This window comes from Moschus berezovskii, chromosome 21 (assembly GCF_049115385.1).
Source record: "Moschus berezovskii isolate FMDL1 chromosome 21, NW_MosBer_1.0, whole genome shotgun sequence".
In the NCBI taxonomy this organism is placed as follows: domain Eukaryota; kingdom Metazoa; phylum Chordata; class Mammalia; order Artiodactyla; family Moschidae; genus Moschus; species Moschus berezovskii.
Genome location: NC_142480.1, coordinates 6,098,117 through 6,170,205, shown reverse-complemented (window position 1 = coordinate 6,170,205; position 72,089 = coordinate 6,098,117). Strand labels below are relative to the sequence as shown.

The window sequence follows — 72,089 nt, the reverse complement described above, 5'->3', positions numbered from 1 at the left end:
CCATCATAATGTTGTAATGTCATTATCCTCCAATTAAAAATAAAATAAACTTTTCTAAATAAATAAACTCTACGGAGAAGGCAATGGCAAGCCACTCCAGTACTCTTGCCTGGAAAATCCCATGGACGGAGGAGCCTGGTAGGCTGCAGTCCATGGGGTCGCTACGAGTCAGACATGCTTTGGGAAAATTCATTACCATATTTCAAATTACACAGGTGGGAAGGAAATGGGGGGAAAAACCCAAGCCTGGTGCTTTTTGCCCCAGGGGGAATTTGGACAGGGAGGTGGGGGAGGGCTTGGGGGGGGGCCTTGCCGTCTATTGGGGTTCAAACACAAAGGAAGTCATTACCCAAAACTAAAATAAACTTTTAAAAAAATAAACTCAGCTTTAAGGGCGGAGAAGGCAATGGCAAGCCACTCCAGTACTCTTGCCTAGAAAATCCCATGGACGGAGGAGCCTGGTAGGCTGCAGTCCGTGGGGTCGCTACGAGTCAGACATGAGTGAGTGACCTCACTTTCACTTTTCACTTTCACACATTGGAGAAGGAAATGGCAACCCACTCCAGTGTTCTTGCCTGGAGAATCCCAGGGATGGGGGAGCCTGGTGGGCTGCTGTCTATGGGGTCACACAGAGTCGGACACGACTGAAGTGACTTAGCAGCAGTAGCAGCTTTAAGGGGCTTATTGTCAAACCTTCTGTGACAACCATACCTCTTGACCCTGTGGCCCTGGATTGCCATCTTCTTTTGCCAAATGGGAGTCCACCTTAGAAATGTGTTTGGACTGGAAACAGACTTCAGAATTTCTTTTTTACAGGTACACCCTTTATGAAGACACACAGGGCCGTTGCTCTCAAAAAAAGAAGCATTTTTCCAAAGAAACTTAATGGCTGCAATAAATGTGTGCAAACAAGATCCTCGTATCTTAAAAAAAAATTAATTATAATAATAATCCCATTCACCACCTGTATCTGAGTCAGCATGCCCAAATTTAAAGTGAGAATGCTGTGGCCTGAAGGCCCAAGCATCCAATTCTATAAATACAGACAGAAGCTGCAAAGTCAAAAGGCCAGACCATCCCAATCTGTCACCCTTTCCACGTTGATAAATTATGTACACCCCTTGGATGGATATGCCTGGAGGCCTGAGGTCCTCTCTGGGAGTCAGCTCCCCGGTCCCACTCCCCCTGCCATCCGCTCCCCCCACCAACCCAGAGCCCCCACCCTGCCTCCCCACTGTCTCCTCTGGGCAGACCAGGTGTGCTCCGTGATGGATTGCCCGCCAGGCCCCTGCATCCCCGAGGCAGCCAAGCCCGGGTGGCAGGATGCAACCTCCGGCTCAGTTTGATGGACAGCAGGCACGTCAACACTGGAAGGAAGCCTGTCTCGGGGGGACATACATTTTATTTGAGTTTCAGGGGCCCCTTCCCAGCTTATTCCTGACCACACCCTCGGCCCCCAATTCTCAGTCCCCCTCAGCCCTCTTCCACCCTCCTTAGAGCCCTGAATGCATTGGGTGCGCGTTTGAGAAGCTCATTTTAGCCAAAGAGCAAGAAAAAGGATCCAAGTTTCCTCCCATTTTAGAAGACTTTTCTCTGTGATCTTAAGACGAAATCAGAAGGGTGCCGTGTCTCCAACCAGCTCCTTAGAATTCAGAAAGACGGTTGCAAGTCATTTAAAAGGAGACGCAGCATCTTTAATAAATTTAATCCATGTCTGATTACAGAGCAAGAAAGCTCTCTTTCTCTCTCTTTTTCATCTTCCAGAGCCAGAATATTGCAATAACTGTTCCATCTGATTTTTAAAAAAATAAGATTTGCTAAAGGTCAGTGTATCTCCTGGCCACATATGCAGCAACATTCAAATTTCCTTGGCCCAAGAATAAAAAGATTCTATCATTAAAAATAAAAGCATGAGGACATCTCCTGAACCCATGGGGGATTTTAGAAAGAGGAGACATTTCCTTATCAAGGCGCAATCACGAGATTTTTTAAGCAGTATCTCTAATCTGCTTCCCCCTCCTGCCCCCCACAACCCATCCACCCCCTGCTCCCCTCACATTTCCCCCTCCCTCTTTTCACATCAAGGTCTTTTTATCTTCCAATTTTGCATCTAAAGATGAGGTGAATACCATTAGCTCAATTCAACCTCAAGTGTAGTCAGATGGGCCTGTGATTTCTGAAAAGCACTCGCTAAGGTCACATTAAAATGTATAAGAGCATTTCGATTCCTGAGAAGGGGGCTTATTATCCACCCGTGGTGTAAAAGAGGAATGTCAGTGGCCACAGACTTGGGTGAAAACAAAAGAGATACCAGGATTTCAGTCTTTTGTCAGCAAGCTTCTCTCCTTTCTTTGCACAGCCTTCCCGACAGCCCTGCAGATAGCTCTGCAGACTGCAAACTTAGGCCTCTTGCAAAAAAAAAAAAGAAAAACAAGTTTAACTGGCTCCCCTTGCCAGTTTTTGTTTTAACCCTTCCAGCTACAGTCAGCCGTGTCACTTGCTTTCAAATTATAAATGTGCATTTCCTTGAGAGAGAGAGAATTTGGTGTGAACTATCCTTGTGGGTTGGTTTTTGGTTTTTGGGTTTTTTTTTGAGTCTGTCCTTTCGGTAGACAGGAGTCAGCATGCAGTTAGAAAAGCATAGACTTGGGAGTGAGACAGACCTGGGTAAGAACCCAGTTTTGTCACTCACGAGCTGTGTAACCCTGGATACTCACTCCCTCACTTACTCAGCAGAGATCTGTTGATCATCTGGTACAGATCAGACATGGTTCTGGGTTCCAGAAGCACACAGATGAACCAGATGGGCATGAGAGTTTGCATTCTCACCTGGGCAGGGCTTCTGTGCAGAGGCAAAGCAACAAGGCAGGTGGAGATGGATATTTTTGAGAAAATACACAGACCACTTTAAAAGAGGGGGCTTGAAGAAGACCAACATTAGGTAGGGTAATTGAGGAAGACCCCATATGAAGAAATGGAATTTAAGGGCTTCCCGGGGGGGGGGCCAAATGTCTGTCAATGCGTTAGACCTGGGTTCCATCCCTGGGTCGGGAAGAGCCCCTGGAGTAGGAAATAGTAATCCACTCCAGTATTCTTCCCTGAAATATTCCATGGACAGAGGAGCCTGGCGGCTACAGTCCTTGGGGCTGCAAAGAGTTGCACACGACTGATTGACTTAGCATGCACACCCCTGAGGAAATGGAACGTGAAGTGAGGCCCAGAAGTCACGCCTATGCCAGCAATTCAAAAGGCAACCCAGACACTGGCTACAGGAAAGAAGAGAGCTTGTGTCTCCATTATCCGTTATTTTGCCCACCAAGCACCCCATTCCTCCCCCTTCCTATCAGCTGTGCTCTGACCTCATCCAGCAAAGAAAAGTGTCCCTGACCCAAGACAGGCTGTCAGACCCTCACCTGAGGGGTGTCTATCTTGCACATACGACACATAAGGAGACAGAGGCAGCTGGCTCACCCCCTTGGTGGTGCTCTGATGAGAAGGCTGATTTGGTTCTGACTCTTAACATCCCTCAGACGTCTCTGGCTCCTTTTTGTTCCCCAGTTTGATTCTTCAGCTTTCCTTTAGATCCTGCGAGATAGTCAACCTTCCAATAAATACTTTTTTGTTCGTTAGTCAGAATTTAATATATGATTTGAAAACAAAACACCATAACCAACGTAGACATCAATAGCAGAGAGCAAATCTTTAAGGAAAAGAACCTCTGGGAAAGGTAGGGTTTACCGACGTGACTGTCTGGCCAAGAGGATTCTGACTTGCGTTGAGAGTGAGAACTTAACAGCCAAGGGCAAGTAGAAATGAAACAGCTAATTAAGTTATCGGCTTTGAGACTGTCAAAGAGAAGTCAGGAAAGTGAAAGAGACTGGATTAGAATTGAAAGTGCTGCTCTCAGTCCATGGTTTTCAACACATCTAGAGAGAAATAGCTATAGACCTGGACACGGGTTTGTGTGTGTCCACTAAGAGGGCCTGAGGACAGGGACACTCAGTAGCAATGAGCACACTTGGCACCCAGGTCTTGGTTTCTAAATACCGTTCTCCACACAAAGGGACAAGGGTTCCTTAGAGAGACGCATGATCCCAAAGGTGCGACGGGGAAAGTACAGGAGGTACTTGGAGCATCTCGTGCCAGAAAACGAAGAAGTACTCAAGGAATGAGAGGAGCAGGGAAGAACGGAGACCAACCAGAAGAGGCACACACTGACCAAATTTAAGAATTTTTTTTTTATTTACTCCAATTTACTCTGATGTAATTTACATACAGAAAAATGCACCTATTTTTAAAATTAATTTCACTGGAGTATAGTTGCTTTACAATGTTGTATTCGCTTCTGCTATGCAGCAAAGGGAATCAGCTATCTGTATCCATACGTCCCCTCTGTTTTGGATTTCCTTCCTACTTAGGCCACAGAGCATTGGATAGAGTTCCCTGTGCTATACAGTGCGTTCTCAGTAGTCATCTGTTTTATTCATAGCAGTGTGAATATGTCAATCTCGATCTCCCGCTTCATCCCGCCCCCCACTTCCTCCCTTGGTGTCCATATGTATGTTCTCTACAGCTGCGTCTCCAGTTCTGCTTTGCTTATCTGTATCATTTTTATAGACTCCACATATAAGTGGTATTATATGATATTTATTTTTGTCTTTCTGGCTTACTTCACCTCCATATGACAATCTCTAGGTCCATCCACATCTCTGCAAAGCAGACAATTTCATTCCTTTTCGTGGCTGAGTAATATTCCACTGTACCTGTATACCATGCTTTCTTTATCCATTCCTCTGTTGATGGACATTCAGGTTTAAATGAATCTATTTTTAAATTATAGGTCAAAGATTTTTGACAAATATATGACTATATACAAGCATGTGGCCACCATTTTAATCAAGGTACAAAACATACTCATTAGCCCCAAGATTCATTCAGGGCCTTTCTTAACTCATCCCTTTGTAGAGGCAACTACTGATCTGATTTTTGTCACTATAGGTTAATTTTGCTTTTTTCTAGAACTTCATATAAGTGGAATCATACAGTATTGTGGAATCATGCAGTATGGTTTTTTTGGTGTGTGTATGTATTCTTTGGCTAACATAATGCATTTGAGACATATTCATATTGCCATACAGATGAGGAGTTTTTCACTTTTGGTGTCGATAGTTTTCTAATTTATGAAAAATACAATTCAGCCACTTTTTGATGGACTGTTACATTGTTTCTAGTTTCTGGATATTATGAATAAAATTTATTTGAATACTCATATATATGTTCTTCATGAATATATGTATTCATGGAGAAGACTCTTGAGAGTCCCTTATACTGCAAGGAGATCCAACCAGTCCATTCTAAAGGAGATCAATCCTGGATGTTCATCGGAGGGACTGATGCTAAAGCTGAAACTGCAATACTTTGGCCACCTCATGCGACGAGTTGACTCACTGGAAAAGACTCTGATGCTGGGAAAGGTTGGGGGCGGGAGGAGAAGGGGACGACGTAGAATGAGATGGCTGGATGGCATCACCGACTCTGTGGACATGAGTTTGAGTGTACTCCGGGAGTTGGTGATGGACAGGGAGGCCTGGCGTGCTGTGATTCATGGGGTCGCGGAGAGTCGGACACGACTGAGCGACTGAACTGAACTGAATACCTATGAATGTAATTCCTGGGTTGTATGATAAGATTATATTTACCTTCACAATAAATTTTTGCACTGATTTCCAAAATGATGGCATCACTTCACATTCCCACCAGCAATGTTTGAGAGTCCCAGTTGTCCCATATCCTCACAGATATTTGTTATGTTTAACTGTTTTTATTTTAGCCTTTCTAGTAGATACATGGTGGCATTTCACTGTGGTTTCAATCTGAATTTTCTCATAAGCATTTTTTCATTACTTTATTGGCCATTCATGTAGCTTTTTTGTATAGTGTTTGTTGTTCAAATTTTTGTACATATTTATTGGGTTGTTTATCTTATAATTAAGTTGTGAGAATCTTTCTGGATACTAGTTCTTTGGCAAATATATTTGCAATATTGCAAATATTTTCTGCCAGTAGTAACATGCTTTCCTTTTCCTTACTGGTATTTTTGAAGAGCAGAAGTTTTTAATCTTGTTGAAGTCCATTTTACAAATTTTATTTTGCAGTTTGTGCTGTTTGTGTCCTAAGTAACTATTGCATGCTTTGAGGACAGAAATACAGGCCCTATGTTTTCTTTAGAAGTTTATGGTTTAAGTTTTTGTGCTACAGAACATAATCAAATTGGCTTTCATTATGATAAATGCAGTGAGATGGAGTCAAGCTTTATTTTTTCCATGTGGATATTCAGTTGTTCCAGAATGGTTTGCTGAAAAGATTATCATCATGAAATTACTTTTGCCCCTTTGTTAAAAATCAGTTAACCACATATGTATGATTGCACTCCATTCATCTATATGCTTACTTCTACGACTCGAATATTGTACTCTTGTATTATAAACATTGAAATTAGATTATACAGGCCCTCCAAATGTGTTCACTTTTTTTAAAAGTATGGTGGTTACACTAGGTCTTTTGTATTTCCATATAAACTTTATAATGTCTATCAATTCCTCCCAGAAATACACTGATACACTGATTGAAATTACATTAAACCTATTAATTCTTTGGGTAGAAAATGATATTGTATTACGATAAGAAATATATGTAGCTTTTGTCCCTGATTACTGACACAGAGCTCCTAAAATTTTTGGAATTCCCTGAGTGATAGGAATGTCTCTTGTTATTCGTAATATTCCTCTTCTGCTCACTCCAAAGTTTATGTTAATAGAGTGACTTAGGGTGGACCAGCATAGACGGGTCTAAGGGATTAGAGGATTGGAATTTTCAGCCCCACTTACCCACCCCCAACCTCCAGGACTGGAATGCAGAGAGGGCTGGAGATGGAGCTCTATGAAGACTCAGCAAGGTGATCTGGAGAGCTTCCAGACTGGCGAATCCCGTCAGAGCGGTAGGTGGGTTGGTGCACACGGACAGGGCATGGCAGCTTCAACAGCCTTCCCCTTGTTTTTCCCTGTGCATCTCTTCCATCTGACTGTCCCTGCGTTGTAGCCTCTACAGTGTGAAAGTCGCTCAGTCATGTCTGACTCTGCAAACCCAAGGACTATACGGTCAATTCTCCAGGCCAGAATACTGGAGTGGGTAGCCTTTCCCTTCTCCAGGGGGTCTTCCCAACCCAGGGATTGAATCCAGGTCTCCCACATTGCGGGCAGATTCTTTACCAGCTGAGCCACAAGGGAAGCCCTATGCCTTTATAATAAACCAGTAAATATAAAAAAGTATTTTCCTGAGTTCCATGAGCCATTCTTGCAAATTAACACCCCTGAGGAAGGGTTGTAGGAAGACCCAAATTTGCAGATGGCAGGGCAGAAATGTGGGTAACCCTTTTGCAGCTGGCACCTGCAGAGCACTAACTGGGGGGCCTGCACTAACTTCAGGAGTTGGTGTCAGAATTGATTTGAAGTGTTGGACACCTAGCTGTTCTCAGAGAACCAGAAAATTGCTATGGAAAACCTACGTACATTTAATGTCAGAAGAGTTGAGGAAAAACTCTTTCAGATGCCTTAACACTGAGTCTTGCACTATATCTCTCCATCATTTAGTGTATATTTCCATATATTCGTTGCTGTTTCTGCTGTTCAGTCGCTATATCCAACTCTTTGTGACCCCATGGACTGCAGCACGCCAGGCTGCACTGTCCTTCACTATCTTCCAGAGTTTGCGCAAACTCAAGTCCATTGAGTCAGTGATGTCATCCAACCACCTCATCCTCTGTTGCCCACTTTTCCTCCTGCCTTCAATCTTTCCCAGCATCAGGATCTTTTCCAGTGAATCAACTTTTCCCATCAGGTAGTCAAAGTGTTAGACCTGCAGTATGAATATTAGGTATTAGAACTTCCAATGAATATTCAGAGTTAATTTCCTTTAGAAATATGTCTCCATATATTTAGCTTTTCCTTAATTTCCTTCAGAAATGTTTTGCAGTTTTCAGTATCACTTGTGTTAAATTTAGTCCTAAATATTTTATCTCCAAGTATGCTTTCTTTATTTTTCAATTTTTTATTATAGTTGATTTGCAGTATTAGTTTCAGGTGTGCAACATAGTGATTCAGCATTTTTATAGATTATGCTCCATTAAAAGTCACTGAGGGTCAATGGCTGTAATTCCTTGTGCTAAACAATACATCCTTGTTACTTATTTATTTTATATATAATAATTTGTATCTCTTGATCTGGTATCCCCAATTTGCCCTTCCCCTTTAAGATGGAAACTTAGATCACTTATTTTAAATCTATCTTCTTTTCTAATGTATTTTTTTAAAAAATCTTCCCTCTGAAAAACATGAAAACATTATAAACATTGATATGTTTGTTTTCATTTTAGTTCCATGCAAAAATATGGTCTAATATTTCCTTTGATTTTTCTTTGACCCATGGGTTATTTAAAAGTGTTTTGTTTCATTTCCAAATATTTGAAGATTTTTCAGATTCACATTTATAATTGTGTTCTCATTTAGTGTCATTGTGACCAGAGAATATACTCTATTGATGGCTATCTCTTTAGATTTACTAATACTTGTTTTATGGTACAGCTTATGGGCTATCATAATGCGTGTTTCATTTTAAAGTTTGTATTTGCTTTTCTCCAATTGTGTGGTGTAGTCTGTAGACGTCAATTAGGTCAAGTAGGTTGGTGGTTCAAGCCAGTTCAAGTCTTTTTTTACTTACCAGTTTATTTTCAGTTCAGTTCAGTCGCTCAGTCGTGTCTGACTCTTTGCGACCCCATGAATCACAGCACGCCAGGCCTCCCTGTTTATATCCTACTAATTACTGAGAGAAGAGTGTTCAAAATCTTCAATTAAAGTTATAGACTTGTCTGTTTCTCAGTTGAATTACGTCCATTTGTTTTCCTCATTTCCTTAGAAGTTCTGTTATTCTATTGTTTGTTATTCTATTATCAGTTACTGAGGTCAGCTTCCCCATCTGACTTAGCACAATGCCTGGCATCCAGAAGGTTCTCCATGTGTCACTATATCTGGAACTGCGTTTTTATATATGCAAAATATATAAAAGCATTTCAATGGCTACCATACCTTGGCTATTGTAAATAATGTTTCAATGAACATAGGGTTATGTGTATCTTTTCTTACTACTGCTTTCATTTGGAGTAGAACTGGATCATATGGTAGTTCTTCTTTCATTTTTGAGGAGTTGGCATAATGTCTTCCATAGTCACTGCCCCGTGTACCCTCCCACCAACAGCACATCCACATCCTCCCCAACAATTGTTATTTGTTGTCTTTTTTGATAAGAAAACAACCTGACAGGTATGAGGGGATGCCTCACTGTGGGTTTGATTTGCATTTCCCTGACGATTACTGAGGTAGAACGTCTTTTCACGTGCTCATTGGCCATCTGTAGGTCTTCTTTGGAGAAATCTCTATTCAGGTCTTATGCCCATTTTTTAATTGTAGGTTGTTGTTGTTTTAACTGTTTGCTGTGCATTGGTATACAGCCAATTAACAATGTTGTGACAGTTTCAGGGGAACAGCAAAGGGACTCAGCCATACATAGACCTGTATCTGTTCTCCCCCAAACTCCCTCCCATCCAGGTTGCCACATAACATTGAGCAGAGTTCCATGTGCTATATGGCAGGTCCTTATTGGCGATCCATTTTAAGTATAATAGTGCTTACATGTCGGTTCCAAACTCCTTAACTACTCCCTCCCCCGTCCTTCCCCCCAGCAATCATAAACGCATTTTCTAAGTCTGTGAGTCTGTTTCTGTTTTGTAACTAAGTTCATTTGTATCATTTATTTTTATATTCCGCATCAGTTCAGTTCACTTCAGTCGCTCAGTTGTGTCAGACTCTCCGCGACCCCATGAATCACAGCACACCAGGCCTCCCTGTCCATCACCAACTCCTGGAGTTCACTCAAACTCATGTCCACAGAGTCGGTGATGCCATCCAGCCATCTCATTCTCTGTCTTCCCCTTCTCCTCCCGCCCCCAACCTTTCCCAGCTTCAGAGTCTTTTCCAGTGAGTCAACTCGTCGCATGAGGTGGCCAAAGTATTGGAGTTTCAGCTTTAGCATCAGTCTTTCCAATGAACACCCAGGATTGATCTCCCTTAGAATGGACTGGTTGGATCTCCTTGCAGTATAAGGGACTCTCAAGAGTCTTCTCCAACACCACAGTTCAAAAGCATCGATTCTTCGGTGATCAGCTTTCTTCACATATAGGGACTTATTTGGTGTAGTTTGGGTATTAACCCTTCGTTAGATATACTGCCTGCAAATATCTTCCTCCACGCACTAGGTGGCTTTTTTGTTTGCTGAGTTTCCTTCACCGTGCAAAAGCTTTTGAGTTTCATGTAGTCCCATTTGTTTATTTTTGTGTTGTTTTGCTTAGGAGACACATTCTCAACAAGTATTACCATGCCAAAGAGCGTACTGCCCATGCTGTTTATATTTTCTTCTAGAAGTTTTATGATTTCAGGTCTCACATTTAAGTCCTTAGTCCATTTTGAACTTATTTTTGCCCATGGTGTGAGAGTAGTCGAGTTTGATTCTTTCACATGTAGCTGTTTGGTTTTCCCAATACTGGTTATTGAGTAGTCTGTATTTTTCCCATTGTATATTCTTGCCTTCTTATTTTTGTCTTAAAAGTTTAAGTAATTCATTTAGTAATTATGTTAGACAGCAATTACATGTAGTTTCTATTCTATGTTCTGGTTTATCTAAAAATATCTTTGCCATCCTTGCCCTTAAAGCATAGTTTGGCTGGGTATAGAATTATAGGTTCACAATTCATCTCTTTCAACTTCAAAAATATTATTCCATTTCTTTCTGGCATATGTTGTTGTTCATGACAGGTTGGCTAATAATATGATTTGTGCTCTGATTTGTTGAAAGAAATTTATGCTTCATTCTCTGGTGATCTTCAGGATTTTCTCTTTGATACTCTGAAATTTCACCATAAAGTCGCTAAGTGTGGAGCTTAATGGATATTTCAACACTTCTGAGAAATGTTCAGATGTTACTGTTTTAATTACCACTTTGCTGTTTTTTACCCATCTCTCTCTTGAACTTTGATGAAGCTTTATTTTCTATCTTCCATGAGTCTTAAGTCCTCTTTTATGTTTTCTATTTTAATAAATTGCATCCTATTGGATTTATATTGAAGCTTCTCATTCTATATTCCATTCTCTTTATTTCTGTCTTAACTGTCATTGCTTTCATATTTGCCGTCTCTTCCACATTTTCCATGCTATTAGTCATATGCAGCCAGCCCTGCTTTGTTCAGGTGAATGCCAGACACTTTGACGGATGGCCCTGTGCTTCGTTCTGTCTTCAAATTTTCTTAAGTTCTCTTTTGCATTTTCTGTGCCTTTATTAGTTTTTAGCTCTAATTCCATTGGACGAGATTCTGAAAGACTTAATCTTCTAATTCATTTGTTCTTTCTCAGCTGTGTCTGGTTGATCATTTATTCATCTACTGAGAAGTTCTGGTTTTAATTCCAATAAATATTTTTATTTTTCACCTCAGATGCAAGAGAGAGTTGTGCCAATGGTGATCCTCATTTGAAAGCAGGTTGCTATCAAGCAGTTTTTACAAGGCCCTTACTTTATTTTTTCCCTTCATCCCTGATCTCAAGTACCATTTTTCTCACCCACTGATAATCGTTCTTTGGTATATAAAACACAGTATGTAATTTGGGTGGCTTATGACTCTGGGCAAATAACTTCAGTTGAGACTGGTTGAATGCTCTTTAATCTCATTTCCACATCCTGAGCACTTCATTCCCCAGCTTCCTTGCAGTTAAGTCAAGGTCCTACAACTACTTCTGATCAATGAAATCTGGGTGGAAGTGGTGCAAGGTAAAACTGTAGGCATGGGGAAAAGGGTGTGTGGGGATGTAGGTTGCTGACAAGGCTGTAATAAACATCCACTGCCTTTGCCTATAGTTTGCCCACCTGGCATTCAGCCCCCTTCATGTGATGGCATCTCCTTAGTAATGCTTTAGAAAACTACCTGATCACCATCGCATGCAATCTTGACAGGACCATCTGTCAAAGTGTTTTGCATTCACCTGAACAAAGCAGGACTGGCTACATAATTTGTGGGGCCTCTTCTTCAAAAATTATTAAGAATTCCAATATGATAGTGACAGAGTGCTGAACCAAGGTCAGAGCTCTTCTAAGGGCAGGACTGTATGGGACTTCCCGGGGATCCACTCAGGAAAATTACCCAGAAGCATCAGAATCTCCATTCCAAAAGTGTACATCTTGACCAGAATGACATGGGTTGGGGAAAAAGCTATAACTAATTTTACCTAGAGGATACCATTGGTTTCTCCTACTTGGGTCCCAGGGAATTCCTGATTCCTGTCTTTTCTGAATCTGATTAATTTGCTTCTTTACAACAGCTATCAGCCCTTCTGATTCATTTGCTTCTTTCAATGCTATCAGCCCTTCTGCCATTTCCTTCTCTTTGCCTTAAATTAACTCTGGTGAATTTCTGATGGCTAAATGAAACAATAAGTAGTTCCTCTTGAGTCCTCTGATCCTTGGTTTTCCACCTGAAAAATAGGAGTAATGACATATACCTCCAAGGACTCTAGTTACAATTAGAAAAAGGTAAGCAAATACGATGTGCACAGTACAATTCCTTGCATGTTCTAAGAGTTTATTAAATGTGGATGTTTTTCTTCACCTTCACCTTTAGTTCAGTTCAGTTCAGTCACTCAGCCGTGTCCGACTCTTTGCGACCCCATGAATCCCAGCACACCAAGCCCCCCTGTCCATCACCAGCTCCCAGAGTTCACCCAAACTCATGTGCATCGAGTCAGTGATGCCATCCAGCCATCTCATCTGTCGTCCCCTTCTCCTCCTGCCCCCAATCCCTCCTAGGATCAGGGTCTTTTCCAGTGAGTAAACTCTTCACATGAGGTGGCCAAAGTATTGGAGTTTCGGCCTCAGCATCAGTCCTTCCAATGAACACCCAGGACTGGTCTCCTTTAGAATGGACTGTTTGGATCTCCTTGCAGTCCAAGGGACTCTCAAGGGTCTTCTCCAACACCACATTTTAAAAGCATCAATTCTTCAGTGCTCAGCTTTCTTCACAGTCCAACTCTCACATCTATACATGACCACTGGAAAAACCATAGCCTTGACTAGACGGACCTTTGTTGGCAAAGTAATATCTCTGCTTTTTAATATACTATCTAGGTTGGTCATAACTTTCCTTCCAAGGAGTAAGCGTCTTTTAATTTCATGGCTGCAAACACCATCTGCGGTGATTTTGGAGCCTAGAAAAATAAAGTCTGACACTGGTTCCACTGTTTCCCCATCTATTTTCCATGAAGTGATGGGACCAGATGCCATGATCTTTGTTTTCTGAATGTTGAGCTTCAAGCCAACTTTTTCACTCTCCTCTTTCACTTTCATCAAGAGGCTTTTGAGTTCCTCTTCACTTTCTGCCATAAGGGTGGTGTCATCTGCATATCTGAGGTTATTGATATCTCCCGGCAATCTTGATTCCAGCTTGTGCTTCTTCCAGCCCAGCGTTCCTCATGATGTACTCTGCATATAAGTTAGATAAGCAGGGTGACAATATACAGCCTTGACATACTCCTTTTCCTATTTGGGAACAACAACAGTCTGTTGTTCCATGTCCAGTCCTAACTGTTGCTTTCTTACCTGCATAGAGGTTTCTCAAGAGGCAGGTCAGGTGGTCTGGTATTCCCATTTCTTTCAGAATTTTCCACAGGTTATTATGATCCATACAGTCAAAGGCTTTGGCATAGTCAATGAAGCAGAAATAGATGTTTTTTCTGGAACTCTCTTGCTTTTTCCATGATCCAGCGGATGTTGGCAATTTGATCTCTGGTTCCTCTGCCTCTTCTAAAACCAGCTTGAACGTCTGGAAGTTCACAATTCATGTACTGCTGAAGCCTGGCTTGGAGAATTTTGAGCATGACTTTACTAGTGTGTGAGATGAGTGCAATTGTGCGGTAGTTTGAGTATTCTTCGGCATTGCCTTTCTTTGGGATTGGAATGAAAAGTGACCTTTTTGAATCCTGTGGCCACTGCTGAGTTTTCCAAATTTGCTGGCATATTGAGTGCAGCACTTTCACAGCATCATCTTTCAGGATTTGAAATAGCTCAACTGGAATTCATCACCACCACTAGCTTTGTTGGTAGTGATGCTTTCTAAGGCCCACTTGACCTCACATTCTCTAGGTGAGTGATCACACCATCATGATTATCTGGGTGGTGAAGATCTTTTTTGTACAGTTCTTGTGTGTATTCTTTCCACCTCTTCTTAATATCTTCTGCTTCTGTTAGGTCCATACCATTTCTGTCCTTTATCAAGCCCATCTTTGCATGAAATGTTCCCTTGTTATCTAAATGCCAGTTTCTCTGTTATTCAGGCAGAAGCATTACCCATCTGACCTAGGTCTGAAAGTCAAGTGTTTCATATCCATAATTTATTATGAGAACTTCTCTTGGGTAGACCAAGATGGGAGTCGTCTGGGGCTCCAATGAGTAGAAAGGAAAAAGATCCAAGGGTGAGTGTGGTGGATTTGCAAGAAATTCAGTTGCTCCATAACTAACCCCACTGCCTAACAACACATCAGATTTCTCTGGGAAAACCAGCTCTTCCTCACGGTGTTCTCTGAGAGGGATTCCAAAACAAGCCTCCACTCTGGAAGCCTAAGGACCAGACCCTACATCTCCCTGATCAGCCAATCAGAGCCTGCCTTCCAGGATCTGAATCTTAAACCATCACATTAGAGTGGTGTGAGTAGAGAAGGGAGGTTTCATTGTAGTTGCAACACCTTAAAGGGGTGGCAGTAGCCTCCTGGCCAAGCCGTTTCCATTCTAACAGGGCGTCTGTTCCTCCTGCTTCCTCTGCTTTATCCTGAGCCATCTTGGCTTCTGCCCATTCCCAAGGCTGGTTGAAGGGATTCCCGTCAATTTCAGGAGCTCCTCCATCCAGGACACAAACACCCCATAATGTCCTCTCACCAAAGCTCCGTTTGTTTAGGATAACCCAGTAAGTTTCTCTATCTCTTGCAAGAAAGACCCCAGATTACTACAGAGAACCTACTCTCTGTTCTCCAGAAGAGACAGTCTTAGGGAGCCAAGACTAGGAGAAAATCCAAAAGAATAAAGTTCAGGAAGGGGGAATGGAGCCCAGGGTCAGCTTCTGAGTAGGATCGGACGCCAAAGCCCCACCAGACACTTTGCAGGGGTGAGTTCATGGCTTCCCACTGGAATAGACAATATGATCCCTATTTTTCAGAAAAGGAAACTAGACTTCACAGACTTGGGTGTTATGTCAAGAGCTTGGAAAGCTAGGATTCTAACCAAAATCCCTGTAAGATGTTCTTATGCCCATTTTGACAGCTGAAAGATCCATATCTCCAGATGCAAGGTAACTCAGATCTAGTAAGCAACAGCCAAGTGCCAGGCTCTGCCCTTGAGCAGGTACTTCCCATGTGTTACATCATTTAATTCAAATAACTCTAGGACTGTTTTTTCTGTCTTTTCAATCACTCTGATGTTGCTGTATTTCAAATCTACTGTTTAAATACGGGCATATATACTACCAGAGGGTGTCCAGAGGAAGCTCAAATGGTTCTGTGCTGTTAGGAACCCATCCTGCTAAGAAATGCGTGTTGTTGAGTCCACGCATGACATCTTTGGGGCCAGGAGTATAACTTCCATATGGAACATAACATTTATTGAAGGACAAGTCATAAAAGCATGTGAACTGAGAGAGACTGTGCTTAGACTCACCATTAAATGCAGCAATTGTTTAAAAACTTAGACCAACAAAAGAACATTTTGGGGAGGACTATTCTGTCCCCGACATTGTTTGGAATTGTCAGTGCACAGCGGTAATTAAAAAGCCAACTCCAATTTGAGTCGCTTTTATTAGTTTGCTGAAATTCCCCGCAGACAATGCATCCCCTTCTTGCCTGCTCCCCCAAGCCCCGCCCCTGGTACCTCCTTTCCACTTGGCAGATAAGGAAAGTAGGCTCTGGAGGGGCTCCGCAGGTGAAGCCACTAGGACAGAGGGTAGGCAGAATCCAAAGCCAAGGGTGTAGGGGTGCCAAGGTCGCCTCGTCCCACAGGTAGCTCAGTGGTAAAGCATCCACCTGCCAGTGCAGGGGAGGGCAGGAGAGGAGGGTTCAATCCCTGGATCAGGAAGATCCCCTGGAGGAGGGCATAGCAGCCCACTCCAGTATTCTTGCCTGGGAAATCCCATGGACAGAGGAGCCAGGTGGGTTACAGTCCACGAGGTCACAGAGAGTCCGAGGCAGCCACTGAGCACGGAAGTAGGCACTTCCTTCCACTCCGCTCCGCCGCTGCAGGCCTGAAAGCAGAGACTTCTTCCTTCCGGGGAGAGACGAACACCCCGACCCATCCTCTCTTTGCTACCTTTGAGAGGGGTGCTCGGTGGACTCTTCCCAGGAAGGCACGCTCTTCCTGGGAGGACAAGCTTCAAAAGCACAGACACCCACGAGCTGGGTTCCAGCCCCAGCCGCACCTCGGCGTCCTTTCGAGGGGCCCCTGGAGGTGCTCCTGCGTGCACCCCGTCTCTTCCACGGCTGTGCCACGAGGCCCCAGACGGGAGAGCAAGTGGTGAGTGGTGGCCCCGCCAGGGTCCGAGGGGCCGGCCGCCTCTGACCTGGGCGTCCGCACCTTCATCCCCGCGCCCGCATCGCTCCTCTTCGAGGATTCTCCAGCCTGCCATCTGGAGGGAGAGAGCCGGACCCGGGGCGCCAGGCCAGGAAAAGCGTGGATGCCGGAGCCTCCCGGGAGCCAAGCAGCACCATGTGTCTGAGCATTATCATTTACACTGAGGAAGCGGGTATTTAGAAAACAGGGCTGGTCCCAAGCACGCCATCTGTGGCCAAGCTTTCCCGGCCCACCGCACCATATTGTGGAAGGCGCCGGCGGAAGGAAACAGCGGCCGTGGCGCGCAGTGTTTGTTTGGTTTGGGGCTTTTGTTGTTTTTTTTTTGTTTTTTGTTTTTCTAACAAATTCAAATGTGGCTTCCTCACTTCGCGAAGCAGGCTGAATGGCCCCGCAAGTCAGAGTCTCTAGAGGGAGAGAAGGATTGGCTCGGGGAGGTAGAGAAGCACCCGCCCTGGGCTCACCGAGGTCTTGTTCTCTGCCGGGCTCTTGGCTCAGAACGACATGTGCATGTGTATACATATTTTATGTGTACATCTAATTTCTGTAATCTTCACAACAGCCTTAAGTGCTAGATACTCTTCCGTTACTACTCCGTTAGGTAGACATGGTAAGGAGAACCCAGAGAGGGAAACTAACTCGCCCGTGGCCACAGAGCTGGAGGTGGAGCCCAAGATACACGGAGCTCATTTCCAGGTCTTTCTGGCAGCTTCCACACCTCACTGGGTCACTCTCTTTCACATGGTCCTGCTGTATTTTGCTCGGGGCACTCATCGAATGTGAAATCATCTTCCTGATGAATTTGCTGTCTTCTGTTGCCCTCACTGGACCATCAGCCCCTGGCAGGCCAGCCTGCATTTTTCATCACTGTATTCCCTGTAAACGGGGTGCCGGGGCCACCCCATTACTCCAGATCACTTTCCTCATCCAGGTCTGGGTACATGTGCATGCTCAGTCGCTCAGTCATGTCCGACCCTTTGCAACCCCATGGACTGTAGCCCGCCAGGCTCCTCTGTCCATGGAATTTTCCAGGCAGGGTTACTGGAGTGGGTTGCCATTTCCTATTCCAGGGGATCGTCCTGACCACGGATCGTCCAGGGATCCAACCTGGGTTTCTTTTGTCTCCTGCATTGCAGGCGGATTCTTCACCACTGAGCCACCGTGGAAGCCCCTTTCTTACCTATAAACTGAACCTAATACCCATAACACACCTGGGCTTCCTCATCTATAAAATCAAATACCTGCCTTCGGGGCTGGGAGGGTTCTTGGTATGGGGGAGGAGTACAAGTGTGGGCGCCCGCTCTCTCATAGCCCCTGAATGTCCACTCTCCAGGCCCTTGTCACCCTGCATTCACATATGCTGTGTACCTGGCTGTCCCCCACCCCAGGTGGGGCAGAGCAGTGTCGAACCTTTTTGCTCCTCGGCACATAACAGGTGCTCAAGAAACTACCACTGAATAATGACTAAAGAGCCCTCACTCCCTCTTCCTTCCCTCAGCCTCAGTTTCCCCACCTGTGACATGACCCACTGGTCTTTAAAGCTCTGCCGGGCTCTGATACCCTCTGGCCCAGCCCCTCCAGCCTCACAAGAGCCCTGGGCAAGGGTGATGAGAAGACCTGTTAAATAATGCAGGTCCCAAGGGGCTGCCTCCCCCTGCCCCCCACCCCTGCCCACACTCGCCAGGCAGCCACCCTCGGGAGGAGCCAGCCCATTAAAGCACAATTATCTCACCACTGTTAAGTGGCTGCAGGAGAAATTGGGTCTGGAGAGTGGCAGGCAGGCTCTGCTTCTGCAGCACATGGTAAAATTTGGTGCAATTAGCAGCGAGGGAACACACATTACCACTATTATTATGTTTTCTTGGCACTCTGGCCCTGTTGCGGGCTGTCTCCTTTCTTTAATTTTTTTTTTTTTTTTAAGGAAGGAAAAAAAATGCTATTTGGGAAATGAAGCAAAATAAAATGCCAAGAATTAAAAATGCAAATTCATCCAAGATGTTTTCTGCCCAAGACGGCAATGGCCACATGGCTCGATAACATTTTAAATGTTAAAAAATGGGTAATTTTCAGTAAAAATCAAATTTACCAGAGCCCAAGTTTAAACGAATCCCATATAGCACTCGGGCACCCTGCCAATATTCATGAACAACGAGTCCCTTCAGAAGGTTATGTACTATTAAAATGAGGAGAAAACACAAACTTCACATATGCACTGCTGGTCTTTGGGAATCCGAGAAGCACGGGTGGCTGGGTGTGGATCCAGCTCAGTCTCGGAGATTTCCCTCCCTGCTCTCAGTCATCCTATCTGTAAAATGAACATAAACAGAACCTAACTTCGGACTTTTTTAAAAAAGAATATTTACTGTATCTTGATTAATTAATTAATTGGCTGCTCTGGGTCTTAGCTGTAGCACTCAGGATCTTCCTTGCAGCACACAGGATCTCTCTTTTCTTTCTTTTTTAAGTTGAGGCATTCCAACTCTTAGTTGCAGCATGTGGGATCTAGTTCCCTGACCAGGGATCGAACCCCAACCGCTACATTGGGAACAGCGTCTTAGCCACAGGACCATCAGGGAAGCCCCTGGGCTTTTATTAAGACTAGTAAGACTGTAGTAAACCTCAAGTGAGGCTTTCTTAATAAGAAAATGGAGTGTCCCTACCATATCAGTAAATACACATGTCACAGCCATCAGTGATTCCTGCCCTCCAAAAGTGAATTTCTGAGCCCTGAGGGCACCCAGGAAGGGGAACGATACCTGTGACCTGTCAGCCATTAGGCAGCAGCCACTCCCTGCACTCGGGATGTGAAGACAGCTGAGATACACATGAAAGGCATGATTTCACTGGTCCGAGACTCTTGCTTCTCCCCATACAGAGAAAAACGCTAAATTCCTTAACTTGAGATATCTGGTTTTCTTTAATTCACAAAAATACTTCTGATATTCAGACTACCTGCCCCTGGTCGCAAATTTCAATATAACCTGACTCCTCCCTCACCTCCTGGGAGCAGTTCCCTCAGGGTTGCTTGAGATGGTTGGATGGCGTCAGCGATTCAATAGACATGACTCTGAGGGAGCTCCGGGGGGTGGGGAGGGACAGGGAGGCCTGGCCTGCTGCAGTCCATGGGGTGGCAAAGAGTGGGACCCAAATGAGTGACTGAAAGAGCAACGCCAACTTGAGACGCTGCCTCCAGGGCTTAGGTCCTGAAAGTGAAAGTCGTTCAGTCACGTCCGACTCTTTGCGACCCCATGGACTGTAAAGTCCGTGGAATTCTCCAGCCAGAATACTGGAGTGTGTAGCCTATCCCTTCTCCCGCAGATCTTCCCAACCCAGGAGTCAAACTGGGGTCTCCCACACTGCAGGTGGATTCTTTACCAACTGAGCTAAGTCCTAAAACTTTCTGCCAAATAAAACATAATTCTCAACTTCTAGGTTGTGATTATGTTTAGAACTCGACACCTTGAACAAATACCTTGCTAAGCAGAAGCTTCCAAGGACAGAGATGAGAAGTCTGAGTTGCATTCCTGCCCAGCCTCGGTGATCACACTGCCCAGGCGGGGGTCTGGATCCTAAGAGATGGTCCGTAAGAGAGATGGGGGCTCGCCGTGTCCAGTACCCAGCCCCATGGCGCAAAGGACCCCCTCTAGCCAGAGGGATCAGGGCTGAAGATAAAGGCGGATGCCTCCCTCACCATCTCCCTCGTTATTTCGTGGCTCAGTTAGCTTCACCCACTGGGCAGGACGGGGCTGGGAACACTGGTCTTACCAGTGGGCAGGCTTGGACTCCAGTCCCCCTCTGTCTCATACTGGCCACGGGATCTTGGTAAAAGCAGTACATCTCCACAGGCCTCAGTGTCCCCACCTGTCAAATGGGGACCACAATGGACCCCACTGTTGGCATTGCTATAAGGATGACTCACAAAGCTTTGACTCCCTGCTTGGCCCATGGTGAGTTCTCAAGGCAGGAGCCTGTTTTCGTCATTGTGTTAATATCCTTCCTCAAAGTACCTTCTGCCCTGCTGTCCCTTAGTTTAAGAGGAATCCTGCATCTAACCAAGATTCTCACCCTTAGATGGCAAGCTGGGCGGGGACCAGTCCCCAGTTACTGGGTTCTGGTCAGGATCCAGGTAGAGATGGGATAGGTGCCTCTTCCACCTACCGCTAAGTTGCTTCAGTCGTGTCTGACTGTGTGACCCCACGACTGTAGCCCGCCAGGCTCCTCTGTCCGTGGAATTCTCCAGGCAAGAATACTGGAGTGGGTTGCCATGCCTTCCTCTGGGGATCTTCCCGACCCAGGGATTGAACCCACGTCTCATGTCTCCTGCATTGGCAGATATTTCAGCCCAAAGTCAGATTTGCCCCCTCATCTGCCTGGACCCCACCGCCCATCACGTCAAATCTTCCAGAGCCAAAACCAGCCCTAACCTCAGCCTTCAAGGTCTTGTTTGCTGTGCCCACCACCCTGCCCTCCCTCTCCCGTGACCCCCTGACCTCCCCTCCCGCCTTCCCCACACCAACCTTCTGCCCCTTTGCCGGCACACCAGTCACCACCGCGCCTCCCAGCCGTTGACCTACATCCTCTGCTGGAACTCTCTCCCCCTAGGTACCCACAGGGCTCACCTTCCGCAGCCTCCAGGTCACCTCCTCCAAGAGGCTTCTCCCGCCCACCTGGGTGAGACCGTGAGACCTGCTCACGGCTGGTCGACAGTTGCCCATCGTCTGCCAGCTGCGGTGGGTCCAGCTCCTCCCTCTCCCACCGCTGTGTGCACTGGTCGCTGAAATTTCTTTGAAGACTGAAGGTGTTGGGGGAAAACGGAGTGATCTGCACCAAGCTGGCAAGGGGACCTGCCTCATCTCAACAGATGGGGAACTGCAGGTGCAGAGAAGGAAAGGGACCTTTGAGACCGCACGGTGGGTCAGGGTCAGCCACCTCGTATTCTGTCTGTCCGTGAGCCGATGCACCAGTCAGACCAGGATGCAGGGTTCACGGGGCACAGCCATGAGAGAGCTGAGTTTGCCTCCATGCTACGTGCTAAGGGGCTTCAGTCATGTCCGACTCTTGGTGACCCCCATGGAGTGCGGCCCTCCAGGCTCCTCTGTCCATGGGAGTTCCCAAGCAGGAGTACTAGCGTGGGCTGCCATTTCCTTCTCCAGAGGATCTTCCCGATCAGGGATTGAACTCCTGTCTCGTGTCTCCTGCGTTGGCAGGTGGCTTCTTTACCACTAGCACCACCTGGATTTTGCCTCTAGTCGCACCTTTAAGGCACATTCGACAAGAAAAGCGCTTTCCCTGCTCCCGGACAGTCCTCAGAAAACTCATGGCGTCCCAGTTCCCTCGGGCAAAGAAAGTGCGATTGTCGCTCTCAGTCACAAAATGGCTGTGTCCGTTTGGTTTTGTTCATTTTTGTTTATTTGGCCGCACGAGGTCTTAGTGGGATCTTTAACTGTGTCAAGCGGGATCTAGTTCCCTGACCAGGGACAGAACCTGGCCCCCTGAATTGAGACTGTGGGGTCTTAACCCCTAGACCCGGGGAAGTCCCAAAGCCGGGTCACTTCGGCCATTAAAATTGTCTGGCCATTGAGACTTCCCTGGCGATCCAGGGGTTAAGTCTCTGCTTCCACTGCAGGGGACTCAGGTTCGATCCCTGGTTGGAGAACTAAGATCCTGCATGCTATGAGGTGCAGGCAAAAAAAAAAGTTTTCATCCAAACTTCAGACACGATTGAAAATCAAATCTGGTTTCCTCCCTGTGTCTGCCGCCCTGCTGCTTCTCTCTTCCCTCTCACCCATGACCCCCCATGAGTGGGTTCCTTCTTCCCCTCCTTCCAGGATCTCTGTTGTTGGCACATGAGAGAGTTGCAGGAGGAAAAGAAATGGAGTACAGCATTCCTGCCTGCTCAGCACTGTCCTTCATAAGCTGACTTCTAGGCCTAGGACACCTGTAAAGCCAGCTCTTGCCACTTCGTCCAGTAGAGGTCACTCCAGCAGTCCCTGACCAGCTGGTGCCTCCGTCTACTGCTGGTCACCTCCCTTCCCAGACCCCGGGAATCCTGGGTGCACCAGCTTCTCCCTGCTGGGTCTGCTTTAGCCACCCTGGCCACTCTTTTGGGCAGCCCCCAGCCACTCAAGACTGACCCTTCATGGTGTGTGGTCCCCACTGCATCCACGGGACCTACCAGGGTGTCCTTGGCTCTGGTCTCTGGGAGTACAGGTTAATGTCACATTGCAGCTCAGCCTGGCTCCTCCCAGAGCTACCAGACAAACTTTCCTTGTCGCATACAGTAGCCAGACAGGTCTGTGTGTCCACTCTGCAAGGGACAGGCCTGGAGTGTCCCTCACCAGACGCATACCCCTCCACATGGTGTGGGGAGGGCAGGGTACAACTCCTACCAGGCAGTCTTTCCCCCAAATTTCTCCCTTTATTCCCCCCAAACTCTCAATGTTAGTGAAAAGTTTTACCCACTCAGATCAATTTCCCTTTGAAAATGTGATCTTGTTCTAGGATGCCTTGGGAGAGTGATATCTATTACACTTTGATGCTTGTGTTGAAACTTCCAATTTAACAACCTGTTTTCCATTGGTTGGTGTGTTTTCTGAGGGGAAAAAATTTTATTTTCGATGAAAAAGTTTATGACACTAACTGGGCAGATAATTTTTGCAAATTTTCTGAAATTAAATAATATCTGATTCGATGGTGGAGGAAGGCATGGCAACCCATGCCAGTATTCTTAACTGGTGAATCCCATGGACAGAGGAGCCTGACAAGCTACAGCCCACAGGGTCGCAAAGAGACAGACACAATTAAAGCAACTTAGCACACATGTACATGATACACTGGAGATGTGGCCTGAACCGGAGCGTCCAAAAAGCTGCTCTGGTGTCCAGCTTGGAGGCATCTTCCCATGAATAGGAAGGCCGAGCTGCCAGGGGCTCCCTTCCACCCCTCTTCCCGCCCACAGACCACTGGAGAGCTTCTGTGAAAACAGTGGCATTTCCTGGGTACCCTGGGCGGGAGTGTGGGTTTACATGCAGTCACTTCCTGGGTGGTTACAATCACTCTCCTTTCACAGAGAAAACTAGAGCAGCAACAGCTTTCATGGCCATTTAGTGGAGGTGTTGGGATTTGAACCCACAGCTCTGAGATCCCTGAGCCTGTGCTCTTTGCCCACATCCTACTCCTCCTCAGCCTCGGAGGAGGAGGAGGCCAGCAGTCCAAGAGCACCCTGGAATGAGATGCTTATTTTCATGCAGATGTATCCAGGCCCACCAGGTCTGGAGGTGACATCTCATTGGGAACCCATCAATGAGAAGGAGGAGACGGGAGCAAGTATGGCTGAACTTCCTTCTGCAGACCCCAAGGTGGGCACACCTGTTCAGTCTACCAGCCCTCCGGGCCCCTCACTGGGCCAGGCTATGTGAACATCATGGACAGATTGTGGTCCCACCCTTCAGAAGCCGCATTCTAGTGGTGGCGTGGGCAAGTGAACCAAGGATGCCAGTTGATGGGGGTTGCTGTACACGGCCCTGCCAGGTCTGTGAATTATCAGGGCAGCCTTCACAGTGTAGAGGTCTGAGCTGTTGCGAGGGAAAAGCAGAGCTGGGTTTGCAGATGGAGGAGGTGGGAAGGGGCCTTCCAGCAGGGGGACAGTACTTCCCAACTTGTCCACCTGGGTCCCTTTGTGGGTAGAGGAAAGCAAACCTGGGGACATAGCTCAAAATGAACCACTGCCCCAGGAAAATACATCCAACTCCATTCTATAGATGTGCTTGTCTTACTGTAAAAGCAGTACTTTACCTGCTCTGAGCGTCCAGGGTCTGCAAGTTGGCTGGACTGGGTCAGGGTCTGCTTCTCTGAGCTAAGAAAATAGGAGCGACTGGGGAGAAATGACGTAGTCACATCAGCAACTCAGAAAACAGACTTTTTGGCCACAGCATGTCCGGGGAGAGACTGGGACCCAGAGACAGGGAAAGCAGTGAGGGGGCTGATGCTGGGGCTGAGTAAGGGCCCTCGGAATGGATCTGGGAGCCAAAGCCTTGGGAGTGGCGGGAGAGTGTGGGTACGGGACACCCACCACCTGAAAAGTCTGGGAGCCCCTGACATCAAGAAATGCCCTCTGCGTCTCACTTCTGGTCCTCCTCCAACTCCCAGCTCAGGCCCCACTTCCAGAGGTGTCTTCAGGGACTCCCCGCCAGCGTGCCCAACCCCTTCCCTGTATAGGCTTTCATGGTCATGTGCCCCCCCCCCAGCACTTACCCAGGGGCCGTTTCACATCTATTCTGGGATTTCTCACTGAAGATCTCTCCCTACGAGATGGCAGGCTCCATTATTTGGCTGGTTGATTCATCAGTAGATTGGTTGGTTGGCTAGCTGGGTAATCTGGATGGTATGTTGATTGATAGATTGGCCGGTTGTTTGGTTGGTTGGTTGGAATGTCGGTATGTTGGTTTGTTGGCTGGTTGGTTGGTTGGTGGATTGGTTGGTTGGCTTGTTGGTTGGTATGTTGGTTGGCTGGCTGGCTGCTTGGTAATCTGGATGGTATGTTGGTTGGTTAGTTGGTTGGTTGATTGGCAACTTGCTTGGTAGATTGGTGGGTTGGTTGGTTGGTTGTTTGGAATGTTGGTATATTGGTTGGTTGGTTGGTTTTCTTTCATCGTCTAGCAGAGCACCGTGTACATAGTAGGCTTACAATAGATATCTGTTGACTTCTCTCAAATCTCTATTACCTCACTTGATTCTTACAACATCTCAGCACTCTTAGCACAGGAGGAGGCGATAATTTCCAAGTTACAGATGTGCACGCTGCGAATCCAGACAGACAGACCTTGAGTCAAAACCAGCAAAGCCGAGGCTGAGCCAGGCCCTGCGGAGCTCCGACTGTCAAGAGGCTCTTCTGCTGATGAATGAGAGGAAACCTTCATGGCACAGTCGAAGAAAAAAAACAAGGGAAAATAGCATGTTTGTTCCTTATTACTAATCGTGCGGCCTTTGGGTTTTCTTAGTCTGTATTTTTGGTCCACTGGTTTTGCATAAGCACATTACCCTCACACCACTTTGCAAATTCGGTTAGCCGGCCTGGCCCTCTGTCCATCCTCACCACACACCGCTACCCTTGCAGCCTCAGTGCCAAGGAGTGAATCCACCTAGTCACTGATTTCCTCCTGCCCCCAGGAGCTCCTGACCTCCTCTGCCAGCTGGAAGCATGCCCCCTCAGCACTCGCCTTGGGCTCACGTGAAGTCTGCGGGCCTCAGAGCGCGTGAACACGGTCCCCTTGGGCCACGACGTGGAGGTAGTGAGCACTCCCAGCTGAGACCCTGCAGGAAGGGATACCAGCTCGCCTCCCCTGGGGATCTTGCTGGCTTCACTGAACTCCTGTTCTTCCTCCTCCACCAACTAGTCAGGTGGCCTCAAGCAAGTCACTGGCTCACGCCATCTTCATGGGAATAAAGAGAGCACCCCGGCATCACATAGCAAGGATGTCAGAGAGCAGTTTCCCACGGAACCATGCATGTGGTGGTGGTAACAGCCATCACTTTCTAGGGCTGATGGAGCTCCAGATGCTTCCCTAAGAGCTGTCCATTCCTTCTTTCACAAGGTCCGTGCCACCTCCTTACATGGACGGCTCTAACGCCTCCATCTCTGCTTTTCAGAGGAGGAAATTGAGACGCTCAGTAACTTGCCCAGGATTTCATCACTGACAAGAGAAGGATCAGGCTAGCGTTGATGTCCAGGTTCACGGCGGCCGCACTGCAGGCCCAGAAGAGACAGACCCGGTGCAGGGCCACTGTCGTTACGCCTTTAGTGTGGTCCCTGTAGCTGTCGGTCATGCTCTGATGCTCTGAGTGGGGTTTTGATGAAGGCGTTCGGCTCTCTCCCCGTGAGGGATGAGAGCCTTTCCCTGGCACGCCGCCTTGTAAGCTGAGCTTACAAAATCAACCTTAAGAACACTGTTTCCCGAAGTGGAAACGATCAACAAAGACCTCCAGTGACGCGCTGCCTCAGCCTGGTCCCTGCCAAGCCCAGCCACCCAGCTCGCGAGCACACACGCTCACTGTTGCAACTTGTCCTCCAGTTCCCCTCCCCTCTGCCCCATTGGAGGAGGGGAGACTAATTGTGGGCCCTTCCTTCCCAGTACTTGGGCTCCCAGTGCCAGGGCCGCTCAGGGAGGGGAGGGTTCACTACCTCCAGCCGGTTCCAGGATAAACAGAACGCTCCCGCCCCTCCGTCTCCCATGGCCTGTGAGAATGAGGCGTGCTTTCTCTTTTGCATCATGTGTGTGTGTGTGAATGCAAGTGTATCTGTGTGTTTGTGTGGGTACATTTGTGAGAGCGGGAGTGTGGCTCCGTGTGCATTATTCGTGTGTGTGTGTGCACACGTGTGTGTCATGAGTAAGTATGTGAGAATGTCAGTGGTGGGGCAGTGTTTGGAGAACCCCACCGGGAACATCACTGCTAAGGATCAGGAGCCCAGGGGTAAACCCGGACACCCTGAAGAAATGCTCTCCCCAGGGAAATCCCCTCTCCTCCTCTTCTTGTTTCCATCTGTCCCCAAGCCCTTGGGGTCAAAAACCCTGAGCCCCTCCCAGCTTCTTTGTGCTAGATGGGCAGAGATACTGGAGAGTAAATCTCTGCCTGAGGATGAAGACTGTGCCCTAGGTCCAGCAGCTGAACTGGTCCAGCAAACCCCTCTGAGGTCAGTCGCATCACACAGTGTCAGAGCCTGCAGGCGTGCGGGCAGTCAAACTGGCCCATTTTACAGACGGGGACACTGAGCAGGAGATGAAAAGAAAACCCAGCCCAGACCCAGGTCCTGCCAAGTGCCCGGACACCTGCCATCCCTCTGAGCCCTGAGACAGTCCTCTAAGACCAGAGTCCACTGCGCGGAGGAGGAAACCTAGGCTCAAAGAGTTAGTTACTTACCTTTAAGGTCACAGAGCCAAGAGGTGACCGATGGGAAGCCAGGTCCCTTGAATGCAGGCCTGTCTGTGCGTTGCTCCCGGTGCCAGGGAGGCCTGGGCAGGGGAAGGGAGAGGCCAATGGTCTTCACCCAGCTTCCTGAAGCTCAAGACTTTCTCTTCCATTGGTGGTACGGCGGGTGTTCTGACTTGGGGCCTGGGGGTGGGGGGAGAGGGCATGCTTTTGGCATGGTGGCTTTTGTATAGGTTGATTGTCCATGCAGAGCCGCCCCGGGCATTGAAGCCTGCTGTCCCATCTCTGCCGATGGCCCTTGGGCTGAAGGTCCCGGTCAGGTGAAGCCAAGGACTGTGGGTGGGGGAAGGCAGGTCCCCATGTGCAGCCCCGGGCCGGCTTCTTGCGACCCCGCCTCCCTGGCTGCTTTTCCAGCCCCAGTTCCTGGCAAAATCCCCTCTGGAAGGCCCGTGTGCATGGAGCATGGAGCCTGTTGAAGAGCAGGGGACCACACAGAGGAAGGAGTGGGCCGGGCTGACTGTGGGGCGTGGCCCTTCCCTAGGATGGTCCCTGGGCCACATCCTCACTTCTCAGGCCCTGCTCCGCTCCAGCCCGCCACATCTCTCTCTCCTTCTTTACCCTCCTGCGCTGTCTTAGCATCTCTCTCTCTCTGACTCCTCTCTTCCCTGGGTTTCTCTCTGCCCGGGTTTCTGGCTTCATCCCCGTCTGACTCTACCCTCACTTCCCTTCTGCACCAGGAGCTCCCACCTACTCCTTTCTTGGCCTCTACCACCGCTGCTTTTGTTGCTCAGTTGCTAAGTCGTGTCCGACTCTTTGTCACCCCATGGACTGCAGCACACCAGGCTCCCTTGTCCTTCACCATCTCCTGGAGCTTGCTCAAACTCATGTCCATTGAGCCCATGATCCCATCCAACTGTCTCATCCTCCATTGCCCCCGTCTCCTGCTGCCCTCAATATTTCCCAGAATCAGGGTCTTTTCCAATGAGTCAGCTCTTCACACCAGGTGGCCAAATTATTGGAGCTTCAGCTTCAGCATCAGTCCGTCCAATGAATATTCAGGGTTGACTTCCTTTAGGTTTGATCTCCTGCTGTCCACAGGACTCTCAAAAATCCTCTTCAGCACATTGTTCAAAAGCATCAATTCTTCTACCACCATTAGATGGGCTCAAGTTCAAATCCAGGCTCAATCACTTCCTAGTTATTTGACTAAAGGTGAATCATCTTACCTGAGGGCCTATGTGTCCTAATCTGTAAGATGGACATAGTCACACCAGTCTCCCTGGATTCTTAGGAGAGCTCGAGAAGAAACAGGTAAAATACCAAGGAAACAGGATGCAGTTACAGCAGAGGAAGGCCGAGGCTGGTGAGGGGGTCCGGGCTGAGATTAGCAAGGCCTTCCCTCGGCTTGGAGTCCCATCTGTGGCTCTGCCTCTGGCCTCCTCCTGCTTCTCCCTCACCACCTGTGCCTTCACTCCACGGGGGACGCCATAAATTCCAGGCCATTGCCCCTTTGCTCACTGACCTTGTCCCCAAGACAGAGCGATGCCTGGAACCCATTCAGCATAAAACTAAGCCAATGGAGATTTCTCGAAGAACTCTTTTGTCCCATGGAAGGAGCTGCTTCTTTAGTTGGGAAAACTAAAGAAGACATTGTTAACACCCAGCCTAAAAACGGGAGCAGGGTTGTGCAGACTCCCAAGTTCCTCCTGGGATGAAGGATCAAGACGGCGTTTTCACGCATGCCCATGCTTGCGCTGTGGGCTGGCACTTTCTAGTGAGTGAACGCGATAGCAACAACAAATAAATATCATCATGGTATCAATATTTTGATAAAGGAGTATCCAAATAAGAATTTTCCCAGTTCCTATCAAAAAATATTATAAAAAGATTTTTTCAATTTTTATTAAAAAAAATCTTATGCTATACTTATTGTGTCAGCAACTGCCCTAAGCACAGAAAGGTTAAGTAAGTCTCCCAGAAACACACAGCTCACAAGGCGCAGAGCTGGGATTCAGTGCATACATGGACAGTATGTACCCTACATTCAAACCTCCAAGTTTCCAACATTCAATGACATGAACATGCATTCTCATGTCCAGTCGCATAACTTAGTTCATCTGTCTGGTGTACTTTTCAAGGCACTGAACTGTAAGATTAAAAATGTCCTCTTTATCTTTTGTGTTTGGTATGTAATATTTGTGCAAAAGTATTATCAGCCTGTTACAGTACAGTACTTTATAGCCTATTATGTTGGCTGGGTACCTAGGCAAATTTTGCTGGACTTAAGAACAAATTGGACTTATAAATGCGCTCCCAGAATGGAACTCATTTGTATTTAGGGGGCTTACTGTGCAATCATACAGTATATAAAATATATAAAGCATATATCCAATTTTACATATTAACATATATACGTATAAGAACACATAGAGCGTATATCCAATAACTGATATTTTATATATAATATATGGGCTTCCCTGGTGGCTCAGATGGTCTCTCTGCAAAGTGGGAGACCGGGTTCAGTCTCTGGGTTGGGAAGACCCCCTGGAGGAGGGCATGGCAACCCACTCTAGTATTCTTGCCTGGAGAATCCCATCGACAGAGGAGCCCGGCAGTCTACAGTCCATGGGGTAGACTGCCGTACAGTCCAGAGTCAGACACGACTGAGAGAGTAAGCACACATACAATATATAATCTCCACATAATTTATAAACATACATACATTTCTACATGAACATATATAACTTTATAACTGCTGCTGCTGCGTCACTTCAGTCGTGTCCGACTCTGTGTGACCCCATAGACGGCAGCCCACCAGGCTCCCCCGTCCCTGGGATTCTCCAGGCAAGAACACTGGAGTGGGTTGCCATTTCCTTCTCCAATGTGTGAAAGTGAAAAGTGAAAGTGAAGTCACTCGGTCATGTCTGACTCGTAGCGACCCCATGGACTGCAGCCTTACCAGGCTCCTCCATCCATGGATTTTCTAGGCAAGAGTACTGGAGTGGCTTGCCATTGCCTTCTCCGAACTTTATAACTATGTATATATAATATACATGAAACATACAAAAAATTGCAAATGAGAATATTATAGCGTTATAAGCTAGCTGGAAATGCCAACTTTGATGAATGCCCATCATGGGAAATGTGCAGACAGAGGCTAGAGGACTGCCTATGGGAGCTGCTTGAAATGGGAGCCCTGTCTGGGCGAGGGAGGAATAGGGAACTGTGTGCTCCATCATGCTGGACACTCCGTCTGGGCAGTTGGCCTGTTGAGGTGGGCCAGGGAGGTACCCCTTGAATGATGGGTGGGTCTGAGCCCAGGGCAGATGGAAGAGCAGGGGAAAGGTCAGGAGCCTCAGGAGCTGCCAGCCTGGTCTTTTAGTCCCAAGTCAGGGGCTTCAGGCCACCAGGGAACCCAGAAGGCAAGGAGATGGTCAACCTTACTGAGCCATTCACCCTGCAAAGGGGGAAACCACTGACCGTGACACCAGCCCGGAGACCTCTGCCCCACGGGGAACCCCACCTAAGCTCCCTGCTCACCATGCCATCAGCAGAGAATGAGTTCATCTCCACGGAGTCAGTAGAACACAGATGAGGGGACAGGGGACAGAAAATGAAACTGACACCATGTGGGGCAGGCTCTGCTGGGAACCAAGGCTCGTGGGAACTGCAGCTTCCCCGTTCTCTCTGTCTGGGGAGTCAGAGTCAGAAATACCTGGTTCTGAATCCCAGCCTTGCGCCCATTGGTCTGAGTGAGCCCCTTGCTCTGTCTGAGCCTTACTTTTCTCCTCTGTAAAATGCGTAACACTAAGCCCTACCTCACAGGCTCTTTGAGAATGTTCAAGGAAATGCCAATGAGATGATGGCCCGCTCAGAGCCTGACACTACGGGTGCCCAGCAGACGTGAGCTTTCTTCCCTGGCTCCTGTGTGAGCCCGAGAAGAGGCGTGAGGTCCCTGATTATGGTGGCCCCCAAGCGGACTAGAATCAGACGTGGTTCTGATCCTAGGCCGGCCTCTGTCTGCCTCACAGAGTCGAGTGGCTTCAATTAAGGTCTTTCTCCTCCTTGAGCTCCACTTTCCCTTCAGAGGCTCAGCCCTCAGAACTTCCTATGAGCAGCCCCATTGGGAGGCATCTGTGGTGAAAGAAGAAATCTTTGGAATCAGTCCTTACGAAGCAGGACAGGGGAGCTGACTCCCAGAGATATCTGAGACCCACTGCCCAAGAGGATGCCCTGTCTGATGATCTTTTATGCCCAAGAGGCAAGGGGGCATGGGGCTTATCCCATTAAAGACAGGGAGGCAGAGGCCCAGGGAGGCTGTTTCACCCCCCAGGTGGTTGGGAACACCCTTCTCTTGGCTCCAGCTCTGCATTTCCTAACCCCTTTCTCCCTTTCCCAAGATAAATAAAATCATCATCATAAGGTCATGACTCAGACACTCCTCTCGTCCCCAGCCATAGGGCAGGGTCTCGCCACCTCTCGGATCCATCAGGTCAGCTGTGCAGCCTCATCCCAGAAGTTCTGTGGCCACAGCCTTCACTCCTGTCTGGGTGTTTCTGAGACAGAAGATGACAGGGCTCCTGTAACACTGGCGTATTCCCTCCCTTGTCTCCAGTCAGAAATAAAAGTCCTTACTCATTTTTGTAAGACAGAGCCAAGGCTGGGAGTCACAGCTGAATGGGGAGGGGGAGGGGCAGGGAGCAGCCTATTTTTTTCGAGTGGGGGAGGGTCCCAAAGATGTGAGCACTGTGAAACCACCCGCTCTGTCTCCCCCCAAAGCAGGTCCTTATTTGGGGAGCTTTTGACTGTGATATGGTTCCATTTGCATAAGAAGTTCTTGGGAGGGAAGAAGGACTTGTCACATTTCTCCCGCAAGAGTGTGTTCACACCAAGAACAAGGGAGATGCAACAGTGGCCTTTGCCGTCACCAGAAGTGGCAGCTAAGTTGAAGAATTCCTTCCTCTAGGCACATTTCCCCCGGTTTCCCGATGAACTGACTTCTCTCTAGGGAACTGTCACCAGCGCAGCCTGCCCGCACCTGCCCTCCACACTCAGCGCTCCAGTTAAAATCACATCCCATCTCTGCTACAGGTTTATGAGGCCCTGTTTCAAGGATGACAGGCTCCTCTCCGGGTAAGAGCAGGAGAGCCAGGGCCAACTGTTACAAAACAAGCCTCTTGGAGGGAAGCCGGCGGGGGGGTGGGAAGGGAGACCCACAGTCAAACTAGGACAGCATTTCCCAAGAGGAGCCAAGCAAGACTCCACATGATTTCAATCAAGGAAGGACACCCGCCTGTTAGCCACTCCACCTCCCAACCAGAGCCAGACACATCCAGATGTCTGCATAACATCCTGTCTCCCCCAGGTGCCTGCCTCTTCCCACTGCTGGCCTTGCCTTGCCCCTGCAGGGCACACCTGAAATGCACTCCAGCCCTCGCTGCTCTCCAAGGCCAGTCATAATTGCTCAAAGCACTCACACAGGGGTGCAGTTTACAGGGTAGTTTATAGCTCTCACAGCATCATCCATGAAGTAATGAAACAGCACAGGCCCTGAGCTGTTCCCAGGCTGCCGCTCCTGGGGGAACGTTTCAGAGTGTTACACAGGAAGTGGCATGGTGGCCCTGTTTGCACTCAGTGGGGGAATGTGTTTCCAGACGGAACTCCCAGCAGGAAATGAAGTAAAAGCCCCTCCCAGTCAAGGAAGGATTTAGAAGCCACTGCCACCAGCACAGCAGGAGGAAACCCTCCAGGCCTAGGGGACAGGGCCCTCAGCTCCCAGAGGCAGGGAGCTACAGCAGCACCCAGACTTCCCAGCCTCCATGCTGAGACACTGCTGTGTGTGAGGGGGTAGGGGATGAAAAATGAGGTTCAAGGGCAGACGCATGTCATTGACTTGAGGCCAGCACCACAGAGCTGATCCTGATGGACTCAGTGCAGTTTCCCCAACCTCTTAGGGTTAGCAGGTCTTGATGAGGACAGACAGGAGCTCTCTGTGGAGTCCCCTCAACCCATTTAGAGCCCATCATAACTGCAAGTTCTCATTCTGGATGATGGAGTTTGGTCACGGTCCACCCACCCTTGAGACATTCTTGTTAAACCCCCAGATTGAGAGCCCACCCAGTATTATTGTCCAGACGGGCAGCCCCTCAGAGGATTCCAGCAGCATGGCCTCTGCAGTGTGGCTTAGTGTCCACCTTTCTATTTGAACACCCGGATGAAGGTCCTCCAACTGGAAGGAATGTGGGCTGAGTCCTTTCTCTGCTTCACTGCCTTCCCTCAACAGGCCCCATCCCGTCTATGGACCACATTGTCTGTGCCTGGTCCAGGCAAGCTCTGCCAAATGATGTCTGAGGCTGCTTTCTAATGGAAAACCTCCAGAACTCTGCCCTCTGAATTCAGCTGCAGGAGGAGATGGTTTCAAACCTCTGGCTCAGAGTAACACCCAGGGATAAGACAAGTTCAGGGCAAGGCAGATTCAGTCCTTTATCTCCAAGCAAAGGCATGGGTTTTTTTGGACCATAAAGCTGAGCACCAAAGAATTGATCTTTTTGAAATGTGGTGCTTCATAAGATTTTTGAGAGTCCGTTTGACAGCAAGAAGGTCAAATCAGTCAATCCTAAACGAAATCAACCCTGAATATTCATTGGAAGGACTGATGCTGAAGCTGAAGCTCCAATACTTTGGCCACCTGATAGGAAGAACTGACTCACTGGAAAAGACCCTGATGCTGGGAAAGATTGAGGGCAGGAGAAGAAGGGAAAATAGAGGATGAGATGGTTGGATGGCATCACCCACTCAATGGACAGGAGTTTGACCAAACTCCAGATGGTGAGCGTGCTCCAGTCCCCGGAATCGCAAAGAGTCAGATATGACTTAGCAACTGAACAGCAACAAAGGCACAGCCCAGGTCTCCCAAGAAGCCTCTCTCATTTTACACCTCCAGCCGTGGACACTGGAAGGAGTGTCTGTTTTCTGCTTTGTTGTGATCTCTGGTCCCCTCCCCTGTCTGTTACTCCCTCTTCTTGACCTTCGTCCATTAGAACTTCCCCCAGAATGGCCCTGGGAGCACTCCCTCCCCTCCGAAATGAGCATGGAGGATGAACTCAAAGATCACGGAGGATGTCAACAGGGGCCCAATGGAGCCCAGAGCTCTCAGAGCAGAGCCCTTGGCCTGGGGACTGGAGGCAGCTCCGGAAGGGACAAAAGCCCCACGCATTATGGTGCCCACAGGCATCTTCCTGGAGGGCTTGAGTCAAGCTCTGAAACAGAAAAGCCTCAAAGTCAAAGCAGAATAAAAGGAGGAGGAGAAAGTTGGGAGTGTCCATTCATCTGTTAGTCGGCCCATCATTCTTTCTACCTCTGGAGGGCCTGCTGAGTGCCCAGGCTCTGTGTTGGGTGCTGAACATTCCGTGGAGATTAAAAGCCATGTTTGTGGTGCTTACAGGCTCCTACGGGGACAAGTATTAATCAAAAGCATACAAACAAATGTAAAACAGCAGCTCTGCCCAGAAGAGGTCCACCATGGAGCCCAGGAGCCTGCTATGGTGGTGGTAGATCCAGGAAACTGAAGACAGAGAAACACCAGGATGATGCCAAACATGAAACCGGGAACCTGAAACCAGAGCCCAGAGTAGCCAGCTCTGAGCCTGGCCTCTAGATGGCCTCTAGAGAACAAAGGACCATGACAAGCTGCATATTGCCACCCCGCTTATTTAACCTCTATGCAGAATACGTCACGCAACATGCCAGGCTGGATGAGTTACAAGCTGGAATCAAGACAGACAGGAGACATAGCAACAACCTCAGATATGCAGATGATACCACTTTAATGGCAGAAAGTGAAGGGGACTAAAGAACCTCTCAATAAGGGTTAAAGAGGAGTGTGACAAAGCTTGCTTAAAACTCGGCATTCAAAAAACCAAGATCATGGATTCCAGTCCCATCACTTTATGGCAAATAGAAAGGGAAAAAGTTGAAGCAGTGACAGATTTTATTTTCTTGGGTTCCCAAATCACTGCAGACAGTAACTGAAGCCATTCATTGGAAGGAAAACTATGACAAACCTAAACAGCATACTAAAAAGAAGAGACATAATTTTGCTGACCAAAGTCTGGATAGTCAAAACCATGATTTTTCCAGTAGTCATTTAGGGATGTGAGAGTTGGACCATTAAGAAGGCTGAGCACCGAAGAATTGATGTTTTTGAACTATGGTGCTGGAGAAGACTCTTGAGAGTCCCTTGAACTGCAAGGAGATCCAACCAGTCCATCCTAAAGGAGATCCACCCTTTAGGTGAGAGCTACACCAGCCTCTCATCTGAACTTTAGATGATGTACTGCTTCTCAGGAAGCTCCACTGGACCATCCACAAGTGCCTCGAACTCAGTGTGGCCAGACTAGTCATCTCATCCCTATCCACCCCAAACTGCCCTCTTCCCCGGGTTCAGTAAAAGTCCCACTTTCCAGCCAACCCAGATCACCTCCCAGGGGGCAGTCGAGACCTGCAGTCTTACCCTCTGACCTCCGACCCCACACTCACCCCTCTCTCCATCACAGGATAGAATATTCACAGGAAGGACTGATGCTGAAGCTGAAGCCCCAGTACTTTGGCCACCAGTTGCAAAGAGCTGACTGATCGGAGAAGATACTGATGTTGGGAAAGATTGAAGGCAGAAGGAGAAGGGGGTGGCAGAGGATGAGATGGTGAGGTAGCATTATCAACATAAAGGACATGAATTTGAGAAAACTCTGGGAGATAATGAAGGATGAGGAGCCTGGTATACTGCAGTCCACGGGGTCGCAAAGGGTTGGACACCACTTAGTGACTGAACAAAGCAAAAAAAGAGAGCGGGAACAGGCGGAGAACTAGCTGGAACATCGTGGAAAGTAACACTATGAGGGCAGGGGTGAGTGGCTCCACTTGGCAGATGAGAACACTGAGGCACGGGAAGTTTAAGCATCTGGAAAATGTCATGTGGGGTCCTATTGCCATTTCCCAGGGATCTCCAACTTCCAGGTACCTCCATACTGGGGCCTGAGGGAAACCTCACCCATCGAAATAAAAACCTCATCACCCAACCTCATAACCTGCTCCTCCAGCAAATGTTGGGTCTGTAAGCTCCTCAGAGGCAGGACTTTCCCAGCAGAGTGTTAGGCACAAGATAGACAACAGAGATCTGCCTGGATGAAGAAAACCACTGTGGGAAGGAGGGTGGCTGTGGTCCCACCGGTGACACCCAGGGCCTCCTCACCGGAGGGCTGGAGATGACACAAGAGACAAGAGATTAGGTTCTGTGTCTCTAACCAGACCCAGCCCCCAAACCACAGGATGGGAAATCAGTTTGGAGACAGACAAATTCATAGTCAAGAGGTGGGCGTTAAAACCCATAGCTGAGTTCATGTAGCTGTTTTCAATAGATAGAGCCTGGAAGCATTTCTTTTTTCATTTAGAAAATATGGCCGCCATCAATTTCTGGAGCGTGATTGCCCATTAGAACCACAGAATGCCAGTGCATTGTTCTCCTCACATGAAACAAGCAAACTCTCATGATTTGGAGAGAGGACTAAAAGCTCTAAGTATGACGTGTGAAAGGTGGGCCATAAAGAAAGCTGAGCACCAAAGAAGTGATGTTTTTGAACTATGGTGTTACAGAAGACTTCATAGTCCCTTGGACTGCAAGGAGATCAAACCAGTCAATCCTAAAGGAAATCAGTCCTGAATATTCAGGGAAGGGCTGATGCTGAAGCTCCAATACTTAGGCCACCTGATGCAAAGAACTGACTCCTTGAAAAAGACCCTGATGCTGGGAAAGACTGAAGGCAGGAGGAGAAGGGGACGACAGAGGATGAGATGGTTGGATGGTATCACCGACTCAATGGACATGAGTTTGAGCAAGCTCCGGGAGTTGGGGATGGACAGGGAGGCCTGGCGTGCTGCAGTCCATGGGGTCACAAAGAGTCAGACACGACTGAGCGACTGAACTGGCTGACTGAAGTATAACACGTACAAACAGCCATGCTCTGCCAAGACGCCTGTGGGTGCCATAGTCAGCAAACACCTAGAGGTACTAGGAGGGGCTCCAGGAAAAGACCTCCTCCATGGGATTAAAGCCCAGCAGTCTGTGAGCTGGAACTCTTCCTCTGCATCCTGCCCGCTTGCTCATCCATCCCCCAGCCCATGAAGCCAGGTATTCAGGGTGGATTTTGTGTCCATATCTCCCACCTGCTCCCCCTTCTACATCACCATCATCTCCCGGTTACAGGAGCATCCTTCCAGGCCTCCCTGCCCCTGGACCACCCCTCTGCTCCAGCCTCCCTCTGTCTACACATGCAAATCCGACCGCAGCACTCCCAGCTCAAGGCCTACCAATGCCTCCCTGGTGCCTTCAAGATTAAGGCCTCAGCATCTCACCCGAGACTGGACTTACTGCAGCAATGTCCCAGCTGCTCTCAGCTCCACCAGCCTCTCATCTGAACTTCAGATAATGTACTGCTTCTCGGGAAGCTCCATCAGACCATCCACAAGTACCTTGAACCCAGTATGGCCAGACTAAACTTGTCACGTCAGCCCCACCCTCCCCAAACTGCCCTCTTCCCCTGGTTCAGTGAAAGGTGCCACCTTCCAGCCGACCAGGACCACCTCCCAGTGGGCAGGTTGAGACCTGCAGTCTCACCCTCTGACCTCCGACTCCACACTCACCCCTCTCTCCGTCAGCCCAGCTCCCATCACTTCCCGCAGCCCCACAACCTCTCACGTGAAAGATGGAGACTTTCCTACCCACAACTAACCCACTACTTCTCCACGGAAATGCCGGCTGCTGTCAGAAATAAAAGCCGCAATTTCAGACATCTAACATAATAGAACTTAATACTTCCCATGTAGCTAAGGGCCCAGAGCCAGGGCTCTTGGTTACAGCAGGTGATTTCTCTGCAGATGGTGACTCAGGGATCGATGTTCCTTCTGTTCTGTGCCTCTGCCAACCCCAGGACTCAGACTGCTCTGTTTGGAGACAGTGGAGGAGCCCTCTGAGGCTTGGAGGCCAGATTTATCTCCAGCATCCCAACCCGTGATGGATTGAGAGCCCATCACCTGGGTATACCTGGATGCAGGGGCTTCTGGGAAATGTAGTTCTTCCATAAACAGCCTCATCTGAGCCCTAACACCATACAGTGGGAGAAGAAGCTTGAGTTTCTTGGTCCTCGACCATCTCGCCCCCACCCCCACCTCCGTGCAGAGTGAGGCAGGTCCAGCCTCCCTGGGGGAATAGGGGCTTCTCTGGACAGTGAGGCTCAGCTCCCCAGCCCCAGCCCCAGCCCACGTTTGCCCAGTGCCCCTAGAAGGCTGAAAGCCTTGAATGTCTGGGAACACACTGGCCTTCTCCTCTCCAGACCTTGGCACATGAGGCTCCCTCTGCAGACACCAGAACAGAAACATGAGCTCACTGGAGTGTGACCGTGGGCCTTCAGAGAGCAGACGTGGCCCTCTGAGCAGATCTCAGACCTGGGAAGAGCTGGATTCCAAGGTATGGTCCACGATGCTTTGTCACACTCCTGGCAGGGCCAGCTGCAGGCAGGACATTGACGCCTCACCAGGGTCCAGGAAGCTGAAGCTCTGGAGGGCCGGGGGCGACCTCAGTGTCGCGCCCATTACCAGAGTGGCTCCCACGTGCTAGGAAACAGTAGGACACCAGACTCAGGGGCAGGGCGCCCTTGGCCGGCACTGCCACCTGGGGCTCAGCCCAGAGCCAGGACCCTAGGCTCTGTCGTCCAAGGCAGCCTTTCTGACCTCTATCACCGGCCCCTGGGCTGCTGATGGTCCACCCTCCCTGACTGACTGCCCCGGGTTCCATCCAGAAGGGTAGACTGGAGCCGCCCCCTACCTGCTCCTGAATCCCACAGACTCGACAGCATCCTGGGGCCAGACAGAGGGGAGATGGCACACATGGGGGCCCTTGCAGCAGGCTGGGGGTTCAGCTCTGCCTGAAAGCCTTTAACCTGAAGAGGGAAAGACCAGAAAAGTGTTCCAGGTGGAAGAAAAAGGATGAAGGGAACTCAGAGAAGAGGCAGGATGCAGAAGGCCCAGTGTTGGAGAGAAGAAGCTCTGCGCCTGGGGAAGGGGGAGCCCAGGACTGGAGGCCAGGTGTGGGGGCATCAGGAAGGGACTCCGTGAAGCTGGCCAGCGCCCCCACCTCCGGACCAGCATCATGGCTTTAAACAGAGCAGCGACGCGGTCACCGCTGAGTTTGTGGAGGAGAGCAGGCCGAGAGGTGGCTGGCCCCCCAAGCTCCCAGCCCTCCTGGCGACGATCAATCTCCACACCCCTCCCCCTCAGGAAGCCAGCCTGGGCTCACTTGGAACAATCCCAAATCAATAATACATCTTAATCAAATAGTAGCAAATCTTTAATTGAAACCAATCATGGAATTGCATTCTCCTCCTGTCCAAAGAGCTGTGCTTTTGATTAGGCAGACCAAAGACAGCATAATTTCCCACCCAGGGACTCGGGGTTCTGCCCCGGTGCCCCTTCTCTGCTCCACGGCTGAGGAAGATAAGCCCAGAAAGCCCGCAGTCTGGGGCTGGCTGTGGTGTGGATTTCCCAGTGTGGTCCCAGAGTGCTGACTGTTCATGCCTCAGATGGGGAGAGGCTCTGGGATAAAGCCTGCCCCCACATGAGCCTCCCAGAGCCCGGGGTTGGGTGTTGCTGTCTTTATGATGTTCAGCCTCGCAGTCGTGTCCAACCCTTTGCGACCCCAGGGACTGCAGCACGCCAGGCTTCCCTGTCTTTCACCATCTCCCAGAGTTTGCTCAAACTCATGTCCATTGAGTCGGTGATGCCATACAACCATCTCATCCTCTGCTGCCCCCTTCCCCTGCCTTCCATCATTCCCAACATGTGGATCTTTTCCAAGGAGTTGTTGGCTCTCTGCATCAGATGGCCAAAGGATTGGAAGGTCTGATGCTGAAGCTGAAGTTCCAATACTTTGCTGTCTTTATAGCCCCAGGGTGAAGGACGGATGACTACAGCAGGGTCTAGAGGAGCTGGAGGGCCGCCCTGGGGGAATCTGCAAGTGACCAGGAGGCAGAGAGCTGAGGACCTGGTGGGCTGTCAGTAACTGGACCGGCCTCTGTGTCTCAAGGCCACTGTCCAGTCTAGGAGCTGTCACCTCCCCCTGCTACCCCTGCCTTGAGTATCCCATACACCGGATGCAGCTCAGCATCTTTCCGGATGTGAGGGGCTTGGACCAGAGTCATTTGCTCTTTTGCAGGAAACTTTTGTGACTAAGCCTGCCCTTGGCTCTGGCTCTGGCTCTGGCAAGGTGACCCATCCTCTAGAGACCTGAGCCCCTGCATAGCCACAGTCCTGGGCTCACCATCCTCACCTCCGTGGGGACCTTCCTGGAACTGGACGCTTGTGTATGTAACCACTTGGTGCCAATTTGTGGAAATGGGTCTCCCCAAGCGAGGATTCTGTTAGGCCTCCTGCTCACCTAGGCACCCATCAGGACTGCTGATTCTTGCTTTAGACAGTCAGGGGGCCCACCTGAGGCTGAAGAATACACAGGGTTAGTTTGTGCTGGGTCTGCATGGCCCTTAACCCCCACCCCTCTTTGGCATTCCTTGGGAAGACTCCCCAACTCCATATGACACAATAGGACGACTAGTCACAGGTCCGGTGCTCCATCCATCAAAGGGGCCAGGCTGCCAGAGGACTCACCCCAGGCCGTGGCAGTTGGTTTAGGGACACACTGAGCCAAGTGAGGCCAATCACAGGCTTCTGCCAGGACTGCTAAGCTCGGAGGATGTTGGAAGATGCTGCTGGGGTAAGCACCATCTCACCGGCTGGATGAAGTCAAGAAGTGGCCAGCAGAATGATGACATGCTGAAGGTCATGGGGAACTTGACAGCGTTGCTTGAGGCTTTGAATCCAGCTGCACCTGGAGGCCCAAATGAGACATCTCAGTTACCAGGACAATAAATTCCGTTTTTGTTTAAACCCATTTGAGTTTTGTCACTGTCATCAAAAAACTTCTACCTAATATTCGTGGAGGGACTTCTAACCTGATCCTGATGAAACTGTCACAAAGAAGTGTGAGCAAACACTGGACTTAAAACCACCCAACATCACTACCCTCACAGTGAACTCCAGGGTCACTGTTTCCCAATTCTGCTAAGGTTGAGGATCCCTTTACAATGTCCAGAGAACCTCACAAAGCTCCACAAAATAATACCTGCACATTTACTATCCCTGGTATGACTATAAAAACACACAAATAATTCAGTGAACTCTCTAAGTGAATTTGGGTTTTTTTTTTCCCTATACCAACAGTATCTGTGTATGTCAGAGAAAATTAATCATGCAAGAAGATCAAGCCAGTCAATCCTAAAGGAAATAAACCCCGAATATTCATTGGAAAGACTTATGCTGAAACTGAAGCTCCAATACTTTGGCCACCTGATGTGAAGAGCTGATTCATGAAAAAGACCCTCATGCTGAGAATGACTGAAGGCAAAAGGAGAAGGGGGCAGCAGAAGATGAGATGTTGGACAGCATCACTGACTTGATGGACATGAGTTTGTACAAACTCCAGGAGCGGTGGACAGGGGAGCCAGGCATGCTGCAGTCCATGGGATTGCGAAGAGTCGGACGCAACTGAACAACAGCAACAACTCATAGGAGAATGTTCACGGTTACAAGTCCTGAGTGATGTTTTTGGGCACATCACATGGACTTGGGTGGGAAGCCTTGGTGGCTTCTGCCTCTCAGTCAGCCAGAACCTGAGTCTCCCAAGTCCTCCAGGGAGAGGCTGCCCATCTCAGGCTCCAGGCCCCTGCACTGGGAAACTAGAGGATCACCACAGCTCCAGGTCTGACAGCAGCATCAGGGGCCTGCTGTCTCATGCTTGTTTAAGGCAGTTCTTCAGGATTCCCATCTTCAGTTGGTTTGTGCAGGAGCTTCATTTCCCCGCAACATGCTGTACACCAGTGCTTCTCAACTGTGGCATCAAATCACCTGGGAGATCACCGGAAATCCCAGACCCAGATTCTATATGGCCAAGAATTTATATTTCTATCAAGTGTCTGAGGAGGCCTTACAAATAGCTGAGAAGAGAAGAGAATCAAAAGGCAAAGAAAAAAAAGGAAAGATATACCCATGTTAATGCTGAATTCCAAAGAATAGCAAGGAGAGATAAGAAAGCCTTCCCCAATGGTCAATGCAGAGAAATAGAGGAAAACAATAAAATGGGAAAAAGTAGAGATCTCTTCAAGAAAATTAGAGATACCAAGGGAATAGTTCATGCAAAAACGGGCACAATAAAGGACAGAAATTGTATGGACCTAACAGAAGAGGACAGAGAAGGCAATGACTCCCCACTCCAGTACTCTTGCCTGGAAAATCCCATGGGCAGAGGAGCCTGGTGGGCTGCAGTCCATGGGGTCACTATGAGTCAGACATGACTGAGCGACTTCACTTTCACTTTTCACTTTCATGCATTGGAGAAGGAAATGGCAGCCCACTCCAGTGTTCTTGCCTGGAGAATCCCAGGGATGGGGAGCCTGGTGGGCTGCCATCTATGGAGTCGCACAGAGTTGAACACGACTGAAGCGACTTAGCAGCAGCAGCAACAGAAGCAGAAGATATTAAGATGAGGTGGCAAGAATACACAGAAGAACTATGCAAAAAAGATCTTCATGACCCAAGTAACCATGATGGTGTGATCACTCACTTAGGGCCAGACATCCTGGAATGCAAAGTCAAGTGGGCCTTAGGAAGCATCACTATGAACAAAGCTAGTGGAGGTGACAGAATTCCAGTTGAGCTATTTCAAATCCTAAAAGATGATGCTGTGAAAGTGCTGCACTCAATATGACAGCAAATTTGGAAAACTCAGCAGTGGTCACAGGACTGGAAAAGGTCAGTTTTCATTACAATCCCAAAGAAAGGAAATGATAAAGAATGTTCAAACTATTGCACAATTGCACTGATCTCACACACTAGCAAAGTCATGCTCAAAATTCTCCAAGCCAGGCTTCAACAGTACATGAACCATGAACTTCCAGATGTTCAAGCTGGATTTAGATCAAATTGCCAACATCCATTAGATCATCAAAAAAGTAAGAGAGTTTCAGAAAAACATCCACTTCTGCTTTATTGACTATGCCAAAGCCTTTGACTGTGTGGATCACAATAAATTGTGGAAAATTCTTCAAGAGGTGGGAATACCAGATCACCTGATCTGCCTTCTGAGAAATCTGTTTGCAGGTCCAGAAGCAAAAATTAGAACCGGGAACAGACTGGTTCCAAATCAGGAAATGGGTATATCAAGGCTCTGTATTGTCACCCTGCTTATTTAACTTATATGCAGAGTACATCATGTGAAATGCCAGGCTGGGTGAAGCACAAGCTGGAATCAAGATTGCCAGGAGAATTATCAATAACTTCAGATATACAGATGACACCACCCTTATGGCAGAAAGCGAAGAAAAACTAAAGAGCCTCTTGTTGAAAGTGAAAGAGGAGAGTGAAAACACTGGCTTAAAACTCAACATTCAGAAAGCTAAGATCATGGCATCTGGTCCCATCACTTCATGGCAAATAGATGGGGAAACAATGGAAACAGTGAGAGACTTCATTTTCTTATGCTCCAAAATTACTGCCGATGGTGACTGCAGCCATGAAATTTAAAGATGCTTGCTTCTTGGAAGAAAAACCATGACCAACCTAGACAGCATATTTAAAAAGCAGAGACATTACTTTGCCAACAAAGTAATGTCATGTCCAACAAAGGTCCATGTAGTCAAAGCTATGGTTTTTCCAGTAGTCATGTGAGAGTTGGATTATAAAGAAAGCTGAGTGCCAAAGAGCTGATGCTTTTGAACTGTGGTGTTAGAGAAGACACTTGAGAGTCCCTTGGACTGCAAGGAGATCCAACCAGTCAATTCCACAGGAAATGAGTCCTGAATGTTCATTGGAAGAACTGATGCTGAAACTGAGGCTCCAATACCTTGGCCACCTGATGCAAAGAACTGACTCATTGGAAAAGACTCTGGTGCTGGGAAGGACTGAGGGCAGGAGGAGAAGGGGACGAAAGAGGATGGGGTGGTTGGATGGCATCACCAACTCGATGGACATGAGTTTGAGCAAGCTCCGGGAGTTGGTGATGGACAGGGAAGCCTGGCATGCTGCAGTCTATGGGGTTGCAAAGAGTCAAACACAACTGAGCGACTGAATTGAACTGAACTGAACTGAATCTGACTGTGGCCTTGGCCACGTGATATTGCAGTTCAGCCTCACTAACCTGAATGTTCCTAATACGCCACACCCTGGGTTCATCTGTGCCGCATCCACTGTGGTGATAGGAAGGACACACTCAAGGTAGGGAAAATCACTTCCTGGTTGGAGTCCAAACAGGAAATGGTTCGGCAGCTTCCTGGGATGCTTCCTGTGCAACATCATGAACCTTCCCCTGGAAAACTGCTTGACCATGTCCTACCCAACACCATGAGCGAGGGCTGCCAGGCTCTCTAGGTCTCCCTCACCCACCACCAGACCTTATCTCTACTCCTCCATTCCTACAACTTGTTTAGCCAGAGCTAAACAAGTTGATTTAACAGCACTTTCACATTGCCAATTCCTGTGCAATACCAGGCTTCCAACCTCTCTCCCTCATCCACCGCCCCCACCACCTCTTTACTTTTCTTATCAGATTTCACCTCCTTGAGAAGCTTTGGCTCCGCACACCATCAGAGTTAACCATGCTGTCCCCCTTGCTTCCTGGCCTTCCTTCCCACTACTGGGAACTCACACTAAAGGGTGTGATGGCAGGGATGGCTTTTATCCACTTCCCCTGACTCACACACTGCCTGACCTGCAGTGGGGACTCAGAATCTGTCGATTTGGAGAGAACCGAGTGTCCAAAGTTTTAAGGCAGGGAGTTCTAGCTTTTAGAGAGAGAAAAGTGTGGTGCTCTGAGGACAGAAGAACAAGATACACTCAAAGGGCCTCAGAATGTAGGAACAGAAAGCTCCTGGCACTTTCCGCCCTTCCCACCATGTTACAATTGTTGCAGAATTCTGGAGCCCTCCTGGAAAGCATAGTTTGTCCTTTCCCTATTTGATATTAGGAAAGGTATTTGTCCCATTCTTCTCCTTCCCCGTATAAGGCAAATATGCGTACCTTACCCAATCAGCAGATGACTCACAAGATTTCTACTCCGTTCCTTTGCTCTCTGGCTATAAAAACAGGCAGATGACCCATGTTCCTTGTGTTGGCACTCCCTGGAGTCAGCCCTCTGTTCTAAACAGCATCTCCCACTCTGACAAATTCTATTCTCCTCTCATCCTTCCTCATGTCTGGAAATTCTTTTCCAATCCACACATGGACCAAAAAGAGCAAAATCTAAAACCTTCATCATCGAGATGAAGCCACAGAAGCTCAGAGAAGTGAAGGGACTTATCTAAGTCACCCAGCAAGAGTCAGAGCAGGTAGTCAAACTCAGATCTGAGTCCAGAGAACTCAGGCTCTTCTGTCTTTCCCAGGTTGCCCCCTTGAAATGGTGTTTTCTGAAAAAGGATTTTAGTGTTGGGTCCCTGAGCAACTGTTCTTACTTCTGATTTTAATCTAGAGGACACTGTAACCTGAGGATGGCTTGTTTTGCCCTCTTTGCTTTAGCAGCTCAGAAGCTCAGAGCCAAATTTCTAGCAATATAAAGGACACAGGCCAGTATCTCATGGACTGGCACTTCTCTTGTTCCTTATCTTCCCACCCTGGTACCCTGTCTTACAATTCTTTCCTCTTGTACTGATTGTTGCACACCTCTAGGTAGAAGATAACAATACTTGAATGGTGATGTCACACACATGGCAGGACTGGGATCAGAGCCTCCCCTCCACACCTCACCCTGGCACTGCTCAGGATCATCAAACATCCCTTGCCCTCAAGGAGCTTACGATCATGGAGATCTTCTGACCAAATCCTGGAGAACTTTCAAAGGTCTCTCTGTCCTCACTTTGTTTATCTCAAACCTTGGTTATTTCTCCAAAAACCTGATTAAACATTTTCCCTACATGCAGTGCACAAAAAAGCAAAACCTCCCCAGCCATTCATTTTGCCAGTTATTCTGGGAGAACAAGAAGAGTTCAAGGGAAAGAACACAAGCGCATTTCATTACCATAAGAAGACACCAAGACCAGAATATGATTCACAGAGGTTGCTGAGTTCTGACAGGCACATTTAGCTAAACAATTACCTGTTTTGTGCATTGTCGTAAACCACGGCATCTTCCATAAAATGTCCAAATGTTACCGAGGGTGGAATTGGACCTTGGGGCCCCATTTCTTGCCACATTACAAGACGGTAATTAACTCAGCTCAGAGGTCCTGGCTCCCCCTCTGCACTGTCAGGTTCTGCCTTTCCTTGCTCCTTTCAGGACAGCTCAGTAGCTCACAGACTCAGAGCCTCAGGACTGTGTGAGATTCTCCCCACCTTCCCAGACATCACACCTCCAGGCGGCCTGAGGCACCCCAATTAACTTCCACCTGGGGTCACCCACATGGCAAAAAGGTTCTCAGAGGTACCATTAAAGGACCGCACACCAAGATTCCTGAGGAAATCCTATTCGCTTGGCAACACCAGGACACCAGCCCCTGGTTCCTTGTGCTTTTGAGAGCCAGTCAATGACTCCCTAACCAGAGCCTGAAACCCACCCCCCCAGGAGAAGCATTCCAGCTTCCTCCACGACCTGATGGCTCCCTGTCTGTCTTCTTGTCCCACAAGTACCTACAATCCAGCCTCACACGAGTACCAGCCAGTGCTCTGAAGGTACTGTGATATCTGCCTTTACCCATGTTGGCCATCCCCCATCTTCTCTTGACAAACTCGTGCTCATCCTGCAGGACTCTGCGCCATCACGAGCTCCTCCAGCAGCCTCACACCCACCCCCAGCCATCGCCAGGTCCTCCTCCTGCGTCCTGCAAGCTGAGTCCCAGCTGAAAGCAGGAGAGGTTAATTCCAGCCTCAAGCCTCAGAAGGGGGCCATGTGGCTTGGTGTCCAGACCCTCTCACCAGAGTTATGGTTGGTAAATACCATACCTCCACACACATACAACAAACGACAGCTAACAAGTCACACTTTTATCTGTTTTAGCTGTTGGGATTCCAGGTCAGATTTGTTTGTCAACAAATAATAAACACTCAAATCATCCCACCTAAACACTCCTCACCCACTGAGTCCAAAAGTCTGTTCTTTATGTCTGTCTCCCCTTTGCTGCCCTGTACATAGGATCATCAATACCATCTTTCTCGATTCCATATATGTGTGCTAATATACAGCATTTGTCTTTCTCTTTTTGACTTACTTCACTTCCTGGAGGGACAGGTTGGGGAGGAAGGTAGGAGGAGGGTTCAGGATGGAGGGGCATGTGTATACCTATGGCCAATTCATACTGACGTATGGCAAAAAACCATCCCAATATTGTAAAGTAATTATCCTCCAATTAAAATAAATAAATAATTTTTTAAAAAATAATAGACCTATGTTAGTTCCTAATGTACAACAAAGTGAATCAGTTACACATATACAGAGGTATTATCTTTTGGGGATTTCCTTCCACAACTCTGTAAAGCAAACATATGCCAATAAAAATTAACGTAAAAATTAAGCTAAAATAATAAAAATAAATTTGTTTTGTGCTTAAAAAACTTATGCTATGAATTTGATGCTGCTTTTCCTGGAGTGGGTGGAGAATAGATGTGCACCATGCTCTCTGAGGAATAGATTTAAGGGTCTAGATCTGATAGATAGAGCACCTGATGAACTCTGGATGGAGGTTCATGACATTGTACAGGAGACAGGGACCAAGACCATCCCTATGGAAAAGGAAAGCAAAAAAGCAAAATGGCTGTCTGAGGAGGCCTTACAAATAGCTGTGAAAAGAAGAGAAGCAAAAAGCAAAGGAGAAAAGGAAAGATATAAGCATCTGAATGCAGAGTTCCAAAGAATAGCAAGGAGAGATAAGAAAGTCTTCCTCAGCGATCAATGCAAAGAAATAGAGGAAAACAACAGAATAGGAAAAACAAGAGATCTCTTCAAGAAAATTAGAGATTCCAAGGGAACATTTCATGCAAAGATGGGCTCGATAAAGGACAGAAATGGTATGGACCTAACAGAAGCAGAAGATATTAAGAAGAGGTGGCAAGAATACACACAAGAACTGTACGAAAAAGATCTTCACGACCAAGATAGTCACGATAACATGATCACTGAGCTAGAGCCAGACATCTTGGAATGTGAAGTCAAGTGGGCCTTAGAAAGCATCACTATGAACAAAGCTAGTGGAGGTGATGGAATTCCAGTTGAGCTATTTCAAATCTTGAAAGATGATGCTGTGAAAGTGCTGCACTCAATATGCCAGCAAATTTGGAAAACTCAGCAGTGGCCACAGGACTGGAAAAGGTCAGTCTTCATTCCAATCCCAAAGAAAGGCAATGCCAAAGAATGCTCAAACTACCGCACAATTGCACTCATCTCACACGCTAGTAAAATGATGCTCAAAATTCTCCAAGCCAGGCTTCAGCAATATGTGAATCGTGAACTCCCAGATGTTCAAGCAGGTTTTAGAAAAGGCAGAGGCACCAGAGATCAAATCGCCAACATCCACTGGATCATGGAGAAAGCAAGAGAGTTCCAGAAGAGCATCTATTTATGCTTCATTGACTATGCCAAAGCCTTTGACTGTGTGGATCACAATAAACTGTGGAACATTCTGAAAGAGATGGGAATACCAGACCACCTGACCTGCCTCTTGAGAAACCTGTATGCAGGTCAGGAAGCAACAGTCAGAACTATACATAGAACAACAGAATGGTTCCAAATAGGAAAAGGAGTACTTCAAGGCTGTATATTGTCATATTTAACTTATATGCAGAGTACATCAGGAGGAACGCTGGGCTGGAAGATGCACAAGCTGGAATCAAGATTGCTGGGAGAAATATCAATAATCTCAGATATGCTGATGACACTACCCTTATGGCAGAAAGTGAAGAGGAACTCAAAAGCCTCTTGATAAAACTGAAAGAGGAGAGTGAAAAAGTTGGCTTGAAGCTCAACATTCAGAAAACGAAGATCATGGCATCTGGTCCCATCACTTCATGGGAAATAGATGGAAAAAAGTGGAAACAGTGTCAGACTTTATTTTTTTGGTCTCCAAAATCACTGCAGATGCTGATTGCAGCCATGAAATTAAAAGACACTTGCTCCTTGGAAGGAAAGTTATGACCAACCTAGATAATATATTAAAAAGCAGAGACATTACTTTGCCAACCAAGGTCTGTCTAGTCAAGGCTATGGTTTTTCCCATGGTCATGTATGGATGTGAGAGTTGGACTGTGAAGAAAGCTGATCGCCGAAGAATCGATGCTTTTGAACTGTGGTGCTGGAGAAGACTCTTGAGAGTCCCTTGTACCGCAAGGAGATCCAACCAGTCCATTCTAATGGAGATCGATCCTGGTGTTCATTGGAAGGACTGATGCTAAAGCTGAAACTGCAATACTTTGGCCACCTCATGCGACGAGTTGACTCACTGGAAAAGACTCTGATGCTGGGAAAGGTTGGGGGCGGGAGGAGAAGGGGACGACCGAGGATGAGATGGCTGGATGGCATCACCAACCCTGTGGACATGAGTTTGAGTGTACTCCGGGAGTTGGTGATGGACAGGGAGGCCTGGCATGCTGTGATTCATGGGGTCGCGGAGAGTCGGACACAACTGAGCGACTGAACTGAACTGAACTGAACTGATGCTGTCTGGGGCTAGAGAGTAGAGCACTTCTTAGATGAGAGAGCATTGAGCAAGGCCAGCCTGGGGGAACTGGGAAGGGCACTTAGAGTAGGAGGAACAGCATGTGTGAACACCAGACTTTGACACAGTGGTTCTTCTGCCAAAGGCCACAGCCTCTGTCTCTCTGCCCCTCTCTAGGGGTCCCTGTCCCCTTGCCCTCCCAGGCCTGGCAGGGGCGGCTCATCACGGGCCCCTGTCCTGGGACACTCACCAGCCAGTGTTGGTTTCATTTAGCTTTGCCCACAACTCTGTAAATGTCCTCTCCTTAAACTCTCTCCAGCCCCCCTTCTGAGGGTGTCAACTGTTGCCCACCAGGACTCAGACCTATACCGCCCACAGTCTTAATTCATCTGCTTAACCCTGGGGAAGAAAAGGACGGGAGTAGGAGTTTGCAGAGCACCCCCATCAGGCCAGGTGCTTTGCCTGTGTCATCTCATTTGATCCTCATAGCAAGTCTGTGATACGTGTCATCGGTCCTTTTAAGCGAGGGGGAGACAGAGGCATTGAAGGTGAAGTGACCCATCTGAAATAGCACGCCTTGTTTCTTTTAACCTTAGAAGCATCTTTCTAAACCTCTCTCTTTCACTGTGAAGTGATGGGGCTAAGGACCACTCACTCTTCTTCCTGGTTTATGTATAAAGAGAATCTTGAAGGATGGCCACAATGTTAATGATGCTTGTTTGAGGGTGGGGTGAGAGATAGGATTCGTGAGGTCTGAGATTGTTTTCCTTTTACCTTTGCACTTTTATATATTGCTTACATTTTCAAAATAATGGGCATGAGTCATTTTACAAAAAACATAATTATTCTTAAAAATAGAAACTGGTGCCTAGGAATCAGTGCATAGGGAACAGTAAGCCCATAAGGAGCATTTCATTCATTCCTCTCTCGTGACTGCCTGCCTGCTTGGAAAGGTGGGGTGTAACCCCAACATCACCCTGTTATAAGACATTGAATCAGTCCACCCGAGTCTACCTCACACATTGACATGGGTACCAGGGCTACAATTGTTTATTTTCATCCTACTCCAAAGTAATTTCATAACAATATTTATGAATTAACTTTATGATCTAGAAATTTTCCTAATTAATACAAGGTCATAAAGATGTTTCTCCTATTTTTAAGTTCTACAATTTTAACTCTTACATTGAAGCCTGTGATCCATGGTGTTAATTCTGAGGTGGGAAGTAAGAAATGAGGTTCATTTTTGGCATATGGAAATTACCTTAGGACCAATGTCAAAACCCGAGTGAATATGTATGTGTGGTTCTGTTTCTGAACTCTGTATTCTATCCCACTGATCTATAAATCCACTTTTACGGCAATACTAACACTCTTGATTGTCATAACTTTAGAGTAAATTTTGAAATCAGGTGATGTGAGTGCTCTAACTTTTAAAAAAATACTTAAGCTGAGTCTTTAATATTTCTACATAAATTTTATTTATTTGTTGTTTATTTTGTTTCTAAGAGTTATTCTGGCCAACAATTTTTTTTAAACATTTACAACATGCCAGGGAAACCTTTTAAACCTAATACGCTTAATTCTCAGCTATCTTGGTAGGTAGTGGAGTAGCCAGCCTTCAGGAGGGCCCCTAGGGTCTCTATCTCCTGATAATTTGTTTTGGTTTTGGTTGCACTGGGTCTTCGTTGAAGCACATAGGCTTTCTCTAGTTGCGACTCTCAGCAGTTTCTCTCTAGTTCCAATGCAAGGCCTTCTCTTGTTGAAGAGCACAGGCTCTAGAGCACGAGAGCTCTGTAGCTCTGGCATGTGGACTCGGTTGCCCCACAGAATGCGGGATCTTAGTTCCCGACCAGGAATCAGCCCCGCATCCATCGCATTGGAAGGAGCATTCTTAGCCACTGGACCACCAGGGAAGTCCCATCCTAGTAATATTTTAAATATTTATTTGTGTATTTATTTGGTTGTGCCAGGCCTTAGGTGATGCACACAAGGTCTTCGATCTTCACTGCGGCGTGCAGGATCTTTCGGCATGTGAACTCTTGGTTTCAGCATGTCGGTTCTAGTTCCCTGACCAAGGGTCAAACCTGGGCCTCTTGCATTGGGAGCGCGGAGTCTGAGCCACTGGACCACCAAGGAAGTCCCTCTACACGAATCTTAGACTCAGTTGGTCAACTTCTATTTTAGAAACCCTGCTGGCATTTCAATTAGGGTTGTTTTGAAAACAGAGATAAATATAGGGAGACTGAACAGGGAGTTATGCAATCTGTGACCATAGCATATTTCTTCATTTATTTCAATTTTCTTTAACTTCTCTCAGCGGTGTTGTGTAGTGTTTAGTGTATGCACGTGCATTTTTTTGTTAAATTTATTCCTTGAGATATCTTGGTTTGATACAATTGTATATTGGCAGACTTTGGAGACATTGCTGGTTCAGCTTCCATACCATCACTACAAAGCAAGCATCGGAATAAAGTGAAGTCCTGTGAGCTGTTTGGTTTCCCAATGCAACACAAAAGTGGTGCTTACACTGTACAGGAGTCTTGTTGTTGTTGTTCAGTGGCTAAGTTGTGTTTGACTCTTTGCAACCCCGTGGACTGCAGCACGCCAGGCTCCTCCGTCCTCCACTGTCTCCCGGAATTTGCTCAAACTCACGTCTATTGAGTCGGTGATGCCATCCCACCATCTCATCCTCTGCCGCCCCCTCCTCCTCCTGCCCTCAACCTTTCCCAGCATCAAAAGTCTTTTCCAGTGAGTGGGCTTGTCACATCAGCTGGCCTAAGTATTAGAGCTTCAGCATCAGTCCTTGCGATGAATATTCAGGGTTGATTTCCTTTAGGATGGACTGGTTGGATCTCCTTGCTGTCCAAGGGACTCTCAACAGTCTTCTCCAACACCACAGTTTAAAAGCATCAATTCTCCAGCACTCAGCCTGCTTTATGGTCCAACTCTCACATCTGTACTTGCCTACTGGAAAAACCATAGCCTTGACTGTCCAGTTCTTGGTCAGCAAGGTGATGTCTCTGCTTCTTAATACACTGTCTGGGTTTGTCTTAGCCTGTCTTCCAAGGAGCAAGTGTGACCTGCATGGTGTGGCTCAGTTTCATTGAATTACACAAGACCCTTCACCATGACAAGGCTGTGATTCATGAAGGGGATACTGTAGTCTAGTTAAGTGTGCAATAGTATTATGTCTTTAAAAAGCACACACTTTAATTGAAAAATCGTTTTACTGCTGAAAACTGCTAACCATCATTTGAACGCTCAGCAAATCATACTAACATCAAACATGACTGATCACAGATCACCATAACAAATTCAATAAGAATTTAAAAGTTTGAAATATTGTGAGAAGTACCAGAATGTGATGCAGAGGCTGGAAGTGGGTAAATGCTGTTGGAAAAATGGTGCCTATAGACTTGCTGGGTGCAGAGCTGCCACAAACCTTCCATTTGTGAAAGGCGCAACGTCTGTGAAATTCGACCAAGTGAAGCACAATGAAACAAAGTATGCGTGTATTGCTTTTTAAAATTTAAATGGCAGTTATTCAGTGGTGTATATAGAAGTACTGCTGACTTTTGCATAGTAACCTGACATTCTGCAACCTTATCAATCTCACTTACCAGTTCTATTAGCTTTTCTGTAGTCTTCGGGATATTCTGTGTGGAAGATAACGTCATCTGGGAAGAAACAGTTGTGTTTCTTCCTTTCTAGTTCATATGGTGTTTATTTCTTTTTCATACCCCGTGTCATTGTCTAGAACCACACATGTACTGATGAACAGAAGTGGTAAAGCAGACATCATCACCTTGCTCCTGATCGTAAGGAAAAGCACTGTTTCTCACCAATAAGTGGGATGACAGCTATAAGCTAACTTGAAACTTTCTTGCTATAGCTGCTTTGTGAAGGATTTCTCTTATTGTTGTCCAGTAGCTCAGTTGCGTCCAACTCTTTGTGACCCCATGGACCGCAGCACACCAGGCTCCCCTATCCTTCACTGTCTCCCAACGTCTGCTCAAATTCATGTCCATTGAGATTTTGATGCCATCCACCCATCTCATCTTCTGACGCCCCCTTCTCCTTTTGCCTTCAATCTTCTCCAATGAGTCGACTCTTCGCATCAGGTGACCAAAGTATTGGAGCTGCGCTTCAACATCAGTCCATTCACTGATGTTTTAATTCCAGGTATAAAACCCACTTGGTCATGATGCATTGTCATTTTATATATTACTGGAGTCAGTTGGTTAAAATTTTTTTAAAGATTTGTATACCCAAGAAGGATATTAGTCTGTAGTCTCCTTTCTTGTGATATCTTTAAGTAGTTTCAGTATCAGGGTAAAGCCAGCCTCATGAAATAAGTCATATTATCCCCTCTTCTATTTACAGAAAGAGTTGCATGCAATTAATATTATTTATTTTTTAAATAACAGAAGTCACCAATGAAGCCAGCTGAGACTGGAGGACTTTTTGTTTATTTTTGTGGGAAAGTTTTTAACTATAAACTCAATTTATTTACTAGATATAGAGTTATTTAGGTTGCCTATTTCTTCTTGAGTGAGCTTTTGTAGCTTGTGTATTTTAAGGAACTTGTCCACTTCATGTAAGTTATAGAGTACGTTGGCATTAAGGTGTTAAGGTGCATTCTCTTATTATTATCTTAATATCTGTAGGACATGTCGCAATGCCTTCTCTCATTCTTGATACTGATCATTTGTGTCTTCTCTTCTTTTCCTAATGAGTCTAGCTATAGACTTACCAATTTTATTGATCACACAAAGAACTAGATTTTGGTTTTATTGCTTTTTCTCTGTTGCTTTTCTGTTTTCTCTTTCAGTGCGTTCTGCTCTTATCTTTATTTTCTTTTTTTTTGTTGTTGATTATTTTTAGTTTAGTTTCCTATGTTTTTTCTAATTTCTTAAAGTAGAAGATTAAGTTGCTGATCTGAGAAATTTTTCCTCAAATAAATATTTAACACTGTAAATTTCTCTTTAAGCACTGCTTTATCTGTGTCTCACTAATTTTTATGTTTTGCTTACAATTTTATTCATAGCAAAATATTTTTAAAATTTCCTTGTGATTTCTTCTTTGATGTATGATTCCTGAAGTGTGAGATTTACTTTCTACGTGTTTCTATGAATATTCCAAATCTCTTTTTGTTATTAACTTAAATTTAATCCTACTGTATTTATAAAACCTACTGTTATGTTTTATAATCACTAAAGTGTTTTAGGACTTGTTATTATAGCCCAGGATATCTTCTATCTTGATGAATATTCCTTATGTTCTAAAAAAGAACATGTGCTTTGCTTTTGTTGTTGACATGTTCTACAAATGTCAGTTAGGGCGAGGTGATATTATTTCTTAGTAGTAAAGTCTTCTATATCCTTTTTCACTTTCTATTAGTTCTATCCAATATCAAGAGAGAAGTATTAAATTTCCATTGTAATTATAGATTTGTCTATCTTTTTAATTGTTTCAGGTTTTCTGCACATAAAATTCTACTGTTAAATACATACGCATTTAGAATTATTACACCTTCTTCATAAGTTACATTGCTATGGGTACACTGATGGGAACTTCGCTGGTAGCTCAGTTGGCAAAGAATGTGCCTGCAGTGCAGGAGACCCAGATTCAATCCCTGGGTTGGGAAGATCCCCTGGAGAAGGAAATTGCAAACCACGCCAGTGTTGTTGCATGGAAAATCCCATGGACAGAGGAGCCTAGCAGGCTACAGTCCTTGGAATCGCAAGAGTTGGACATGACTTAACCACCGCAGTGTTGAGGGTTATCGTGGACGCTTTTATAGATGATAGTCAACTTTTGTCTGAGGTCCACTTAGGTGGAATAAATGATCTTGAAGTTCATTACCCTTCCCATTCCCATTTTCCAAAGCAATCACCAAGAAAAAAAAGGTTAACAAAATGAAAACCTAAAAGCTATTCTACCAATATATTTACCAGCGTGAAACTAGAAACCACTGAAAACAGCATGCATTTAAGCCCACACTGATAATCCACTGATAAAAAATGTGTGCTGCGTGCTTAGTCACTCAGTCATGTCTGACTCTTTGCAATCCCATGGACTGTAGCCCACCAGGCCCCTCTGTCCATAGCATTCTCCAAGCAAGAATACTGGAGTGGGTTGCCATTCCCTTCTCCAGGGGATCTTCCCAGACCAAGGATCAAATCCTTGTCTCCTGTATTGGAAGGCAGATTCTTGGCCACTGAGCCATCTGGGAAACCCAAATTAAGGAAATTTCAACTCTTTACCTATGTTTGATCTATAGGAATTTGGAATATTGGTGGGAAGTCAGGCTCCTTGATGGAATGCTAAGCTCTTAATCAACTCTAATAATGTCCTAAGTTTAATTTATGAGGACTACATTTGGTAACTTTTAAGAATTCAATGCATTCAGTTCAGTTCAGTTCAGTTCAGTCGCTCAGTCATGTCCGACTCTTTGCGACCCCATGAATCACAGCACGCCAGGCCTCCTTGTCCATCACCAACTCCCGGAGTTCACTCAAACTCATGTCCATCGAGTCGGTGATGCCATCCAGCCATCTCATTCTCTGTCTTCCCCTTCTCCTCCTGCCCCAAATCCCTCCCAGCATCAGACTCTTTTCCAGTGAGTCAACTCTTCGCATGAGGTGGCGGAAGTATTGGAGTTTCAGCTTTACCATCAGTCCTTCCAATGAACACCCAGGATTGATCTCCTTTAGAATGGACTGGTTGGATCTCCTTGCAGTCCAAGGGACTCTCAAGAGTCTTCTCCAGCACCACAGTTCAAAAGCATCAATTACTGATAAGTAAACATCAGCCATGCAAAACAACAAAAATAAATGGGCTTGTGCATCATTCGTGACTAAGAACTGGACTAGAATGTGCATTTCAAATTCATTTGAGACATTCCAGGAGCCCCTTGCTTCCCACCAGTGGACAGTGGACCACACATTGAGAAGCACAACTCCATACAAGGGTTCATTAGAGAAACTATTCTCAGGTATAGGAAACACTCTGCTTACCTTGAAACACAACAATGGCTCTTCTCACACCAGGGACACCAATCAATATATCCCTTTTCTCTTTGGGAGCCAGGAAGCTCAGAGACAAACTTTCCAATCAAACTTTAGAACCCTGTGTCTTGAGTGGTTTTATCCTCACTTCCTCTTTTTAAAGCAGCATTTGCCCTAATTTCATTACTCACATTATTCCAGTTTACTGAATGTCTTTCTTATCAGCCGTCTCTTTATCTTTTTTCTTGTGTGTGTATGTGGAACAGTGCACGGGAATGAATGAATCAATGCATGACTGTCTGTGGGTCGCATCAGATATTCCCACTAACCTTCCATGTGAAATTCCTGACCTCAGCTTTGCATTCTGTTTACCCACTCGGGCCCCTTGCAAGCTGCTAAAAATATCATTGGGTATTTATCAAGAAATGGAGTAGCCATCATGGTCAACAAAAGAGTCCAAAATGCAGTACTTGGATGCAATCTTAAAAATGACAGAGTGATTTCTGTTCGTTTCCAAGGCAAACAATTCAATATTACAGTAATCCAAGTCTATTCCCCAACCAGTAATGCTAAAGAAGCCGAAGTTGAACGGTTCTATGAAGACCTACAAGACCTTTTAGAACTAACACCCAAAAAAGATGTCCTTTTCATTATGGGGGACTGGAATGCAAAAGTAGGGAGTCAAGAAACACCTGGAGTAACAGGCAAATTTGGCCTTGGAGCACAGAATGAAGCAGGGCAAAGGCTAATAGAGTTTTGTCAAGAGAACGCACTGGTCATAGCAAACACCCTCTTCCAACAACACAAGAGAAGACTCTACACATGGACATCACCAGATGGTCAACACTGAAATCAGATTGATTATATTCTTTGCAGCCAAAGATGGAGAAGCTCTATACAGTTAGCAAAAACAAGACCAGGAGCTGACTGTGGTTCAGATCATGAACTCCTTATTGCCAACTTCAGATTTAAATTGAAGGCAGTAGGGAAAACCACTAGACCATTCAGATATGACCTAAATCAAATCCCTTATGATTATACAGTGGAAGTGAGAAAAAGATTTAAGGTACTAGATCTGATAGCTAGAGTGCCTGATGAACTATGGACAGAGGTTCGTGACATTGTACAGGAGACAGGGACCAAGACCATCCCCATGGAAAAGAAATGCAAAAAAGCAAAATGGCTGTCTGAGGAGGACTTACAAATAGCTGTGAAGAGAAGAGAAGCAAAAAGCAAAGGAAAAAAGGAAAGATATAAGCATCTGAATGCAGAGTTCCAAAGAATAGCAAGGAGAGATAAGAAAGCCTTCCTCAGCGATCAAAGCAAAGAAATAGAGGAAAACAACAGAATAGGAAAAACAAGAGATCTCTTCAAGAAAATTAGAGATTCCAAGGGAACATTTCATGCAAAGATGGGCTCGATAAAGGACAGAAATGGTATGGACCTAACAGAAGCAGAAGATATTAAGAAGAGGTGGCAAGAATACACACAAGAACTGTACAAAAAAGATCTTCATGACCAGGATAGTCACGATAACATGATCACTGAGCTAGAGCCAGACATCTTGGAATGTGAAGTCAAGTGGGCCTTAGAAAGCATCACTATGAACAAAGCTAGTGGAGGTGATGGAATTCCAGTTGAGCTATTTCAAATCCTGAAAGATGATGCTGTGAAAGTGCTGCACTCAATATGCCAGCAAATTTGGAAAACTCAGCAGTGGCCACAGGACTGGAAAAGGTCAGCCTTCATTCCAATCCCAAAGAAAGCCAATGCCAAAGAATGATCAAACTACCGCACAATTGCACTCATCTCACACGCTAGTAAAGTGATGCTCAAAATTCTCCAAGCCAGGCTTCAGCAATATGTGAACCGTGAACTCCCAGATGTTCAAGCAGGTTTTAGAAAAGGCAGAGGCACCAGAGATCAAATTGCCAACATCCGCTGGATCATGGAGAAAGCAAGAGAGTTCCAGAAAAACATCTATTTCTGCTTCATTGACTATGCCAAAGCCTTTGACTGTGTGGATTTCAATAAACTGTGGAAACTTCTGAAAGAGATGGGGGAATACCAGATCACCTGACTTGCCTCTTGAGAAACCTGTATGCAGGTCAGGAAGCAACAGTCAGAACTGGACATGGAACAACAAACTGGTTCCAAATAGGAAAAGGAGTACTTCAAGGCTGTATATTGTCACCTTGCTTATTTAACTTATATGCAGAGTACATCATGAGGAACGCTGGGCTGGAAGAAGCACAAGCTGGAATCAAGATTGCCGGGAGAAATATCAATAACCTCAGATATACAGATGACACCACCCTTATGGCAGAAAGTGAAGAGGAACTAAAAAGCCTCTTGATGCAAGTGAAAGAGGAGAGTGAAAAGGTTGGCTTGAAGCTCAACATTCAGAAAACGAAGATCATGGCATCTGGTCCCATCATTTCATGGGAAATAGATGGGGAAACAGTGGAACCAATGTCAGACTTTATTTTTCTGGGCTCCAAAATCACTGCAGATGGTGTTTGCAGCCTTGAAATTAAAAGATGCTTACTCCTTGGAAGGAAAGTTATGACCAATCTAGATAGTATATTAAAAAGCAGAGACGTTACTTTGCCAACCAAGGTCCGTCTAGTCAAGGCTATGGCTTTTCCCGCGGTCATGTATGGATGTGAGAGTTGGACTGTGAAGAAAGCTGATCACCGAAGAATTGATGCTTTTGAACTGTGGTGCTGGAGAAGACTCTTGAGAGTCCCTTGGACTGCAAGGAGATCCAACCAGTCCATCCTAAAGGAGATCAGTCCTGGGTGTACATTGGAAGGACTGATGCTAAACCTGAAACTCCAATACTTTGGCCACTTCATGCGCCGAGTTGACTCACTGGAAAAGAGTCTGATGCTGGGAAGGATTAGGGGCGGAAGGAGAAGGGGACGACAGAGAATGAGATGGCTGGATGGCATCACCGACTCGATGGACATGAGTTTGAGTGAACTCCGGGAGTTGGTGATGGACAGGGAGGCCTGGCGTGCTGTGATTCATGGGGTCGCAAAGAGTCGGACACGACTGAGCAACTGAACTGAACTGAACTGAACTCTTTTAAGTTAGAGGAGCAACAAAGTCAGCACCCTACCAGCCATCCCCAAATTGCAGACTTGGCCAGCACCTGGTGGGCATGAAAGTGAAAGTGAAAATCCCTCAGTCATATCGAACTCTTTGTGACCCCATGGACTGCCACCCACCAGGCTTCTCTGACCATGGAATTCTCTAGGCAAGAATAATGGAGTATTCTTGGTACCCATTCGCTTCTCCAGGGGATCTTCCCGACCCAGGGATCAAACTTGGGCCTCCTGCATTGGCAGGCAGATTCTTTACCATCTAACCCACCAGGGAAGCATGGTGGACATGAGATGACGGAGAAATAAGAAGCTGTCCTGGCCCCATCGCATGACAGTGGAAGCCGTCTGCCGGGGAATGCCTGGTGTGTTGTGCTAGAGCAGTTACCAGGGTCTGGAGTCCCAGCAAACATGACATTGTAATCTCAGTTATGTTTTATTTATGGGAAGTGGTGGCACAGTGAGGGTGTGTTAACAAACAAAGATGATTGCTTCTGAGCCACTCTCGTCCTGAGGTAATTAACACACAGTAATGCACCAGTTGGGGGATTCAAACAGCCAACAACCTTTTCCATAGGAAAATGATCTGCAACACCCAGGCCGAAAGGGTGGAATCTGGAGGAAGAAGGACGTGTTTTATCTTTGGTTAAAGGTGCCTCATTAAAAGGCACTGGCATAAATTACCCTTCCTTTAAAAAAAAAATCCATATAACATTAAGAAAACTACAGAGTATAAAATGTCAGAGGCAGAGATGTGTGGATTTGCAGCTGTTGGTAAAGAGGGCCAGGGGCTCCCTGTGTATCTTGCATGGCATAAATTAAAAATATTGACTGCAACCCAAATAGCATTTGCAATCAGCTCAATGTGGCAATGTGTTATACAGACCATTTGCTTTTAAAAAAATTAAAATATGAATCAAACTTGGATGACAAAGAAGTTCAACTTCTCGGGAAAAATCAAATACATCATCAAAAGGTCACAATTCGTAGACAAATTGCTGTTAAAATTTATGACTTGTTTGCAAAATCTACTGTTGATCATTGGTAACTGCTAAATGCTTGGGCGCCTTCTGACAAAATAAATAAATAAATAAAGCACTCTGCATTCATTAGGGAGAAAAATATGAAAAACTACCTGGGATGCTGATACCTAGCTGAGGGAGGGCAGCAGACGAGGGTGCTAGTCTGGGTGAAGCGGAGGAGGGAGGAATCCAAAAGGGAAGAGGAAGGAGCTGTGGTCAGGCTAACACACGAGCCCCCTGGGGAAAATCTGAGATGGCCAGTTGTCTAAAAAAGCACAAAAGTCAGAGCATCCAAACATTAAGCAGCAAGGTTCCTTAGGCCCCAGGGGACGTGCTTAGAACTTCTGCACCATTCTGCCCTTCCCAAGGGTCCCCACGCTGACCCTCGTCTGGGCCGGGTTTTCCAACATCATTCCCTGCAAATCTCCAAAGTCGCTGGTGGCAGAGACCATGCCCAGGCCAGAAGGACTCCCCCCCACCAACCCAGTGCCCAGCAGAGGACCCGGCATGGAGCAGAGCACACCAGAAGGCTATGGGGTCTCTCCCCAGCATCTTCCCCACTTCCCTCATTGGATGGCAGCTATAATCTGGGGTGGGGTAGAAATGGTCCCCCTCCATTTCCATCCTAGCCTGCCCCACACCTTGCCATCCTGATTGGTTTAGAAAACCAGGATTAACCAGCACCTGACTTTCTTCTGGCCCAGGAGTTGATTGAAGAACAGCCACGCGGACCGATGGCTCTGCCTTCTCTCTCAGGCCGATGAGAAGGGAGGGAAAGGCGGCTGGGGAATTCTAGGAAAGAGGGTTCCTTCCTCTTCTGAGAGAGCCCCTGGAAATCTGTGCCATCCCTCCTGGGGACCACATGAGGTGAGGCTGAGAAATGAAAGGGAAGGGGGTGGAATGGGGCAGGTACACGGAACCCAGCTGTGATGGAGAACGCCACAGTGAAGCCTCCGGGGTGCCCTCTGAAGTTAGGTTGAGGTCATGTCATTCGGCCTGGTCAAGGGGATGGGGACAGAAGTGATATTCTCCACCCCCAGCGCTGACCCAGCGGGGCATCTGTGTGTGACTCTCCGTATGTCCCAATGCTGAAGGCTCAACGCCGAGGATCCAGCAGAGACCCCCGAGGAGACTCTAATCAGCAAAGGTGGACAAGTCCTGTGTAGGCTGCCGGGTTTGATGGCCACTGGTCACCTGTGGCTACTGAGCCCTTGAAAGGTGGCCAGTGCAACGGAGGAACTGAGTCTTTAATTTTATTGATTTTAAAAATTAATTTGTATTGAAGCAGTTGCCGGTGGCAACCCCAGTTCTAGAACATGTCAGCAAAGCGAGAAAAAACAGGCTGGAATGCCTGAATCTCTCCATAGGAAGCTGCCCAGCAGCCACTGTGACATTAACAAGAAATCAACCTTAATTATCATAGAATGAGTCACTGTGATTTTGAGAGGGTGTCAGCAGTGAATGGTCCTGACTGACGCACTAGTGCTTACTGAGTGTTGACTCGGCGCACCTTGTGAGCACGCTGCATGCCGTATCTTACTTACCCATGGGACTGCCCTGGAGGCTCAGGTGGTAAAGAATTCGCCTGCAATGCAGGAGACTCCAGTTCTATTCCTGGGTCGGGAAGATCCGCTGGAGAAAGGAAAGGCTACCCATTCCAGCGTTCTTGGGCTTCCCCTGTGGCTCAGCTGGTAAAGAATCTGCCCGCAACACGGGAGACCTGGGCTCAATCCCTGGGTTGGGAAGATCCCTTGGAGAAGGGACAGGCTACCCAGTCCAGTATTCTGGCCTGGAGAATTCCATGGACTGTATAGTCCATGGGGTCGCAGAGTTGGACACGACTGAGGGACTTTCACTTTCACAGCAACAACAGCAGGACATCAGTAGCATTATCACCCACGAGTTACAGATGAGGAAACTGAGGCTCCAGGTGGTCACTCGTTATAGAAAGAAGCTGAATGGAATCCCCACCCAAGTCATCCAGCCTCAGAGCTAAAATCAAGGGACCCATGATGGATGCTCTCTCTAGTCGAGGCCCAGAAGGAAGGCAGTGGTTACAATGGAGATGATCCCCAAAGGGTTCTATCATCTAAGAGGGGTCAGAGAAGAAGGCTCATGGCATAAGAGGTGCCAGGGACCTGGTGGTCTTGCCCCTGGCTTTGACCTCCTCCCTGGCTGCTGCTTCGGAGGGACAGGCAGCTGATTCCTGGGGTTTGGTGCTCCCCCTACAGCAGGTGGGTATCCCTCCACCAAGGACAGTGGGATACTCCTGCTTCCCAAACCCACAGCCCTTCAGGACTCAGGGTGTTAAACGCCACAGGGGACCACACCAGGGCTTAAGTGTCCATAGGTGAGACAGCACCATGTGGTCTGCCAAGCAGGAGGTCCGGGAGGGACCCTGAGCCATGTGTCCCAGGACACAGGAGGGAGGAGGGAACAAGAGGAGACAGGGACATCGTGGGAAAAGACTGGACGTCTGGGAAGAGCCTGCGGTTCTCCCAGGGGCAGGAGGCTTCCTCTGAGGGATTCACAGAGGCCAGCGAGGTGGACTCGGGGTTGGCATTCAGCTGCTAAGTGATGTCCAACTCTTTGCAACCACATGGACTGCAGCACGCCAGGCTTCACCATCTCCCAGAGCTTGCTCAAACTCATGTTCATTGAGTCAGTGATGCCATCCAACCATCTCGTCCTCTGTCATCCGCTTCTCCTCCTGCCTTCGATCATTCCCAGCATCAGGGTCTTTTCCAGTGAGTCGGCTCTTCGCATCAGGTGGCCAAAGTATTGGAGCGTCAGCATCTGTCCTTCCAGTGAATATTGAGGGTTGATTTCCTGGACTTGGGGTGGCCATCGTTTCTGTGGTTGTTTATTTAATACATCTAGGCTTCCCAGGTGACTCAGTGCTAAAGAATCCACGTGCCAATGCAGGAGTTCTAGGAGATACAGGTTTGATCCTTGGGTCAGGAGGATCTCCTAGAGGAGGGCATGGCAACTCACTCCAATATTCTTGCCTGGAGAATCCCACGGACAGAGGGGCCGGGTGGGCTACAGTCCATGGGGTCATAGCCCACACATTTATCATATCCGTCACCTCCTACCATACGTCTAGGAATGTAAATTCTTCAGAGCCTTTCCTCAATCATCAGTTCATCAATCTTTCAACCATGCTGTGGGGGGAGGGGACACACATCCACCCAGTTTGCACAGAAGGAAACAGGCTGATGGGACTGGCTGGGGCAAGACCTGGGAGAAAACACCGATAAGGAGACAGGAGGCGCAAGCTGACGGGGCGGGGTCTGGGGAGAGGTCAGCTCTGAGCATGAGCACTCATTTGACCCACACAGGGCTTCTCACCTGTGAACTCCCCCAAATATCCTGCATCAGAATCTCTCAGGATTTATATTTAAAATGCACATTCCAGGCCCCAGACCTGCTGACCGAGAATCTCCAAGCAGCGTGAGCTGGGAATCTGTATTTTAAGTGCAAACTCCATGGGTTTTGTGTGGGCGCTTTCAGGGTGGCACAGTGGTAAAGAACAGCCTGACAATACAGGAGACACAAGAGTCGCAGGTTCGATCCCTGGGTTGGGAAGATCCCCTGGAGGAGAAAATGGCTCCCCACCCCAGTATTCTTGCCTGTAGAATTCCATGGACAGAGGAGCATGGCGGGCTGCAGTCCCTGGGGTCACAAACAGTTGGACACAACTGAGCGACTGAGCAGCATGGGTCATACTCCGACAAGAAAGAGTGTGAAAACTGGCCTGTAGATCAAGTTTGGGGGCTCCATGTGCTCAGGGAGCCTGTGGGGCTTTTTCCAGGGAGGAGCAGACTTCTGGACAGGGTCACTGGCCCCTAGAGCCCTCAGTTCAGTTCAGTTCAGTTCAGTCACTCAGTCGTGTCCGACTCTCTGCGACCCCATGAATCACAGCACACCAGGCCTCCCTGTCCTGACCCAAATGGGTGTTGCGCCGCATCTTTGCCCAGAGGGACGCTCCCTGAGGTGTATGCACTCTGGGTGTGCAGCACAGGGGAGGGAGGAAAGGAGCAGAGATGTAGAACAGAAGGAGAGACGGAGGCAACTCAGCGATGACAGACAGACAGAGCAAGAAAGTGGAGGGCGAGGGAGGCGGGGGAGCAGGAGAGAGACAGGAAGACAGAGGGAGACTGTGCAACGTGATGGCTCCCATCTGCCAGGCCCCGGCCCTTCCCACGAGCAAGGGCAGGCCAGGCGGATCAGTACCCCGCCCACAGAGCAGCCCCCATCCCACATGCCAGCCACCCCCTGCCCAGCTGCCAGGCGCTCAGGACTGGGTCATGTGGGTGTCTCCGTGACTATGCCCAGTGAAGCGCCCCCAGACACACACGTGGTGGGGGCGGGGCAGGAGGGGGCAAACCTTCCCAGAGCCCAGGAGTCCAGGGTGGGAGACCGCGGATTCTCTGCAGACTGAGGGGTACGGGCAGGGGTGGGAGGCAGGAGGCAAAGAGGCTGGGGTGACAAGGGGCACGGTCAAGGGCTTGCTGGGAAGCTGGGACCATGACCCAGAGATGAAAGGGACGGCAAGTGGAATTTTGTTGGGCACCTTCAGGTACCAGGGGCCTTGGCTGCCTTATGCTGTTTGACCCTCACAGTTCTGCAGTGAGGAGATCTTGTCCAGATAGTACGATATGAAACAGAGGCCAAGAGATCACAGACCCCAGAGCCAAGACTCCTGCTCAGTCTCAAGTGCATTCAATTCTATATCCCACATTCCTTCCACTGCACGCAAGTTTCCAAGTTTACAAGACAACAAAGAACAGTACAGGAGACTTTGGAAACAGTTCAGATTGACAATACCAGGGCTATCACAAGGTAGTCAGGACCCACCATAGACAGAAAGGGTCAGGGGTCTGGGGAAAGCAAAGTAGTTTCAGCAGAACGTCTTGGGATGGCCCCAGGGGTGGAGGGATTTATCTGTTTATTTATTTAAAATTCTCTATCTCACCATCTTCTAAAAAGTATTGAGGAAGTTACAGTAAGATCACATGTTCACTGTGCATGCTTAGGCACTCAGTCGTGTCTGACTCTTTGCGACCCCATGGACTGTAGCCCACCAGGCTCCTCTATCCATGGGATTCTCCGGGCAAGAATACTGGAGTGGATTGCCATTTCCTCCTCCAGGGGATCTTTCTGACCCAGAGACATAGACACTCTGATTCTTTACCACTGAGTCACCTGGGAAGCCACTACATGTCCATTGAGGCTGTCAAAATAGAAACTCAAAAATAATATTGAAGGAAAGATATGTTTTTACATCACCACATGGATCAAAGGAGGAATATCTTTTTAATCTCAACCTAATACCAACGCTGTGATTGAACATTAAATTTACAGGGAGCTTCCTGGCAGCTGTGGCATGAAGGGAATTGCAAGAAGACACATGATTCAGATACAAATGAACTATATGGGCTTATCAAAAGAGATACTTATTTCCCAATGCTAAGTCCTAGAAACCAGGGATAAGGGTTCCAGATGAATAAAAGGTCGCAAACATGTGTTTTCCTGTTATATTGTTATATACACAGACTTACATATACATAACTACACACATAAAAGATGTGCTTATAGCAATAGTTATATGCTTGTTTATATAACTCTATATACGCTTATAGTTTCATATATATGATCATATAGACCTATATAGCTTTATATGCAACTGTAGCTGTAGAGTTACACAGTATGTAGTTAAATGTTACATAGTTATATATAGCATATGCATGAATCTGTGTGTGTGTATCTAAACTCAAAAGAAAGGGAATCCTTTCATAACAAACCATAATAGAAAAGAATATGAAATGAATACATGTGTGCTGCCCTTAGTCGCTCAGTCGTGTCCGACTCTGCGACCCCCTGGACTGTGGCCCACTGGGCTCCTCTGTCCATGGGATTCTCCAGGCAAGAATACTGGAGTGAGCTGCCATTTCCTTCTCCAGGGGATCTTCCCCACCCAGGAACTGAACCCAGGTCTCCCTCATTGCAGGTAGATTCCTTACCATCTGAGCCACCAGTGTGTGTTAGTTTCTGGTGTATATATAAAAATCACTCTGCTGTACACCAGAAACTAACAGAATAAAATCAACTGTAACTTTAAAAAAATGAAGTTGGATGTAACTTGCCTTCCCTTATGGCTCAGTGGTAAAAAATCTGTCTTCCATGGAGGAGATGAAAGTTGGATCCCTGGGTCAGGAAGATCTCCTGGAGGAGGGTATGGCAACCCACTCCAGTATTCTTGCCTGGAGAATCCCATGGACAGAGGAGTCTGGTAGCCTATGGTCCATAGGGTTTCAAAAAGTTCGGACATGACTGAGCGACTAAACAAGAGCAGTTAACAGGGGGAATCCTGGAAAGCAAAAGGAATCACAGCCAGTCCAGGAACAGAAGCTGAACTAACGGACTAGAGCTCTGGCATCTGTCCCTGTGATGCTGGGCACCTAGAGTGGATCCTTCTTCATAAAGCCTGGATTCTGAAGAACTGCTCTGCCGAGAAAAGCTGGACAAGAAATGCTACACTCTCTGGAACACGAGGAAGAAGTGTGTGATCTCTCTGGACCTTGGGTAGAAGTCACTGGGGCCAAGTGTATGTGGGATCCAGGTTTACACTCCCTTTCCAGACCAGTGAAGACACTGGGGCCCTGCAGAAGCAGCCATGAACGTGTTCTAAAGAAGTTTTTATAGCGGAAGTCATCCGATTCACCCAGAGGGGAACTCACAAAGATGAACTCACAATCAGAAACCACAATCACCATGGAGTCAGATCCATACCTGCACTTAGCTAGATCATCTGGAGTCACAGCATATGAATATTTTCTCTTCTTCTAAAAGTTAACATCATCTCAACTATTACCTAAGTCTTCAACACCCTCATTTCCAATGGATATAAATATTCCATTTGAACAAACTCTTTTGCATTCATTCACTCCTTTTTTGTTGAATACAGAGGCTACTTCTAACATCCTGCTGTCGTGTGTGTCATTCACTGGAGTGCTTTCTCCTCATGAATAATAAGCAATGAGTCTATGGTTCTTTTTTCCCTTTAGCTACCAAGAAATGTGGACTCAGATCTATGATTTAAGTGTAGCAACATATAGCCTGCTTCTCTCGGCTGTAATTTTACATAGGTGTATATGCCTAGCTCATCGTTTCATCTCTTATTTATTTATAACCCTGCTGCTTATTTATATTTTATTATGCTTCCTATTGGCCTCCTCAGAAGTTTGTGAAACCGTTACAAAAGAATTTAATGAAATGTCAAAGTGACCATCTGTAGGCATATAACTCTTCCTCTCTCTAGGAATTGTTTGGTGGTTCAGATGGTAAAGAATCTGCCTGTAACGTGGGAGACGTGGTTTCAATCCCTGGGTTGGGAAGATCCCCTGAAGGAGGGCATGGCAACCCACTCCTGTATTCTTGCCTGGAGAATCGCATGGAGAGAGGAGCCTGGCGGGCTACAGTCCACAGGGTCGCAAAGAGTCAGACACGACTGAGAAACTAAGCACAGCACAGCACGTGCTTAGTACAGTTGCTGAGAATAACGTGACCAGATCAAATAACCACAATATCGTTTAGCTCTTAATACACACTACCCCAGAGCTTTCAAAAGAAGATGGGGGAACGTGGTTGAAACATAATAGAGGCAACAAAATGGAGCCCTCAATTACACCAACAAATGCGGGCCCAAAGACTTAGTCAGGCTGGTGTCAAAGGTGAGGCTGGAGGGCTGGGAGGGTCACCTGTGGTCTGCCTCTGAATTGCTCCCTTTCACTTACCAGCTCCTCGTTGTACCATGGGGCGTGGAGTAGATGCTTTGTACAATCTTGTCAATGGAAGGAAGGAAGAAGAGCTAGGAAGAAAGAAGGGGAGGGAGATACCATCTCTGATTCTCAGTAGCTCCTGGCTTTCCCGCAAGACCTGCCTACCCGGCCTACCCTTTGGAAATTTCAGCCTGCAGTGCATTTTGAGCCAAAGGCACTTCACATGGCCTGTCCCATGAGCGACACGTCAGGCTCGTTATAGCATCGTGGGGCTTGGACAGAGAGAGTGACCACCCACTTCTAGACAGGACCTCTGGGTTCACATCCTAGGGTATGTCCCACACTAGACATTTCTTATTTATTACAACTTTTGTTATAAAAGGTCACAGGAACACAGGTATATTTTGATCATGACCTGTGAGAAGGAAACCACAGTAAAGGGAAACAGTTCGGATGGTGGCAGGACACTTGGCTGGATGGGACAGGACTGGGTTTCCTAACCTGTAACCAAGGACACGTCTCCTCCAGCCTCCTGTTGGACTCTGTGAAGTGAAGTCACTCAGTCGTCTCCAACTTTGCGACTCCGTGGACTGTAGCTCACCAGGCTCCTCAGTCTATGGAATTTTCCAGGCAAGAGTACTGGAGTGGGTTGCCATTTCCTTCTCCAGGGGATCTTCCCAACCCAGGGATCAAACCCAGGTCCCGCATTGCAGTCAGACACTTTACCGTGTGAGCCACCAGAGAAGCCCTCTGTGCTCCCATCCGAAAGACAGAACTCTGTCGGTTCACTGACTGCCTCCCCAGCTAATTGGGAGTCATCCAAGCCCTGGACTGCATCTTCAGGGCCTAGGAGTATGGGGCACTCGGGAAGAACTCTGGGATCATTAAGGAAACAAATAACTGAATAGGTGGATGGATGTCCCGTTCTGCCCACTAAAATCTAAACCCCAGGAAGGCAGGGGTGAGTCTTCTTGATCTGTAACTTCCGAGCAGAGTCTCTGAACACAGAATAGATCTTTGATAAGTGTTCATTAATGAACAACTTGTAGATGGTTGGCTGGATGGATGATGGATAGAAGGACGGATAAAAGGATGAGAGATAGATGGATGGATGGATGGACAGGTAGATGGATGGATGGATAGATAGATGGGTAGATAAACAGACTGTTGGGCAGACAGATGGCTGGCTGGATAAATGAACAGATAGATGCACTATATTTTAGGGTTTGGGAGAAGATTCCTGTATTAGATGGATTTGTACTAGATGCTTTTCAGGGTCCAACTAACTATATGATTTTGCTTCTCCATGGGCTTTACTGTGCTTTTCCAACAACCATGTATTTTCCTGCGCCATACCCTCTGCAAGACAGGCCACTTCTCCTCACCTGTCCTCATCTTCCTGGTGAATCCTTGCACTTTTTTCAAAGAGCAGCACAATTTCCAGAATCCTCCCTCTCCGCAGCCGATTATTGCCTCCCTCTTCCAGGCTCCTCTCACTGCCACGTTGCCCCATCCTGCACCCTTGTTTCATAAGGCATCTCTCTCGTTAAACAAGGAGGCCCCCAAGAGCAAAGACCAGGCCTGACCTCCAGCTCAGTCTTGGCTTTGGGAATTAAATAGACTTTTAAGCTCACTCTGCTTTGACTTCTTTAGCACATCCTGAATGGTCTTTAACCAGAATCCTATAAAATTGTTTTGAAGGTTAGGCAGAGCCGGCAATTAGTGACTAAGATTTTACCGGCACATAAGAAAGTCAGAATTTCATCTTCCCTGGCTTGAAAGTTACAAGTTTCATTATCTGTTTCATCACATTTGCATTTTTTATAAAAGCTCTATTCGTTTCGTTTTACCTCTGAAGTAGAAGAGGATGTTTTCCAGCTTTAATTGCTGAACTTACAGCTCAAGAGTGAGCTGTTTAGCAGCCTGCTCTGAGGTTCCAGCCATGCTTGGGACCACTTAGAAAAAGAGGAGATGAGACTCTGTGACTTGAGACTGGTGACTCCGAGGTACAGCCACCAAAAACATGGGCTTTTCTGTTCTTGAGAACCCATTCTCACCCTGATTTTCACCAGCTAAATACGGAACATTTCTGACTTTAACTTTCCCATCAAATTGTGTTCCTTTCTGTGCACACGGCATGCTGATCTGAAGGCTAAATGGGTCCTTCCAGATGACCTTAATGCTCCATTTTACAGATAGGAAAACTGAGGCCCAGAAAAGGGAAAGGACTGGCCTGAGGTCACAGAGCCCCTGGTGAGGACTGAGTGGAGCTTTTCGTTTGTTTGCCCTGCTGGTGATCTCTAAGCTGGGCTTTCTTAGAAGGGCTGGGATGGTGAGAATGACACGTCATCCCAAGCAATAAGGTTCAGATGTTTGTTCCTCAACCTTAAGATGGAGGCTCTTCCCCAAATGAGCACATTCCCTTGTGCTCCAATCAGAAAGCAGCTGAGCTTTTCAATGCTGCTATTTGCTCAGTTTTCTAGGCAGGAAAAATCACATGGCTCAGACACGGGCATCCTAAAGCCAGTGAGGGACAGATTTGGAGCCCAGAATCTACAGAAAAGAACATAATTCTTTGCAGGGAGGGTTTTTATTCTCTACACCCTAGAAATTTTGTTCATTGGAGGGACTGATGCTGAGGCTGAAGCTCCAATACTTTGGTCACCTGAGGCAAAGAGCCAACTCT

General features: G+C 47.2%; 1 long non-coding RNA gene across 1 annotated transcript; it reads right to left on the bottom strand.

The window, feature by feature from the left end:
* Positions 1–40,084: 40,084 nt before the first annotated feature.
* Positions 40,085–70,083, bottom strand: LOC148774477 (uncharacterized). The gene is made up of 5 exons (XR_016035697.1): positions 69,905–70,083; positions 69,419–69,492; positions 41,398–41,617; positions 41,063–41,229; positions 40,085–40,744 (listed from the first exon to the last, which is right to left on the bottom strand). It is a non-coding gene; the product is annotated as an uncharacterized LOC148774477 (long non-coding RNA).
* Between the last annotated feature and the right edge of the window lie 2,006 nt (positions 70,084–72,089).